The sequence below is a fragment of the Lampris incognitus genome, chromosome 17 (genome assembly GCF_029633865.1).
Source record: "Lampris incognitus isolate fLamInc1 chromosome 17, fLamInc1.hap2, whole genome shotgun sequence".
Lineage (NCBI taxonomy): Eukaryota > Metazoa > Chordata > Actinopteri > Lampriformes > Lampridae > Lampris > Lampris incognitus.
This window is the reverse complement of record NC_079227.1, coordinates 40,725,494-40,797,582: the sequence shown is the minus strand read 5'-3', so window position 1 is coordinate 40,797,582 and position 72,089 is coordinate 40,725,494. Positions and strand designations below refer to the sequence as shown.

General features: G+C 44.9%; 2 protein-coding genes across 2 annotated transcripts in view; both read left to right on the top strand.

The window, feature by feature from the left end:
• The window catches only part of LOC130127231 (H-2 class II histocompatibility antigen, E-S beta chain-like), a 30,873-nt gene extending 28,852 nt beyond the window's left edge, over nucleotides 1-2,021 (top strand). The window contains exons 3-6 of the mRNA XM_056296800.1: nucleotides 521-734; nucleotides 1,144-1,211; nucleotides 1,319-1,432; nucleotides 1,847-2,021. Coding sequence (XP_056152775.1) covers nucleotides 521-734; nucleotides 1,144-1,211; nucleotides 1,319-1,432; nucleotides 1,847-1,872 — 422 coding nt within the window. The 3' untranslated portion in view covers nucleotides 1,873-2,021. The remainder of the gene's footprint in view (nucleotides 1-520; nucleotides 735-1,143; nucleotides 1,212-1,318; nucleotides 1,433-1,846) is intronic.
• A 27,491-nt stretch (nucleotides 2,022-29,512) lies between these two features.
• LOC130127230 (H-2 class II histocompatibility antigen, E-S beta chain-like) lies at nucleotides 29,513-41,546 on the top strand. The gene is made up of 6 exons (XM_056296799.1): nucleotides 29,513-29,516; nucleotides 31,475-31,747; nucleotides 39,831-40,044; nucleotides 40,647-40,714; nucleotides 40,822-40,935; nucleotides 41,521-41,546. Exons 1-6 carry the CDS (start codon nucleotides 29,513-29,515, stop codon nucleotides 41,544-41,546), a joined length of 699 nt encoding a protein of 232 aa, XP_056152774.1.
• The last annotated feature ends 30,543 nt before the right edge of the window (nucleotides 41,547-72,089 follow it).

The following is a 72,089-nucleotide window of genomic DNA, read 5'->3' as shown; positions in this document are numbered from 1 at the left end:
GTCTAGGAACAAAATAAGTGCTTCAGAATTTACTGCATCTGCATCATCCAGCAGATCTAGGATGAGTCTCATGTTACAGTAACGTGCCGGGTTTTCATGAGTCCTGTTTGAGGTCCGGCTATAACAGAGTCTAGTCCTCAATGCGGAGGGCTGGACTGAGGCGACTCACCGCAGAAGAGCCGTTTAACATGCTTTATTCCAGCTCTGCTAGGCACTGCCGTAAATCAGTTTATGGTAACTCCTCTGGGGGCCGCTGTCGTAATAATGTAAACTAACCTACGACACATCAGTACAACCCCCAAGGTTGGACTGGCCCGGGATTCCAACCCACAACCTTTCTGCTGTGAGGCGACTGCGCTGACCACTGCTCCACCATGTGGCCCTAAACATTATATACTATCAGGATTAGCAACTCTACACATTTGACATTGATTCAAAAAGTTAATTTCAAGCCATGATGATGATGATGATGATGATGATGATGATGACGATGATGATAACAAAAATAATTCTTTACCAGCTGAGCCCACTGTGAGACTGACTTCAGTGACGCCCCCTAGTGGTCGACATCCGGCCATGCTGATGTGCAGTGTCTACAACTTCTACCCCAAATACATCAGTGTCACCTGGCTGAGAGACGGACAGCCGGTGACCTCTGACGTCACTTCCACCGATGAGCTGGCAAATGGTGATTGGTACTACCAGATCCACTCCCACCTGGAGTACACGCCCAGGTCAGAACACTTAGACTCAGTACCGAATGAACCGGTCCAAATACATACATAACACTTTAACACTATACACTCACACACACACACACACAATGACTGGAAAACAAAGCACAAAGTGATGGTTTAAGGTGGAACGTGTCTCCTCAGTGTCTGCTCTGTAGACACCAGCTGTATATTTAAGGTGGGATGCGTGGCTCTTTACAGGTGAGATCCCAGATGGACGACAGAGTATTTATTGTGTATTAATACCGTGTTTTAAACTGGGCTGATGTTTAGTATCAGACTCGACTAGTTTCTGTGCAGACAGACAGGAAAGTACAAACTTACCTCATCCAATCACATCACGTCTTATTTATTGTTGATATGTTGTTTATTTCCTGTGTTTTCTTCTTCTTCACTTATTTCATCTCAGGTCTGGAGAGAAGATCACCTGCATGGTGGAACACGCCAGTTTCCCCTCTCCTAAGAAAGTGGACTGGAGTGAGTATCTATGTGTGTCTCTGTCAATGGATAGGTGATGAAGACATAGAGAGACAGGTCAACATGCAGATGTGTCTATAGATAGAGACATGTGTCTGTCTCTCCAGATCCCTCCATGTCACAATCAGACAGAAACAAGATCGCCATCGGAGCGTCAGGTCTGCTTCTGGGTTTGATTTTGTCTTTGGCAGGTCTGATCTACTACAAGAGGAAGGCCAGAGGTCAGTAACACTAGATCAGTCCAGACCAGGTTTACACTGGTTCACAGCAGTCCACATATACACTATGATACCCCTACACAAGAACACCACTACATATACACACTACACTATAATACAAATACATATACGCAGTACACTGTATCGCTATATTATAATACAAACACATATAAACAGTACATTCTATATCACTACACTATATCAGTACTTTTCGACAGTACACTATACATATAGACAGTACACTATACATATCAGTACACATGGACAGTACACTGTACACATTAGTACTTATAGATAGTTGAAGAAACAATAGTTAAGTTGGGTGTCATCAGTACTTGAAGTGGGCCAGACTTGTTTGGTTGTATTTCAGTCTCTTCACTCTTCACCACTTTTCTTATCGTTGGTCTTTTTTAACAGGGCGTGTTCTGGTTCCAACCAGCTGAAGCAAGAAGTGACGCTTCTTCCTCGTTGGTTTTTCTGGTGGCAGTTCAGTGTGTGTTGCTTTCACCTGAAGGTTTTCTCCCAGGTTGTCAGTGCTGCCCCCTGCTGGATCTCATTACCTCCTGCTCGTATTCTTACTAATGCTCTACAGATTCTGATGTGACCCGATGCTTCACCTCCTGTAACACAACTTTGTATCAAAATCAACCCACAACATTCCCCTGACCTATATTACAGGGAAATCATTTTAATGCTCCTTTTTAAATCACCAGTCGTCTGTTGCTGTTTCTCCAATTCAAATTGTTCTTTCTAAAATAAACCACTACAAACATTCTGTTGTGTTTTGTTTTAGCTTCGGTGAACATGTGGCTTTTCGGTTTTTTAGGAAAGGTCAGAGCTCAAATTCAGATTCATATTTCTGTTTTTCAACATTAATGGTTTCCAATATACGTCACCAACATACTAAGTGTCATGCTAGTAGCAGGAACTGAGGACCAGGATGCAGACAGCGGAGACAGACTGGGCTAGAACAATGTTCTAATAAGTCAAACAGACTTACAAAACAGCAACGTAGATTCAGGCAGCAAGGAAGACTTGAGACGAGAGGTGCAGCATCCGGCCACCAAAGGTTAAACACAACCATCCGACAAAGAGTCGGGGCAACCCAGGGGAATATACCTGCTGGGCAGCCAATCAGGTAAACGGGGCGCAGGTGAGCAGGGTAGGGCAGGATCAGAAATGCTAGTCAGGGAATGGGGAGCTTTGATGACCCAGACCACACAACCATGACAGGACCCCCCCCCCCCACTCCTTCAGTGGACGGATTCCAGACATCCCAAACAAACGGAGCAGGAGCCCCAAGCAGGGTGGGCGGAGGGGGTCTGGGGTAGGGCTTCAGGACCAAGTGATCTGGGAGTGGATGAATGGGGTCAGAAATCTTAGGCAGATGGCCCGATGGCTGGACCGATGGACACAACTGATCTGGAGGACGACCAGAATGCAGGACTGAAGGGAGCAGCCCCGGCGGATGGGCAGGTGGATGACCTGGAGGCCTGTGATGTGGATTGGTCAGCTGCTCGGGAGCTCGGCGGCATGGACGGGACCACCGCTCGGGAGATCGGCGACGTAGACAGCGCAGAGGCCGACCACTCTGGAACCAGAAAGGTCTCTGTTGTGACTTCTCTTATGTACACTATTGTAGTGTTACTATTCGTGGGTTACTAACTTAATCACTATTATATATATATATATATATATATATATATATATATATATAAGTACACGGAGACGAGGATGCGGCACAAGTCTGATCTTTACTGACGGAGACATCACACACTACTAGGCTCGACCAGTGTATTACAGAACTCAGTAGTGGTGACAGTCCAACACAATCGAGCACCGAGTGCTCGATCCAATACACCACATCCCTCTTTTCCAACTGAGATGTGGCCTACTCATCAGTTGCTTCAACAGTAGACCCTTTACCGAACCATTAACACTATGGCATTAACACTGAACAAGTCTTTTCTACTTGCATACTTCAATGATTAATACAGCATTTTTTTAAATGACAGATGACTCTCATTAAACAACATAAACCATTTCCTTTTCACATTCTGGTGGTTAGCTGTAAACATTTTGAACATTCAGCAATCTTGCAACATTTCAGGTTAAACACACCTTGTACTCTTTGTTTCACCTTCTTTTTTCTTTTTCTTAATAAACACTTGAATGATCACACAAAAGAACCCTGAGGTTAGTCATTGTATCTGGCAGGGCGCCTAACTGCTCTGCCGCGCTTTGTGTAGCATGTGGGTGTACTGCCTGTAGTCACCGGAGGAGGGTCGTGTGGTGGCAGGTCATGTGGTGGTGAGTCGACTGGCACAGGCGCTTGTGAGGGTGAGGGTTGTACCTCTGGGTCAAAATGTTCCTCACTGTCCGTGTCTCTGAATAGGCTCGGATGTATCTTCCTCAGATGTCGCCTGTTCCTTCTCTGCATCCTCCCAGCCAGTGTGTGCACAGTGTAGGACCGTGGTTCATCTCGCTGTCGGATGACAACGGCAGGCTCCCAGCCGCGCCGCGTTTGCATGTGTACGGTGTCTCCTGGGGTCAACACTGGCAGGGGCTTTGCACACTGGTCGTAACGTTGTTTCTGGCGGAACTGCAGGTTCCGGATCTTGCTGTGAATGTGCTGTGGGACTGATTGTGTCAGCACAGCACTGGAGCACGGAAGTGTGCTTCGTAGAACTCTCCCCATCAACATTTGTGCAGGTGATACGTCCAGTCCTGTCACCGGTGTGTTCCTCAGTGACAGCAGCACCAGATGTGGGTCAGTGCCGGTCTGCATTGCCTTCTTCAGCGCATGTTTCACTGTCTTTATGGCTCTCTCAGCCATGCCATTTGAAGAGGGAAAACCTGGGCTGGAGTGTGTGAGCTTGAACTCCCATGAAGCTGCAAATGACTTCATCTCATAGCTGGCAAATGGGACATGGTCACTCACTATCTCCCTAGGAATCCCGTGTCTGGCAAACACAGACTTCATCTTCTGGATTACTGTGTATGCTGTTTTGTCAGATATGTTGAGCACTTCAGGATATTTGGTTAGGTAATCCACTAACAACAGGTATGACTGACCGTGTAGCTCGAAGATGTCAGCTCCGACTTTCATCCATGGCAGTTCTGGGACCTGATGCGGCATAAGTGGCTCAGCCTGCTGTTTGGGCTGTAGCTGCTGGCATTGCACGCACTTTTCCACCATTGCCTCTGTATCTCGTGCCATGCCAGGCCAGTAGAGAGACTTTCTTGCTCTGGCTTTTGTGCGCTGCACTCCTTGGTGTGCAAGATGCAGCTTCTCCGAAATCGTGCTCCTGAAGCTCTGGGGTATGATGATTTTGTCTCCGACCAAGACAATGTCATCTTCCATGCTTATAATGTCCTTTACTGCCCAATAGGCGTGTAGTTTTCTGTCCAAACTTTTCTTTTTCATGGGCCAGCCTTTCTTGTGTTTCTCACACACAGCTTGCAGCACGCTATCTGCTGCCGTTGCTTTCTTTAATTGGCTGAGTGTTTCCTCGCTCAAGGCATCTGTGGCACACAACTCTCTCTTCACAAGGGTTTTCATCAATATGGTCACCTTCTCTGCTAGCTGTAGCGCGTGAGAGTGTGTCGGCAATGTACATGTGCTTGCCTGGTGTGTATGTTATACTCAGATCATACCTCTGCAGTTGTAAAAGCATACCTTGCAGCCGCGCATGTGCTTTGCTCAGCGGCTTGCGCATGATGAACTCCAGAGGCTTATGATCGGACTGGACAGTTACTGGTCTGCCGTAGACATACTGGTGGAATCTCTTAGCAGCAAACACTATAGCGAGCAACTCTTTCTCTATCTGTGCGTACCTCTTTTCTGTGTCGGTGAGCGCTCGTGAGGCATAGCACACTGGGCGGTCGTCCTGCATCAGACAGGCTCCCAGTCCATCCTTTGAGGAGTCTGCTTGTAGAGTGAGAGGCTGCTTGTGATCGTAGTATCTCAGCACAGGGGCTTGTGTGAGGGTGGTCTTTAGTGCCTTTAGCGCTGAGCTGTGGTGCGGGCACCATTGCCACGCTACATCCTTCTTGAGCAGCTGTCTGAGGGGTGCCGTGAGTGGGGCTTCGTTTGGTATGTATTGCGCTAGGAATTTTGTCATTCCCAGCAGACGTTGGAGACTTTGTTTGTCTTCCGGGGTTGGCATGTCGACAATCGCTTTGATCTTTGTGTCGTCAGCTCTCTGTCCTGCTGCCGTGGTGACGTGTCCCATGTACTTTACAGCATCAACTTTAAACTGGATCTTGTCCCTGTTAAATTTCACATGTGACGTCTGCATCGCTTGTATTTGTGACTTAGCGAGCTCGGCTGATCTACAGATCTCTACGGCCCTGCGCAAAGTAAGCTCATTATCACGTAACAGTCTTTCTTTCAAACGGGCATCATTTATGCTGAACACTAATTTATCCCTTATCATGTCATCTTCATGTCTGCCAAACTCACAGTCTTTGCTCCTCTGGCGCAGCTCTGTGATGAATCTGTCCCCCGATATTCCTGCTGACATCGTGCGCGACCAGAATTGATGGCGTTGGAACACGACGTTCTTCCGAGGGCTGCAGTAGTCCTTGAAGGCTTTCAGAACGTCCTCCATCGATTCGTCGTCTCCTTCTGGGATGACGGTGAGTTTGTTATACACTTCCAGCGCCTCCTCGCCGATGGTGTGAAGCAGAATGGCTATTTTAACCGTCTCTTCCTTATCCAACGCACCTGAGGCGGTCATGTACAGCTGGAAACGCTGCTCCCATCTTCTCCAGTTTTCTGCGACATTCCCGGTAAGGATCAGCGGTGGTGGCGGCTTGAACTGCTCCATATTTGTGCGCAGGCTAGCACGTGTTAGCTAGCTGCCTCAGCTACCCGCGAACTCGTTGAAGTACCGCCCTCGAATTATACCGTAACTCCGTCTTCTGACACCATGTTGTGACTTCTCTTATGTACACTATTGTAGTGTTACTATTCGTGGGTTACTAACTTAATCACTATTATATATAAGTACACGGAGACGAGGATGCGGCACAAGTCTGATCTTTACTGGCGGAGACATCACACACTACTAGGCTCGACCAGTGTATTACAGAACTCAGTAGTGGTGACAGTCCAACACAATCGAGCACCGAGTGCTCGATCCAATACACCACAGTCTCCATTAGCGTGGTGCTGGGTAGTGGAGACTCTGCACTGAAAAAAGTAATTTGTTGGTTTAACCTAGTCAAATTAGAGTAATCCATCACACAAACTATTTGACATTGGCTCAACCTAAAAAAAAACACTCAGTCTAATTTAATCTTTTTAAATCCAAGCAAACTTCTCTTTTAACTTCAGGCAAGCTAATTACTTTAATTTGAGCCAATTGAAAAAAAACAGATTGCCTTCATTATCTCAATGTAAATAATCCATTCTCTTCAACCTGAAATATTTACTCTATTCAATTGATTTTTATAGGTTAAAAGATCAGAGAAATCTGATTATTTTAAATTACCTCAATTTAAAAAAAATGCTAATATTAGATTCAAAAAATATATTGTGACGTGGTTAAATAACAGACTTCTTAGACACCCTTCCAGAGTTAACAAGTCAGCTTTTAATGACCGCAAGGCAAGCAAATCAAAACAGCCACAAGTGTGTATGGGTCTTAGCTCCGCCCCTTTTCTCTGCCATCGAAGCGAGCCTATCTATTTGCGTACTCTTTACCCTCATGGTGGGAAGTAGCGTGTTATCTAATCTAGCTTCTCTCATAACGTCCCCATCACCTTCCACCACATCACCGCTATCTGTAACAGATATGTCCGTTTTTAACATGGTCCATATCCCACAACATAACCAAAACATCGACAGCTCAGTTGCATTGTGGGTAATATGTGAATGACCCTCGGAGCAGAAACACTAGTGGAATTCGCCTCAATATTATTTTAGATTAACTCATTTTTTTAAAAATGAGTTAATTTGACATTACTTATAAATTCTAAGCTGTAATTAAAACATGATTGATAAATGACCGAGACCACACAGACAGTTACAGATATATATTTTTATTTCCAATATATTTTCCCTCAACAATGACAAAAATTCAATATTTGTGTTTTGAATGTTTCTGTGCAGGCGTGTCCATATTTGATACAGGAAGTAATTAACGTATGCATGGCTTAATGTATGAATTAATGTATGAATATGTATCAATGTATGAATGGATTAAATTGATCATGACATGTAGTCAACACAGTAGGAAACACTTAAAAACAGTCATAAAGCAGCATCTCATTAAATAAAAAAAACATGAGCATGACATTTGCATTCGAGTGGTGCTACCAGTCAAATGCATTTGACTCTTAAACAGCTCATTAACTGATCAGGTTTGGTATGAGGAAAACTGCAATCCCCAGACTGGATTAATTACAGTACCCCCTAAAGGACAAGGGTCATCAGCATTATTGTAAATCCTCAGCAAAGCTTGGTTTCAATACTGGCTGTGTAGAAGGTTGCACAAACGTTCAACTTTGAGCGTCATTTTTGTTGCATCTAGGCCCATGAACACCTTCTGAATGACTTCAAAAGTACTTTTACCTCCTTCGGATACTGCAGGTTATATCTACTACAAACTGTATGAGCTATACATTTTCCACAAGAGTGAAGGTTAATGTTTACGTGTTTAGTTTCGTATACCTCCCTTACCAGTTTCAAGTCTCTTCACCTCGGCAAGAAAGGCACTCGCTGCTTCTTCTTCTTCTTCTTCTTCTTCTTCTTCTTCTTCTTCTTCTTCTTCTTCTTCTTCTTCTTCTTCTTCTTCTTCTTCTTCTTCTTCTTCTTCTTCTTCTTCTTCTTATTGAAATGACGGATGGAAAGACACGTGCTACAGCCTGACGGGCCGAGCAGAGAAAGCGCATGCGCGAAACACGCTCAATCTAAAAAAGGGCATTTCGACATTTTATATTGAATCAAACAAAAAAAATAAGTTGATCTATAAGCTTAAATCACAACATTTAGGTCAAATAAACAATCTAATATTTGTAGGTTATCACAATCAGGAAAAATGCATCACATGAACAACAGCCATGTTTTACTTTTTTCAGTGTGTAGCACTGGGCAGTTGAGACTCTGGGACTCCTGTTTTGTTTTTTAACTTTTATTCTTCTTATCAATGTTTTACAAGGGCATTTTGGGTGTACACCGCTACTATTCAAACTCGATATGCATCCTAGTTTACCTCCGCCAGGTGGCGACACTACTTTCACCAGCTGCAATGTGCGTGGATGAGCCATGTGCTCAAACAAGCTGAAGTGTTGTCTCATTTAAAATCTCTGTCCGCTTTGGTCGGGCGTCCCTACAGACACGTGTCCGCGGGTGGGAAGCCGGATGTGGGTATGTGTCCTGCTCGCAGCACTAGCGCCTCCTCTGGTCGGTCGAGGTGCCTGTTCGAGGGGGCGGGGAACTGGGGAGAATAGCGTGATCCTCCCACGCGCTCCGTCCACCTGGTGAAACTCTTCACTGTCAGGTGAAAATAAGCGGCTGGTGACTCCACATGTATGGGAGGAGACGTGGTAGTCTGCAGCCCTCCCGGATCAGCAGAGGGGGTGGACCAGAGACCGGGACGGCTCGGAAGAGTGGGGTGACTGGCCAGGTACAATTGGGGAGGAAAAGCGGAAAAAAATAATCTCTGTCCGCTGACGTCATACATTAACAAGAAACATATTAGACCCAGAAAAGAAAGGTTGCTCAGCGGGGTGTTGATTGATATTAAATATAACCCGAGTGTATTTTGTATTACTCTGTATGTAACCAATGTATGTAACCAGAACAGAGGGTGAAGAAGACACCTTCATGTAGACAAATATATTGCAGGTCTCCCACAAGAATGTGGGTAGGGGAGGGGGTTGCCCTCCCCTGGGGCCTTGGGAGAGACACCGTGTCTGGTACGAGGAGGACCCCCTGCTAAGCTCAATAGGTTGAAAGAGGATGAGCACTTCTTAAAGCTCAACCACCAAACGGTTCTATTGATAGGATAATCAAGACCAGAGGTGTCGTAAAGGAGAAGCAGGGGGGTCTATATAACCCACCAGGGCACACAAAGAAGTCAGACACACACGACGGATTGGCAGTGTGTCTCCAGATCTGTACTCAATCAGTTTAATCTCCTAAGACGTGTGGCTGTTTTCTTCACATCAACGGACCCGAGGACGAGGACCACGAAGGTGATTTCTCAACAAATTGGGGGCTTCGTCCGGGATGTGAAGAAGCGGTCCTAATTGGATAGTGTGGCGGCCCGCCGACACCTCCCGAGCTTGGGGTCGACCCACAACACGAATAAGATAAGCAGAACATGTTTTAACGAAATCTGCATATTGGACTGAATTACTAAATTGTACTAAGCTCGGGAAGGAGAAGGCGACCAGTTTAACAAAAAAGGAGGGGTTGGAGTCCCCTACGGTAAGAGTAAAAAGGGGATAATCGGTAGAAGAGGTTGGAGTCCTCTGTCAAAGATGCTAGGTAGTGGCGCACCCACTCACTGACGAGGGGGTGAGGTTAAGGCTGGGAAAACTCTCCCGGGGAATTGAGGACCCCCAAAGGAGGGAAGCTTAGAGCTCAGTAAGGGTTGGAGTCCCTGAACAATTGGTTAAATACAGTAAGGGTTGGAATCCCTGAACAATTGGTTAAATACAGTAAGGGTTGGAGTCCCTGAACAATTGGTTAAATAGAGTAAGGGTTGGAGTCCCTGAACAATTGGTTAAATAGAGTAAGGGTTGGAGTCCCTGAACAATTGGTTAAATACAGTAAGGGTTGGAGTCCCTGAACAATTGGTTAAATAGAGTAAGGGTTGGAGTCCCTGAACAACTGGTTAAATACAGTAAGGGTTGGAGTCCCTGAACAATTGGTTAAATACAGTAAGAGTTAGAGTCCCTGAACAATTGGTTAAATAGAGTAAGGGTTGGAGTCCCTGAACAATTGGTTAAATAGAGTAAGGGTTGGAGTCCCTGAACAATTGGTTAAATAGACTAAGGGTTGGAGCCCCTGAACAACTGGTTAAATACAGCAAGGGTTGGAGTCCCTGAACAACTGGTTAAATAGAGTAAGGCTTGGAGTCCCTGAACAACTGGTTAAATAGAGTAAGGGTTGGAGTCCCTGAACAATTGGTTAAATAGAGTAAGGGTTGGAGTCCCTGAACAACTGGTTAAATAGAGTAAGGGTTGGAGTCCCTGAACAATTGGTTAAATAGAGTAAGTGTTGGAGTCCCTGAACAATTGGTTAAATAGAGTAAGGGTTGGAGTCCCTGAACAATAGGTTAAATAGAGTAAGGTTTGGAGTCCCTGAACAATTGGTTAAATACAGTAAGGGTTGGAGTCCCTGAACAACTGGTTAAATAGAGTAAGGGTTGGAGTCCCTGAACAATTGGTTAAATAGAGTAAGTGTTGGAGTCCCTGAACAATTGGTTAAATAGAGTAAGGGTTGGAGTCCCTGAACAATAGGTTAAATAGAGTAAGGGTTGGAGTCCCTGAACAATTGGTTAAATACAGTAAGGGTTGGAGTCCCTGAATAATAGATTAAATACAGTAAGGGTTGGAGTCCCTGAACAATAGGTTAAATGGAGTAAGGGTTGGAGTCCCTGAACAATTGGTTAAATAGAGTAAGGGTTGGAGTCCCTGAACAATAGGTTAAATAGAGTAAGGGTTGGAGTCCCTGAACAATTGGTTAAATGGAGTAAGGGTTGGAGTCCCTGAACAATTGGTTAAATAGAGTAAGGGTTGGAGTCCCTGAACAATAGGTTAAATAGAGTAAGGGTTGGAGTCCCTGAACAATTGATTAAATAGAGTAAGGGTTGGAGTCCCTGAACAATAGAGTAAATAAGAGTAAGGGTTGGAGTCCCTAAAGGATAGATTAAATAAAATAGAGGGTTGGAGTCCCTAACAGACAGACAGGAGACGTAAAAGGTAGAATGGAAAAAGAAGAAGGAGAAAAAAGGGGTGGCGGACCGCAGTGGAAGTCCCTGCAGAAGCAGAGCGACATACTGATACAAATGATGACGAACCAAAAAAATGAGGGTCCCAAGGCAAAGGCGAGACGAAGGGAGGAAGAACAAAGGAGGTTAGAAGAAGCTGTTATAAGGGGAGAGAGAGAAAGGCGGAGGATGCCGTTCCGTTGGGAAGGTATTTGTGGCGGGTGAAAAGGGTGAAGAGAAGCCCCGGTGGAAGTCCTTACGGGAACAAATAGATGTACTGGTCGGAATAATGTTGAATACTCGGAAAAGAAAGAGTGTGAAAGTAGGGAAAGAGAAAAGCTACAGAGGACTATGACGCGAAACCATTGGTACCAAACCGCACCTTGACGGACCCTGATTGGCTTTTGTGTTTGACATGACTTGTCTGTGTGTGTGTTCATAGTTTGTTCCGTGGTGTTTGTCCGTCTGGCCATTTTGTGTTGTTTAGAAGTTGCAAGTCCTTGAGAGGGGCTTAAATGGGGATATAAAAGCTGGGGGAGGTTTTGTTTTGGCTTTTCCAAACCTTTGTTTTCCTGACAATTGGGGTGTGAGAGGGGGTTTTCAGAGACCACCTCGTTTAGCATCCTTATCAGACCCAACCCGGCTTTTGTTCTTGTGTGACAAACAACTGGCTTTAGAAAGTCACCAACCTGAAGCAATAATTATTTAAATCCTTTCAAGAAATCTATTTCTTTTCTTTCTGAGGTACCTCATATGAAATGTGATATATCCATTTGGTTTTTGTTTTTTGTTTTTGTTACATTGAAAAGTTTTTGTGGTGTGTTTTTCAGTTGAAGTTGATCCTGTCCTCACTTCTTTTAGGATTCCCCTAAACCGAAGGATTTCCTGTCCCTGCTTTATTTCCTGAACTGTTAAGCAGAACTCTGTTATGTCCAACGCCACGGCTGCAATATTTTTAATTTTACTTATTCTGTTTTTCTTTCTGTTACTGGGATTTGTTTTAAAGAATAACTGGTGGGAACCAACTGCCTACCCACTTCACACCTTGGGGGGATGGATGGGGGGGGGTTGCCTTGAGAGTAACAGGGACAGTGTAAACCACAGTTATGTTGTTTTAAGCTGTTGTTGTTTCTCTTTCCATTTGAAGACACCCATTGGTTCATTTGTCTTTATGTTGACTTTCCTCTGTGTTAAATTGAACTTGTTTTTGTTTTTCAACACTAAGGTGTGAATTTTAGGATGTTGTTCGTTTTTTTAAAGAGGGTATTCATTTCTTTGACAATTTCTTGTGTGGAGGACGATTACATTTTATTTGAATATGAATGAAACCTACTGAGTCCTGCGTTTTAAAGGTCTATGCTATGGCCATGTTTATGTTATTTTTTACCGTGAGTTTGAGCCTCCTCATAAGACTCATTTTTGGTTTGATTTATTTGGTTTTAACTGATTACATCAATTTCTTTGTATTGTTAATTGAGCATTTCTTTTCTTTGAAACCCCACCCCTCTTTTTGGGGCCTTGAAAGGGGCTTCTTGTTGTTTCATTTAGTTAAGGTGGGGGGCATTTGTTTCTTGTCTTCAAACAGCTCATTGTTTCAATGGTTTACAAGATACCTTATGGTTTTATTCATTTAGGTTTTATTTGGACGTTCAGGATCTGAGACAACAACTATCTTTATCATCCCTCATCTGTTTTAGTTTTAAAGAGAATTTATTTCAGAGAAGTACAACATTACAGACTTCAGAACATTTGTAAACAGCTTGGATGAAATGAAAGTCCGATTAATTTGACTGCATGAAATTGTTTGGGGTTTACTAACAACTAACATACAAACTGATCATATCATACTTTCATTTTTTTTCTCTTCTCCTTCATGGTTAAATGGGTTGACATAATGTGTTCTGTTCTTGTGTAATAAGAGGGGTAGTGGGAATGAGGAATTGAAATCTAGAATGGTTGTGAGCCTTCTTCTGTACAGTTTTTTTTTTTGATTTTTTACTTCATAAGAAACAAACGGATACCAACTTGGATCATAGCGGAAGTATCTGAAGAACACTGAATCACGTTGACTACGAATCTTCAGAATCCTTGAATGACAGTGTTTTCAGTGTTGTGCAGTTTCTCTCTGAAAGTTTTTCCCTCCAGATACTGTCACCACCTGCTCCTCCCCCTCCTCCAGGCGGGCTGGGTAACACCCCCACTCCCGTGGTACCGGGTCCAGGGCCCCGGGGTATGCTCCACGGGAAGACAACCTCCCGGCTGGACAGAACTAAGAGCAACCCGCCACATAACGCGGCTGTAGGAGCTGTGTCTGTGTAAGGGTGGTCTCCATGGTGTCCCGGTCAGCTTCCGGGTGAGAGAGGAGGTCAGGGTGGTCTGCTCCTGGCCCAGCCAATCCTCCAACATGAAGACCCTCTGGTTGTCTAGATGAGACTAGCACCAACTAGCTAGCTCTGGAGACCACAGATTTGGGTTTGGCTTTGAGAGTCTGAAATCGCCTTGCCTCTGTGGAGTCTGGAACCAGTGACAACTTTGAACGTTTAACTGCAGCTGAGTCCACCATCAAAATGGTCCGAACCCAAAACCGGTCTCTGCAGGACCGAATCGACGACCTCGAGAACCGATCTCAGAGGGTCAATCTCCATGTACTGAACATTCCTGAAGGTGGAGCGGCCGGTAGAGATCCGGTGCAGTTCATGTCGGAGATGCTGATGCAGATAATGGGTCCTGATGTCTTTTACTCGCCTGGCCGAAGCAGCACCACTTTTCCTGGGTGTCCTGCTACTCCTCACCTGCTGCATCGTGCCCATAGTTCGGCGTGTGATACGCGGCCTCACTGCTACTCAGCTCGTGTATTATCACCTCCTTGCCCAACAGGACGGGGACCTTGTTTCATCTTCCCCCTCTCCACCACTGATTTTCCTCGCCCCCCCACAAGGACTTCGGTTCTGAATCCTCCTACACCTCCTCCAATGACAGCGACTCCCCCGTCTGAATGATACTTTATGACGAACACTGGTTAACCCTTTCCATTCCGGTTGTTCTCATGGCTGTATCTCATTTCTGTATATGCATGTTATGTGTGCTGATTGGTATTATTTCTATGTTACCTTTGGGTGTTCAATGATGAACAAAAGGGGGGAATTGTGGAGTACAAATAGTACTCCATGTGCACTCCGTAGGTACTCTGTAGTTTTCCACTTCTCTGTGTGTATGAAACTTCTCATTCACTGCAGACACACACACGGCCACTAAATCCCACACACTGCAGACGACAAATGGTCACTAACACATGAGGGCCTCCCCAGCCTTGGGCAGTAAAGATAACAACTAGGGGTCACTAAAACATGAGGGCCTCTCCGGCCTGGGGCAGTAAAAGAGTAAATCTACAGACACTCACCAGGCACAGAACATGACTGATGTTTTCCTGCATTCCTTTGTGAGACAACACCTTGGTTAATGCAGGAAACATAGGGTATGACACGACGGACTGTGCTATAAAAACCCCTATCTCCAGTATAGGGGCGGAGCTTATCCTCACAGACTGACTTCTGTGATTATATGACTCTCCATCTGCAGATGCATTAGAGATTTTCTGTTTGCTCCAATATTTGTCCAATGATTGTTCGTCCCAGTGGTTGCTGGGGCAAGAGCCCATTAAGAGGATAAGAAAATCCACAATTTGGTGTCAGAAGTGGGATCTCACGTCGCTCGCCAAACGGACAACCGGCGGACTGATCTTCTCGGGACAAGAACATAGTTACCGATCTCCCAATAACCTAAGAAAGGGAGAGGCGGGTGGTCCGTTTGGTCGGTGTCGCCGAGATTCCTCAGCAAAACCCGGGGAGATTCGTCGCACGCGTAAGATCATTTAAAAACGCGCATGAGGTCGTGCACTGACAATAATGCGGCTGTTTACCCTCGGTCTCGCACTAATAAGAGTGCTGGTAGGATTAAGTGAAAAAAAAGAAGAAAAAAACAAGGGGAAAAAAGGGTAACCATATACTCAAGACTCGGAATAGGGCATGTAGGGGCTGTTCAGATGAATCGAAATCTTTGCCATTGGTGGCATCCTTTTTTGACCGACATGACTAAATACCACGTTAAGAGTTGCCCCATTTGCACTCAGTATAATCCACGCCCCACCATAAAACCTGAGATGGGGGGATTTCCCCTGATCTCTTGTCCAGGACAAGAGGTGGTATTGGATTATACGGATATGGGGGAAGCCAAGAGGGTGAAAGGACACCAGTATTTGTTGGTGTGTGTGTGTGGATCAATTGACAGGGTGGCCGGAGGCATGGCCGGCAAAAAAGGACGATGTTATAAAATGCTTGATTAACCATTATATACCTCGACATGGATTCCCCTCCAAAATCCGCTCCGACAACGGATCTCATTTTAAGGGGGGCCGACCTCAGAAAGGTCGAGAGCCTATTAGGACTGAAACATGCCTTTGGGACCGTATACCATCCACAGTCCCAGGGCAAGGTAGAAAGAATGAATCAAAACCTCAAACAAAAACTGGCTAAGATTTGTGCTCAAACTAAAATGAATTGGGTTGAGGCCCTTCCCTTGGCACTAATGACGATTAGGTCATTAGTCAATCAGAGGACCGGGTTCACCCCATATGAATTAATGACGGCGCGACAGTTTCCGGGGCCAGGGGCGGCCTCGACGGAGGGACTAGAGTCAACGGGGGGAACTAAAAGCACATGTTTTAAAGAATTACAGGCTTTGGTTTCAGATTTCTCCCGACAGGTTGGCGAAAGACGCGCGCCAGCACCGGAATCCACCCTCCCCCAGGCGCGGTGGATCCTGTTGCGACCCATTAAGTGGAAGTGGGAGGAGCCCCGGTGGACCGGACCCTACGAGGTGGTAGAGAGGACGTCTCATGCAGTCCGGCTGAAAGGAAGAGGAGAAGTCTGGTACCACTGGAGCCAGTGTGCTGTCGCGGAGGAGTCCGGACGGACCCTAGACGCTATACAAGAGGGCCTACAGGAGGCAACGTCCCCCCAGGAACAGAGACCAGATTCCAGCGAAACACCAAAACACACTGTTAGCTTGGAACAGGGTGAAAGTGCTGGTAACCTCTCCCCTAGGTCATAGAGGAGCCCGGCCGGACGATCACAAACCCGGCTAGAAGAAGCTGATTCGGGAGGAACGGTCCAGCTGATCGGCGACCCAGCAGCCTGCGCCATTACGGTCAAAAGAATTCACCATCATGTAGAAACTAGATTTGCGGTTGGGGCTCTGGCCGTGGTGATGTGGCCGACCGGGTGCGTCTGGGCTTTTGATTTAACCCAGAGCCGGGCAAAGAGGGACGAGGTAAAAAGGGAGTGTTTGCTCTATGTTTGGGGACCAGCGTTGTAATTTAATTCCCAATAACACCGCCCCAGATGGATCTGTTACACGAGCCCTCGAGGGTCTGAGGGCATTATCACAGACCATGCATGAGTACTCTGGGATTGCCAACCCGTTTGAAAGATGGCTCGCTTCCCTATTTGGCAAGTGGAAGGGTGTTGTAATATCCTTCCTCCTTTCCCTCGCCATGTTCCTGGCTATACTAGTAACTTGCGGTTGCTGCTTCATACCCTGCCTGCGTTCCCTGGTAAACCGACTCATCATCATGGCTATCGAGCATAAAGACGGGGAACTACCGCCCCCTATGATGCCCTTGTTTGTCCTGAACCCCTTAGATCAGGAGTTAGAAGCCTTTTAGTGATCTCCTTAGAGGAGATCTAAAGGGGGAATTGTTGATTGATATTAAATATAATCCGAGTGTATTTTGTATTACTCTGTATGTAACCAATGTATGTAACCAGAACAGAGGGTGAAGAAGACACCTTCATGTAGACAAATATATTGCAGGTCTCCCTCAAGAATGTGGGTAGGGGAGGGGGTTGCCCTCCCCTGGGGCCTTGGGAGAGACACCGTGTCTGGTACGAGGAGGACCCCCTGCTAAGCTCAGTAGGTTGAAACAGGATGAGCACTTCTTAAAGCTCAACCACCAAAAGGTTCTATTGATAGGATAATCAAGACCAGAGGTGTCGTAAAGGAGAAGCAGGGGGGTCTATATAACCCACCAGGGCACACAAAGAAGTCAGACACACACACGGATTGGCAGTGTGTCTCCAGATCTGTACTCAATAAAATCAGTTTAATCTCCTAAGACGTGTGGCTGTTTTCTTCACATCAAAGGACCCGAGGACGAGGACCACGAAGGTGATTTCTCAACAGGGGCCAACCAGATCTTCCAGTCCAGTTTCCCCAGTAAAGCCCGGGGAGCGGCCATTTTGATTTGCAGGACTGGGGTTCCGTTCAGACGTGTCTGTACTGTGAATGAGCCAGACGGCAGATGTGTTTTTGTAACTGCCTACATTTATTCATGTCCCGTTACACTCCTATGGTCCGAATGTTGATGAGCCGGCCTTCTTCTGTGAGGTATCTGATTTACTGCCTGATCTCTCTGGTACACACGGGACTATAGGCGGCGATAACACTGGACACGTTTTCAGACGTCTCGCTTCCTGGAAAAAGGAGGTAATGATGGACAATGTTAAGCTGAACACAGACATCATTCATCATTTCAGATAAGCTGCATCACGTAGGAAGGTGGAGGAACATTAAAATACCTTGTATTGGATGTAACGTGTAATCACATAATGGTGCTGACACGTGGTGTTAGTTCAGCTGAGCTTAAAACGTTTTGCAGAGGATCTTCGTTGGTACTCAGCACCTGGTGCCTCTCGTCTCAGTGTCCAACAGTGGTCCACCAGCATTGATGGATTCCAGTTGTCCTGACGCCTCTTTTCCATGGTCCAATGTCCTGGTGAAACCTTTCACCATGTTCCTCACTGACTGCACCAAGTCCAGCAGGGAAGAAGTCCACGTGAGGTGCACAACAGGAATTTTCATAGACCTGTGTCACTTCATGGTCTTGTGTGCTTTAAGCATGTTGTCCAGCAGCTCAGTGGAGTTTGGTGCTCTGTAGTTGCCAAGGAAATCCCCCACAACATCCTGAAACGCCTTCCATGCTGTTTTCCCTGGCCCACTAGCAGATCTTCTACCTCCCTGTCACTGAGGACCTGTCTGACTTGTGGACCAACACAAAGGCCTTCCTTCATCTTGGCACCAGTTATTCTTGAAAACATCTGTCTCAGATAGTGAAGTCCATCACCGTCTTTGTTCCCTGCTTTCACAACATGTCCCATCAGTCTGGGTTTTAGATGAGGAGGAGGCAGAAATATCTGTGTTGGGGTGACAAGTGGTTTATGCCCCACACTTTCTGCCCTGGAGTGAAATGCTTACGGAGCGGCCCGGTCTTTTTAATGTCATGTGAAGGTTTCTGTAATGTGAAGTTTGCACGAACTGGCAAGTGGGCGGTCCTTTTATTTAGGGGGCGTGTCTTGTGCCTTACGTCCCTGTCTGGCAGTCCGCAGACAGGTACTGTTGAATAAAAACGCAGACTTCTTTCACAGTAGCCAATACGACGCAGGGTAACGAAGTGGCGCTCTAGTACTGCGAGAGAATACTCGCGAACACGAGTTTTACTCAGTACCATCAAAAGGACGACAGATAGACGTCCGTCCAGACGTTGTGCTGGACGCCCAGCAGAGCTTAAAAACCCAACAGCACGTCTGCGGACTGAAGGACAGGGGCGTAACGTACAAGACACGCCCCCAAAGTACAAGACACACCCCCAAAATACAAGAAACGCCTACTACCGGTTACAGCGATGCATTACATCTGACAGTGACGGTCTCAAAGCAAAACTCTGAGCTGATGGATCCCAGCGGCAGGAAGGAGGGTTTTCCCAGCAGGGTAGAACTCGGTTACTCGGGAAGGTGGTGGTCAGTAGCCAGTTTGAATTGGAAACGGCATTCCATGTAGGGGTCCACTTCGAGGAAGACCCAGGAAGTGTGGGAGAGATTCAATCTGCCAGTTAACCTGAGAACACATCTTGGGATTCCGCAGGAGTGGGAAAACTAACTGGACAAAGACACCCGGCTCACTTTTGCTGCCCGGCTGTAATAAGGGTGAGCAGTAAAAGTACAGCTCGAACATCAGCTATGCAGTATATAATGCATAGTTAGCAATTTAACAGGCTAAGCTAACCCCTGTCCCTTCCTTTGTAGCACTCTAGTCATGTGTAGAAATCAGTTCAGCAGTGTACTGCACTCTGCACTGTACCAAAGCCTCTGACTCGTTAGTCCACATCCATTCCTCGGGTTTGGGACAAGTGAGACACAGTCCCTGACTGGCCGGTATGCAAACCACAGCAACCACAAGGTTGATAAATCCATTTTAATGGAAAATGTAAAACCCTTTAGAACTTCAATGTACAAAGCATGTAACACTTGCACCTTAAAATCTGAAATTGAAGCAAGTCATGTTTTAAAAAATACCTCAGTGAATGTATATATGTATATATGTACACAACATAGTTTTTCATTGTTGTATCATTTACTTCAAAAGTTCACTATGGTAACTTTTTAACCAAAGAGAAACAAGACAGGTTTCTTAAATAAATGACATTATGTTGTATAAATGCCTTAACTTTACAGTGAATACCGTTTTAATAAAATGCTGAAGTGTATAAGCCTTGTAGGTCTTCTTGTCTTCACATAATACAACTTTACACCGTCTTTACAATAGTTTGGCAGTTCATTTTCATACAAAGTATTTTATGGCATGAGGACAGTAGAGCTCTGCAACACTTCCCAAAGTTACAGGCATGAGCTGGTGTGTCCTCCATCACAGTAGAGCCGTATCACAACTGAACACCATGTGGCAAAAACACAACTGTACAAGTCACATTTACATCAATGTTTTTAGCTCAATAACATGGAAATATCAAAACTATGAAATAAATACAACAGAGGAAAAACTACTCCGTATGAAAAGAGCCAAGAACAAACACAACAGGAGGGAAACGACAACAGACCAACTACTCAGACACACGAACAAATGAGAACAGCGACGCTGTTTGCTTGCGGACTGAAAGAGCTTTCATGAAGAGTTCTGACATGTTCTGCTTTGTGTGTTACACGTCTTGACGCATGCGCAGCAACCCAACTTAGAAAACCACAGAAGGTTGAATCAGTCCATCTGGACGCAGCGTTTACTATAGACAGATGTTATGGACAGATGGTTGACAGATGTCTGACAGATGTTTGACAGATGTCTGACAGATGTTGACAGATGTTAAGGACAGATGTTACTGACAGATGTTATTGACAGATGTTATTGACAGATGTTAAGGACAGATGTCTGACAGATGTTATTGACAGATGTCTGACAGATGTTATCGACACATGTCTGAGAGATGTTATTGACAGATGTTATCGACAGATGTTTGACAGATGTCTGACAGATGTTATTGACAGATGTCTGACAGATGTTTTACAGATGTTACTGACAGATGTCTGACAGATGTTATTGACAGATGTCTGACAGATGTTATTGAAAGATGTTATTGACAGATGTCAGACAGATGTCTGACAGATGTTATTGACAGATGTTATTGACAGATGTCTGACAGGTACTAGATGATGAAACGTATCGGTAGATAAAGGTGTCCAGATGAACTGATTCAGCGTTTGATAGCTTTAAACGTTTTTCAGGGTTTAATCATTGTAAAAATCACAGTTGTTCTCCTGCTGCTGCTGCTGCTGCTGCTGCTGCTGCTGCTGGTGATGCTGCGGTGATCAGCCAAGTCTGAGACTTATCTGTGGACCACGAGCACAGACCTGAAATAAGCGTAGCACATTAAAAACACTAGCTGACAACTTACCCAGAACAGCTTACAACAAGAGAGCAGGAAGAGGTTTCATGCCTTGCTCAAGGACACATGGACTGATAGACCTGGGGCCACCTACTTGCATCTCCCTCAGTACTCCAGCATCCTGCGAGGCTCATTTCCACCTACGCTTGCCCTATGAGGGACATCCCGCTACCACCAGCCTGTGTGGTACAAACTGAAATACTATTGGTCTTCATTAGAGTTATAGTGCCAAGTTGCTTTTAATGCTGGTTGGGCTTCTCTCCACCCCGCTGAGAAGAGGACGTTGAGGACATGCTGGCACATGCCATGAAACACAACATATAGTGGTTTCTAATAAGGCTAGCCACTTCAGTCTTAAGCCCTCATCTCTTTACCAGGTTTCCTCTCGACCGACTGATACTCTGAGCCCATTAAAACAGAGAAACCATAAAATTATCTTAGAAAGCACAAGGCTGTCTGGCCCACAGGCCCACAGGCCTTCTGCTCCAAGTCCGCTTGGCACTGAAGGTTTGGGATGATGTGAACCACCATCACAGTTACTGTATTTGTCCATCCATGCATATTCTCAGGTCACATGATGTGTTTGCTGTTGGGTCATGTGACGAAGCCATTGTGACTAGGCCTTCTTGACCACATCACTTCATTTCTGGAAAAGAATGCCTCAAATGCCTTTCTCCTCACATGACCCCGCCTCAGGTCACGAGGTCGGTGTTGAAGGTTCCACTACAAAGTCCCAAATGACATGACATAGCTCCAGAACAGCTACAGTTTTACATTACATGACCAAGTGCCAACTCACAGCACCTGCTGAGCCGGCTGACCAGGAGCAGGCAGTGAAGGTGACATGCCGATGGTGGTTTCATCCCCTTTTTCAGAAACAACTTGTTTTTTTTGCAACCAGCTACAAGGATCCCAGCAATGACCCATGTGGACCTCTGAGGAGGAGAGGGTTGAGGAAGATGGGGTGTCATGAGTTCTCGTCTTCCCCGGCTCCTTCAGCACTGGCCCGCTTCAGGGAGGTCACCACCTCCTTCACACAGTGGTACAAAATGTTTTTCACCTGGGCAGAAAGAGGGAGAGAAGAGAGAGGTTAAAGATGGACGTCTGGGAGGCAGAGGACCTTCTTCACACTCCACATCATCAAAGTTCAAACTTCCTAGAAAGAATTCCCCAAATCATTTATTGGCTGAATTTGAGTTGTTTTTAAAATTGGGAGTGCCTGCTAATGAGGCTGTGCAACAATGTAGGCTGTATCACACAGTACCTCCAAGTCTTTACAATATGTATATTGAATGTGGGTCAATATACAACATCTTGTTATAATTACCTACAGGTAGAAGACTGTCTGTATGGACAGGCAATGCTTGATGGGATGCTTCCCTAGATTACCATGTTACCACAGAATGATGCCAGCAGCGGCTGAAATGAGGTCAACCATTAGACACTTATCTGCTCCCGACAGCAAGAACAGTCAACTCTTATACTGTGACTCTACAGACCTGCACAAACATGGTCCAGCCTGTCCATCTGACTCTACAGACCTGCAGGAACACAGTCCAGCCTGTCCATCTGACTCTACAGACCTGCAGGAACACAGTCCAGCCTATTCAACTGACTCTACAGACCTGCAGGAACACAGTCCAGCCTATTCATCTGACTCTACAGACCTGCACAAACATGGTCCAGCCTGTCCATCTGACTCTACAGACCTGCAGGGACACGGTCCAGCCTGTCCATCTGACTCTAAAGACCTGCAGGGACAGGGTCCATCCTGTCCATCTGACTCTACAGCCCTGCAGGAACATGGTCCAGCCTGTCCATCTGACTCTACAGACCTGCACAAACATGGTCCAGCCTGTCCATCTGACTCTACAGACCTGCAGGAACACGGTCCAGCCTGTCCATCTGACTCTAAAGACCTGCAGGAACACGGTCCAGCCTGTCCATCTGACTCTACAGACCTGCAGGAATACAGTCCAGCCTGTCCATCTGACTCTACAGACCCGCAGGAACAGGGTCCAGCCTGTCCATCTGACTCTACAGACCTGCAGGAACAGTCCAGCCTGTCCAACTGACTCTACAGACCTGCAGGAACATGGTCCATCCTGTCCATCTGACTCTACAGACCTGCAGGAACATGGTCCATCCCGTCCATCTGACTCTGCAGACCTGCAGGAACACAGTCCAGCCTGTCCATCTGACTCTACAGACCTGCAGGAACAGGGTCCAGCCTGTCCATCTGACTCTACAGACCTGCAGGAACACGGTCCAGCCTATCCAACTGACTCTACAGACCTGCAGGAACACGGTCCAGCCTGTCCAACTGACTCTACAGACCTGCAGGGACTCGGTCCAGCCTGTCCATCTGACTCTAAAGACCTAAAGAAACACAGTCCAGTCTGTCCATCCGACTCTACAGACCTGCATGAACACAGTCCAACCTGTCCATCTGACTCTTGTCAAAGAAGGCTGTTAAAAACAGGGAGTGTACCGTGTTAACCCAAAAATAAAACGACCCTGATTATAAACTGACCCCCCCACACACACACTTTTCAAGACTCATTTTTGGAAAAAGGCTTTTTGAAAACCAACATTTTTTTCATGAAGAAATTTATTTTATTTGAAAATAATGACAATAAAAACCATTGAATAAAACCAGGTAGGCTGATGTTTTTAACAACCATCAAAATTAAAATAACGTGTAGTCTATTGGTGTTTCTAATACCAATTAGACTCTCCATCTCATAGTGAAGAAAACCACCATGTAGCCTATCAAAGGTCCAATAACTGCAATAACCATCCAAGTCAAGTCGAACTGTAGAACATTCTTGAAACAAATCAGAATTAAAAAACAAAAACGGGCTGGATTGCTTCAGTAAGAATCGAAACACTTGTTTTACAAATATTTGGCGCCACCTGCTGTTGTGAATGTATACTGACATTTAAAAGTCCAGACCTCAAATAAGACGACCCTACTTTTCAGACGCATTTCCAGAAAAAAAAACAACAAAAAAACAAAACCTTTCTTATATTCAGACCAATACGGTAATATAGAGACAAAAACAGACGCAAGAGATAGGAGGAGTGGGGACTCATTCCCATTTCTGAAATATCCATCCATCATCCATCCATCATCAATCCATCATCCATCCATCCATCATCCATCCATCCATCCATCCATCATCCATCCATCATCCATCCCACATCGATCCATCCATCCATCCATCATCCATCCATCATCCATCCATCCATCCATCCATCCATCCATCCATCCATCCATCCATCCATCATCCATCCATCATCCATCCATCCATCCATCCATCCATCATCCATCCATCCATCATCCATCCATCATCCATCATCCATCCATCATCCAAACCGCGTATCCTGCTCTCAGGGTCACGGGGATGCTGGAGCCTATCCCAGCAGTCATTGGCTGGCAGACGGGGAGACACCCTGGACAGGCCGTCAGGCCATCACAGGGCCCACACACACACACACACACACACACACACACACACACACACACACACACACACACACACACACACACACACACACACACACACACACACACACACACACACACACTATAAGTTGTGTAATGAAAGATTTGAAGCATGAGAAAGAAAGAGAATAGAGGCTAAGTGGGTGAGACAGAAAAAGGTAGACAGGTCTTCTGAACAGTGGACGATTTTAGGAGAGGGGATGACAGAGAGGAAGAGGGAGGGGGAAGATGAAGAGGAAAAGAAAGAGGGGGGTATGAAGCAGGCTGTATCTATCATGTGCTGGTGTGTGGGTGCAAAGTGTGGCGAACACAGCTGCCGTCATGTCCTACTGACAGACCCCGTCTACTGACAGCACAGTCCACCAGGTGAGTCACAGACGGCCTTAACTAGCAGGAGGAGGAGGAGGAGGAGGAGGAGGAGGTAGCATGGAAAATAGCACCAAAACAAACCGTTTAGTTTTCTTTAAAAAACATCGATGAAGAGACGAGCAGAGGATGCTCGTTGTGGCCATTGTGACTGATAGTCATTGTGATTGATAGCCACTGTGACTGATAGTCATTGTGATTGACAGCCACTGTGACTGATAGTCATTGTGATTGATAGCCACTGTGACTGATAGTCATTGTGATTGATAGCCACTGTGACTGATAGTCATTGTGATTGACAGCCATTGTGACTGATAGTCATTGTGATTGATAGCCACTGTGACTGATAGTCATTGTGATTGACAGCCATTGTGACTAATAGCCATTGTGATTGATAGTCACTGTGACTGACAGCCATTAGGACTGATAGTCATTGTGATCGATAGCCATTGTGACTGACAGTCATTGTGATTGATAGCCATTGTGACTGATAGTCATTGCGATCGATAGCCATTGTGACTAACAGTCATTGTGATTGATAGCCATTGTGACTGATAGTCATTGTGATTGATAGATAGCCATTGTGATTGACAGCCATTGTGAACTGCAGTATCTTCAGCTACTTTGGCTGACTGACAGGAATGTGTGTTACTTTGCCTTTTTCTATACAAAATAACTGGCAATATCCACATTTACTTTATCAGCCAAAATGACTACCGTTATCGCTCATTTATCTCCTGTTGGTGAAGAGGTGACACACCAGGCTCAATCAAATATACACTACATGGCCAACAGGATGTGGACACCTGAACATCACACCCATATGTGCTTGATCAACAAACCCATGGGCATTAATATGGTGTTGAGACCCCCTTTGCTGCTGTAACAGCCTCCACTCTTCTGGGAAGGCTTTCCACTAGATTTGGGAACATGGCTGCGGGAATTCACTCCCATTCAGCCACAAGAGCATCAGTGAGGTCAGGCACTGATGTCGGGGAGAAGGCCGGGTTCACGGTTGGTGTTCCAATTCATCCCAAAGATGTTGGCTAGTTCCTCCACACCAAACTCAGCAAACCATGTCTTTATGGACCTCGCTTTGTGCACAGGAGCATTGTCATGATGAAACAGAAAAGAGCTTCCCCCAAACTGCTGCCACAAACTTGGAAGCACACAATTCTCTAGAATGGTATTGTCTGCTGTAGCAGTAAGATTTCCCTTCAGTGGAACTGAGAGGCAAGAACATGGAAAACAGCCCCGGACCATTATTACTCCTCCACCAAACTTTACAGTTGGCACTATGCATTTAGGCAGGTAGTGTTCTCCTGGTATTCGCCAAATCCAGATTGCTCCATCAGACTGCCGGATAGTGAAGCGGGATTCATCACTCCAGAGAACGTGAGTCCAATGGTGGTGTGCTTTACACCACTCCAGCATAGCACATTGTGTGCATCGGCTTATTTATTAGACAGTGATAGTGGAGGCAGACAGGAAATGGGGGAGAGAGAGAGAGAGAGAGAGAAAGGGGTAAGACATGCAACAAACGCTGCCAGCTGGATTTGAGCTGGTAATGGTTGCAGCCATGTGGCCATGTGATATGCACGCTAGTCAGTCGGCCATGGAGGCACCCCAGGCCACCAGTTCTTGAGCTGACGTTGCTTCCAGAGGCAGTCTGGAACTCGGTAGTGAGTTTTGTAAGCGAGGACACATGGTTTTTACGTGCCTCAGGACTCGGTGGTCCGGTTCTGTGGTCTTGTGTGTTCTACTTCTTCACGTCTGAGCTGCTGTTGCTCTGAGATGTCTCCACTTCACAATAACAGCACTTACAATTGACCGGGGCAGCTCTAGCAGGGCAGGGATTTGACCAAATGACTTGTTGGAAAGGTGGCATCCTATGACGGTGCCATGCTGAAAGTCACTGCGCTCCTAAGGACCCTCCACTCCACTGCCACTGTTTGTCTATGGAGACTGTGTGGCTGGATGCTGGATTTTATGCACCTGCTAGCAACGGGCGTGGCTGAAATATCCGGACCCACTCAGTAGAAGGGTGCCCACATATACTTTGCTACGTAAAGTATCAGGGACTGAATTTTGCAAACATGCTGGAAAACCCAACAGCTGTGGCTGTATTAAAACAACAGCATGGTGCTTTGTGGTGCATTATTACTTACTCTTTTTACCTTTATTATTATTATTGTTATTTTTGATTTTCCCGCTTTTACATCTGGCCAATTACCCCACTCCTCCGAGCCGTCCCAGTCTCTGCTCCACCTCCTCTGCCGGTCCGGGGAGGGCTGCAGACTACCACATGTCTCCCCCCCCCCCCCCCGATACATGTGGGGTCACCAGATGCTTCTTTTCACCTGACAGGGAGGAGTTTCACCAGGGGGGGGTAGCACATGGGAGGATCACGCTATTCCCCCCGGCCCTCCGCCCCCGAACAGGCAGCCCAACTGACCAGAGGAGGCGCTAGTGCAGTGACCAGGACACATACACACCCGGCTTCCCACCTGCAGACACGGACAACTGTGTCTGTAGGGACGCCTGACCAAGCCGGAGGCAACACGGGGATTCGAACCGGCGATCCCCGTGTTGGTAGGCAACGGAATAGACCGCCACGCTACCCGGACACCCGACTGTTGTCGGGTTTAATCTGGGTTTTGTGTTTGTCTGCTGGTGACGACTGAACACAGCACATGGACCGGATGTGAAGACACTGCTCCACTACCTGTAGCTTATCTTCACAGTTGACCTCCTCCTTAGTGGCTCTCAGCTCCTGGCTCAGGTAGAAGGAGTTGACTACGTGCTCAGGAGGAACAAAGTCATTGATGACCTGAACACAGCTGTGGAGGTTCTGAACCTGAGAGAGAAAGGGAGACAGACAACATGATGGATGACTTCGGGCTACACCTGGCGTAGCTATCTGTGTCAGGTAGCAGAAGTACAGGAGGACACACCACACAGGGACGGACGCATTAGTTCTCCATGTTGCTAGTGAGGAGGGTTCTGCAGACATGCTTGTGTAACTATGCATTCTGATGTAGACATGCTGTTATGTGTATGTGTCCAGTAAATACCTGGTGCATGGCCCCAGCAGGTATGAGGACCGAGTCCCCTAGGAACTGAACGAGGGTCCAACCCTGGACCCCGTGCTCTTCAAACAGACGCTGTCACTGCTTCCTGCTGAGGTACCAGCCCTGCTCTCTGACCGGGTCCTGCTCTGCAGACATGTCCAACCCCTCATAAAGAGAGATGGATTAGGAGAGGTGTGAGAGAGATATGGATTAGGAGAGGTGTGAGAGAGTTATGGATTAGGAGAGGTGTGAGAGAGATATGGATTAGGAGAGGTGTGAGAGAGAACGGGTCTTTGTCTGAGTCGTCGTTTTGCGTCATAGTCCTCTGTAGCTTTTTTCTTTCCCTCCTTTCACACTCTTTCTCCCACATTCCCCAAATTCTTTCTTGCTCTGCCATATACTCTAACCATGTTGTAGGAATCTGTTTCCTTTCCAAGACCTTCGCTTTTCCCTTTTCCATGGACTGTCGGACTTTCATTAGTTTATTCTTGCTCAAAGTTCCTTCAACAGGAAACCCATGACCCTGTATCCAGTCTAAAACATGTTTTACCGAGTCTTCACCATATTTCCTTATCATTGTCTGATAGATAGGACCCTCCATATCTATCGGGGCCAGTTTACTGCCCTTGTTTCCCTGTTTTTTTCTCTTCTGGGTTCACTTGATCCTACCAGGTGACCACTTCTATTAGTGTGAGACCGAGGGTGAACAGCCGCCTAATTGTCAGTGCACGACCTCATCTGGTTTCAATAGTCCGCGTTTTAAATGATCATTTCCTCCTTTAAAGAATTCTGCTTACCCGTGTGATGAATCTCCCCGGGTTTTGCTGAGGGGTCTCAGCGACACCGACCAAACGGACCACCCGCCTCTCCCTTTCTTCTCCTCAAACCTGCTGAGGTTATTGGGAGATGGCTGACTATGTCCTCGTCCCGAGATGACCGGTCAGCCGGTTGTCCGTCTGGCGGGCGACGTGAGATCCCACTTCTGACACCAAATTTGTTGTGGATTTTCCTTTATCCTTAAATGGGCTCTTGCCCCAGCAACCTCTGGGGAGAACAATCACCCCACAAACATTGGAGCAAACAGAGAATCTTTATTGCATCTGCAGATGGAGAGACATAAGGCCACACAGAGGTTCGTCTGTGAGGATATGCTCTGCCCTGAGCTGGAGGTAGTGGTTTTTATAGCACAGTCCGTCGCGTCATACCCGATGTTTCCTGCACCAACCAAGGTGTAGTCTGACAAAGCTATGCAGGAAAACATCTGAGTTAATCAGGTTCTGTGCCTGGTGAGTGTCTGTAGGTCCATTACTCTTACCTTTGCTGTCCCAGTGCCTGGGACGCGGCAAAGGGGAAGCAATCATGATGACGTGGCTATGTGACCCCATGGGGGCGCACATAAGAACAATGGGTATGTGTGTCTGCATTGAGTGGGAAGTTTCATACACACAGAGAAGTAGAAAACTACAGAGTACATACGGAGGGCATATGCAGTACATGTTGTACTCCACAACCACCTTCTCCATCTGTCCTTGCACATTCCTCTCCTTGACACCATACCTACCCATCACCTCCTCATCACCTCTGTTCCCTTCACCAACATGCCCTCTGAAGTCCGCTCCAATCACCACTCCCTCCTCCTTGGGTACCCTCTCCACCACGTCATCCAACTCCCTCCAGAATTCTTCCTTCTCTTCCATCTCACACCCAACTAGCAGGGCTTATGTGCTGATAACATTCATGCTGTTGACGTATGACGTATGACGTAGAAATGCTGTGCAGGATATAGGGATCCCACACGGCTCCTGTATCAGGTACTGATACTTGCTCACACCGCTGCACGAGGCCCGAGTCCACAACTCACTTCTTAATATCTGTGGTCCTCCACAATCTGCAGGCTCGCGTCCAGCAGCTCCTCGGATCAGATGCAAAGTCCGCTGATCCAGCATCGTCTGGTGCTGGTAGACACGAGGAGTCACGGGTCACTTATTCAGATAAAGTTTTAATTTACCCACCTGACACGTCATGTGTCATGTCATGCTGCTCCACCCACCTCATGTTGCTCCATCCTACATCTGTTCATTGTGTTATTCTAACAACACCACACCTCACACGCCATGTGTCATGTCATGCTGCTCCACCCACCTCTTGTTGCTCCATCCTACACGTGTTCATTGTGTTATATTAAACTTACTTAGTGGTGCACATATCTTCATATCTTCTCTCCACGTGCTCCATAGATGAATCCTCTGATGTTACACAATGAAGTGTTGCTGTTGTACTCACCAGTTGTTTAGTGAATACACACATTCCACACAACCGGTCAACTAAACACAACTTCACTCACATCATACCCAAGTAACACACTGAACATAACAAACTCACCACACCAAACTGACCCAACAACCTGAACACAAGGGGGCGCACATGTACTGGCTGGTCCCACCATTCTGACACACAAGGGCAACACACAAACAACACTCTACCAACTAAACTACAAATAACACAACACAGCACAATTCTTCAACAAGTTAACATTTAGATAGTAACCAAGGCAACACAACCACAACACATCTACATTAAGAATACCCCCCCATGACATGGAGGGTAGTTGGTAGAGTCCAGCGGGCCGCCCTGTATTTAACAGCTGCTCTGTGGAGCGCCCTCTGCTGTTCAGCCTGACAAGAAGTCCTGCAGCAGCGACGCCCCAGCACTGCTGCCTCAACACACAACATTAACACAACACGAACTACACATGTGGCCCCGAGAGCTGCCATCACACACACACACACACACACACACACACATGTTCTTGTACATGTTGAGTGTGCATTGTCTACATGTTGAGTGTGTATTGTGTACATGTTGAGTGTCCTGCAGCTAGGGGGCGCTATACTAACAACACATGTCCTCTTGTCATTCTGTCACCGGCCAAATCTTCTCAGTCCCCGAACAGGCTCGAACCTTTGAGTTTCTGTCCCTTTCCAGCATTAGGCTCTACCCTCTACCTGGTAACAGATGACGTGGCAGGCCTCTGTTTTTTCTATTGGCTGATGTTGGGAGAGCTAGCCAGCCCAGTGAGGTGATTGGGTGGTGGACTGGTTTATGTCCAGGGGGCAGTCCACACCAGTCAGTCTGTAAAGGAGGACAGTTTATTGTGTTCATCAGCAAGACAGACACATGGCTTCATGCTGCCTTGTTGTGTGTTGCTCCCTCCTGGTCGTGGGTTTCTATGGAGCAGGTGAGATAAAATATGTAAATCAGTCTCTGTTGGATGGACTCTGCTGTGTTGTTAGAAAAGAGGTTTTAATTATTGTCTTTAAAACAATTCAACTAAGTAACTTGAACCTGTTTCTCTTTCTGTTCCAGATGCGTTTTTGAAATATGACCTGTACACATGTGTGTTCACCTCCTCTGAGCTTCCTGACATAGAGTACATAAACTCTATGTATTTCAATAAGATAGAAGTTATGAGGTTTAACAGCACTGCGGGGAAGTGGGTTGGATACGACGAGTTTGGTATCCATAACGCAGAGCGCTTTAACAACGATCCTGCAGAGATGGCAGTAAGGAGAGCTCTGAAAGAGACGTACTGCAAACATAATATAGAGATACGGTACCGAGCTGCACTGGATAAGACAGGTGAGCTGCTCTGCTATGATGACTATTACTACTACTGTTACTACTACTATTAGTAGTACTGTTATTATGAATATTACTACTACTGTTACTACTACTATTAGTAGTACTATTATTATGACTATTACTACTAACGTTACTACTACTATTAGTAGTGCTATTATTATGACTATTACTACTACTGTTACTACTACTATTAGTAGTACTGTTATTATGACTATTACTACTACTGGTACTACTACTATTAGTAGTACTGTTATTATGACTATTACTACTACTGTTACTACTACTATTCGTAGTACTGTTATTATGACTATTACTGCTACTGTTTCTACTACTATTAGTAGTACTGTTATTATGACTATTACTACTACTGTTACTACTACTATTAGTAGTACTTTTATTATGAATATTACTACTATTGGTACTACTACTATTAGTAGGACTATTATTATGACTATTACTACTACTGTTACTACTACTATTAGTAGTACTATAATTATGACTATTACTACTACTATTAGTAGTACTATTATTATGACTATTACTACTACTATTAGTAGTACTATTATTATGACTATTACTACTAACGTTACTACTACTATTAGTAGTACTATTATTATGACTATTACTACTAACGTTACTACTACTATTAGTAGTGCTATTATTATGACTATTACTACTACTGTTACTACTACTATTAGTAGTACTATTATTATGACTATTACTACTAACGTTACTACTACTATTAGTAGTGCTATTATTATGACTATTACTACTACTGTTACTACTACTATTAGTAGTACTGTTATTATGACTATTACTACTACTGGTACTACTACTATTAGTAGTACTGTTATTATGACTATTACTACTACTGTTACTACTACTATTCGTAGTACTGTTATTATGACTATTACTGCTACTGTTTCTACTACTATTAGTAGTGCTGTTATTATGACTATTACTACTACTGTTACTACTACTATTAGTAGTACTTTTATTATGAATATTACTACTATTGGTACTACTACTATTAGTAGGACTATTATTATGACTATTACTACTACTGTTACTACTACTTTTAGTAGTACTATTATTATGACTATTACTGCTACTGTTTCTACTACTATTAGTAATACTGTTATTATGACTATTACTACTACTGTTACTACTACTATTAGTAGTACTGTTATTATGAATATTACTACTACTGTTACTACTACTATTAGTAGTACTATAATTATGACTATTACTACTACTATTAGTAGTACTATTATTATGACTATTACTACTACTATTAGTAGTACTATTATTATGACTATTACTACTAACGTTACTACAACTATTAGTAGTACTATTATTATGACTATTACTACTAACGTTACTACTACTATTAGTAGTGCTATTATTATGACTATTACTACTACTGTTACTACTACTATTAGTAGTACTGTTATTATGACTATTACTACTACTGGTACTACTACTATTAGTAGTACTGTTATTATGACTATTACTACTACTGTTACTACTACTATTCGTAGTACTGTTATTATGACTATTACTGCTACTGTTTCTACTACTATTAGTAGTACTGTTATTATGACTATTACTACTACTGTTACTACTACTATTAGTAGTACTTTTATTATGAACATTACTACTATTGGTACTACTACTATTAGTAGGACTATTATTATGACTATTACTACTAACGTTACTACTACTATTAGTAGTACTATTATTATGACTATTACTACTAACGTTACTACTACTATTAGTAGTGCTATTATTATGACTATTACTACTACTGTTACTACTACTATTAGTAGTACTGTTATTATGACTATTACTACTACTGGTACTACTACTATTAGTAGTACTTTTATTATGAATATTACTACTATTGGTACTACTACTATTAGTAGGACTATTATTATGACTATTACTACTAACGTTACTACTACTATTAGTAGTACTATTATTATGACTATTACTACTAACGTTACTACTACTATTAGTAGTGCTATTATTATGACTATTACTACTACTGTTACTACTACTATTAGTAGTACTGTTATTATGACTATTACTACTACTGGTACTACTACTATTAGTAGTACTGTTATTATGACTATTACTACTACTGTTACTACTACTATTCGTAGTACTGTTATTATGACTATTACTGCTACTGTTTCTACTACTATTAGTATTACTGTTATTATGACTATTACTACTACGGTTACTACTACTATTAGTAGTACTTTTATTATGAATATTACTACTATTGGTACTACTACTATTAGTAGGACTATTATTATGACTATTACTACTACTGTTACTACTACTTTTAGTAGTACTATTATTATGACTATTACTGCTACTGTTTCTACTACTATTAGTAATACTGTTATTATGACTATTACTACTACTGTTACTACTACTATTAGTAGTACTGTTATTATGAATATTACTACTACTGTTACTACTACTATTAGTAGTACTATAATTATGACTATTACTACTACTATTAGTAGTACTATTATTATGACTATTACTACTACTATTAGTAGTACTATTATTATGACTATTACTACTAACGTTACTACTACTATTAGTAGTACTGTTATTATGAATATTACTACTACTGTTACTACTACTACTAGTAGTACTGTTATTATGACTACTACTACTTCTGTTACTACTACTATTAGTAGTGCATGTATGCATATGTGTCCGTGTGTGTGCGTGTTTGTGTGTGAGTGTGTGTGTTTGTCACGTGTGTGCGTGTTTGTGTTTGTATCTGTGTGTGTGTGTATAAGTGCGCGCGCGCGTTTTTGAGTTGTGTGCGCGCGCGTCTGTGAGTTATGTGTGTCGGTGTGAGCGCGTGTATGTGCGCGCGTTTTTGTGCGCGCGCGCGCGTCCGAGTGTGTGTTTGTGTGTGTGTGTGGGTGCGTGTGTGTATGCGTGTGTCTGTGTGTGTGTGTCTGTGCGTGTGTGTGTGTGTGTGCGTGTGTGTGTATGCGTGTGTGTCTGTGTGTGTGTTTGTGTTTGTGTGCGTGCGTGTGTGTGTGTGTCCGTGTGTGTGTGTCTGTGTGTGCGTGTGCGTGTGTGCGTGCGTGTGTGTCCGCGTGTCCATGTGTGTGTGTCTGTGTGTGTCTGTGTGTGCGTGTGTGTGTGTCTGTGCGTGTGTGTGTGTGTGTCTGTGTGTGTGTGTGTGTGTGTGTGTGTGTGTGTGTGTACTAGTGAACAATAGAACATGGTACATAAAACAGGTGTGTAGTATTGCGGACACACATCAGGTTCAGTATCATTACACAACTACGTCAGAAGAACCCAATCAGGGTGTGAGACAGTCCCCGACATAAAGCAGCGCTGCCAGCAGGTATTAACGGGCTCCAAGCCCCCATGTATGTAAGTCGGGTCTGGCTGTCTGTAGGAGCCTCGCTAGTTGAGCTGTTTGCTTATTAGACGGATGCAAGTCTCAGTCTTAAAGAGCGACGGTGGTCGTAAAGCTGTCCGTCAAGATGGTGTATGAGGAGGGTTGTGAACACAGCGCACAACTATTGATCATCTATGACGTCAACAAAGGATTATTGATGAACCCGGAACAGGTTATTAACATCGTGTGGGTTGGGGCTGGAAGAAAAACAACATATGTGTCTAAAAGAATATAATGACATGTAGGGATGAGGTGGGGAAATGAGTAGTATTAGGCTGTACATACTTGTCAACAATGTTGAGTGTTAAGTACTGAGTACTAACAGTGGGAGAGCGTGTAGTATCTGTTTTAGGAGAAGTACAATTCTAGTGTTCCCTCCCATGGACGAGGCAAGTGTGGGGCTGACAGGAGCGAAGAGGTTGTCTTCCACTAACTTCAGAGGGTTTCTTGGCAGCCTTGCAGTGAGTTATTCAGTAAAGTGGGAGAAATGCAGCCTGCTGGAAACCTTGTTCTGAGCTTCAGGGAACTGATTTGTGTTTTAATTAAACCTGCTGAAGTGGGAGTAGGAGGATATAATGAAGCATGAGTATGCTGCATCTGAGTTCAGCATCTATGCAGTGAATGCGTGAAGGCGTCATCAGGAAACTGAGATTAGTTCTTAACAGACGCAGCTAATGGCGGTGTCTGAGCCAGAGATGTGGAAGCAGAGGCTTATCTTACAGCTGCTATGGGTCATTCTGTGACTTGTTTGCTGATTCTGAAAGAAATGTGTAGTTATACTCCTGTAGTGCGTTGTGTAGCCGTGTCAAAGGGCAGTAGAGTGGACTTGGGGTGATAATGGTTTGCATCATAAAATGTCCTTTACTGAAGGGTGCTCACAAGCAGTGTTGTAGTCAAGACCGCCTCAATCGAGACCAAGACAAGACCAAGACTCCTCCTAGCCGAGACCGAGTCAAGATCAAGACCAACGGTGGTCGAGACCAAGTTCAAGACCAAGACCGGAACAAGTCGAGTCTTTTCCGAGACCGAGAATAGAATAGTTTGTATACCCTTTACAATAGCTATATTATTGTATTATAATGGCATTTATACATTTTCTACTCAGAATGAAGCCTTTGTACAAGACACTTACACAGTCAGAAGAGAAAATTATTTTATTGATCCTCATGCATAGTCTTTTAAAAAACACCAGTCAGTATAACATAGGATGGCAGATAACATAACTTTCTGAATAAACCAACTTTAACAAAGGAAAGATTCCCTCTGGTTAAAGGCAAGCGAAGATTTCACATTAATTTGGCCAGTGCAGCAACGCATTCAACAATACAGTACAACTAAACATCAGGTTATTTGTAAAAATGTAATGGAATTAGATACAGTTCATGCTTTCACTTAAACAATGAAAATACAGTAATCAGAAGAGAAGCGAATACGTTTGCAAAAAAATAATATTTAATGTTTACAACATGTTTTATGTCTACAGACAGTCTGTTGGTCTACTCAGTATAAAACCATTTTATATACCAGCCAACATGGGCATGGGCACCTTAGACTACTTAGACAGTAGTGCATGGTTACACTTAAGAAACATTAGATATGACAACATTTTTGTCCCCAATCTTGAACGGTGAGGCCTCATGATAAGGCCCCCTCTGCTGAATACAAGCTCAAAAGGAGCTGAAGATGCAGGCACAGACAAGACTTTAAGTGCCAGGGGATGTAGGTTGGGGAACTTCTCTTCGTTTCTAGCCCAAAAACTGAGTGTGTCTTCATCATGGAAGTCTTTAATGGTCTCAAAGTACTTCTGTACTTGTGATGCTATGCTTGAGTCTCGGTCACCACTGTGACTTTCTCTATGCCATTGGTACCTTGCCAATAGTCTTGGACACTTGAGTGGAGGTAACTCCTCTTGAGATTGTTGTGCACTATGGGGATCCTTCGGAGGGGATCCTGTTCCTATGGCCCTTGCTTCTGTAATCAAGGTGTCTGAAAAAAATAAACAAAGAAAAAGATAATTAAGCCTTTTATGAACAAAGACTTAAATTATACCATTTTGTCATTTATTATATTTACTACTGTTCCTAAACTACCATTGTATGTACACAGAGCCACCAGGCAGTGAAAGCACTGTGTGTGTGTGTGTGTGTGTGTGTGTGTGTGTGTGTGTGTGTGTGTGTGTGTGTGTGTGTGTGTGTGTGTGTGTGTGTGTGTGTGTGTGTGTGTACTGACCTTTGAGTGACCTCTTGAGTTCATCTCTGACCTGAGGGGACATGACATTTTCAGTAGACTGAACATCCATATCCACCCAGCTGAGTCCAAAACGTGGGTCAAGCATGGCAGCTATGAAGTACACATCCTCACCAAACGGTTCATGGTGCTGCTTGCTTTCATCCATTTTTGTTCTAACAAATATGCCAGAAAACCTCCTGTGTAAGGATTCTTTAAGTGCTCAGACTAAAGGCCGGCAGAGACACCTCGTCTCTTCCATCCTCATGAGGTGGGCGTTAATGTCCAAAACTGTGGGGACAACTAGGCTGCTTGTCACCAGTTGCTCACCTTGTGTGAGGTCGGTAGCCTCTGCAAAAGGCTCAAGAATGGTGCAGAGTTCTTTGAGCTGAGCCCACTCGCGTGGAGAGAAAACAACATTTGGAAAGTCAGAGCACATGTCTGTGAGAATGCTGTGATCCAATGCTGTGACAGCTTTCAATTGCTTAAAAGTGGAGTTCCAGCGGGTGTCATTTGCTGCTGGGATAGAGCGTCCATAGCCAAAAGTGACTTCAAACTTATCTTTAAATGAAGTGCTGCAATGTAACAAAGACGACAGCTTTGAAACTTTGGCAATCGCACCAGAAAGACACTTAGTTTCCTTTAAGCCATCTCCTACTACCAGTTGCAGAGAATGAGCAAACCATGACAAACGCTGTCTGGAGGTACTCCTTGTTATATCTGCACTGCCATCCTCATCCTCCAGATGAGGATGTCAGGACACAAGTGTGGTAGTAGGTCAGCAGCTCGTTACTTGTGTTGTTGTTTCAAGGCTGAGAGGTTTAAGGAAAGACTCACTTCTTGGAGACAAGCAGGGATCTTAGGTAGTGATTTACCCAACTCCTGTTTGTGAGTACACATGTTGCATCTACAGTAACACAATTAAGCAGATGTTGAAGAGCACATCTTCTGGATGAAGACAGCACCAGGTCACGTGTCTCATGTTAAAAGAAGGGACAGAGTCACGAGACTCCACACCAGTCCAACACTTATGGGACATTTCACCATCAGACAACAAGTGTGAGCGTGTTTGTGTGTTGTGTTACCAGAATCAACGGAATCTAGAACTTCCAGACCTCCTTCTGCTTCACTGCTGGTCAGGACACATGTTTTAAGCTGGTGTGGTTTATTCTTCCAAATGACATTTAAGAAAGTTCTATTTGCTTCTGTGGCGGTAGAACCATAAACCAATAGAGACACAGATGGACCCACAAAGCGAGACAGGCCCTCTGCTTTGGAGAGGAGAACTCCTCCTAAAGTAGAGAAACCCCTTCCAAGACCAATCCTGAAGACAGACTTGGTCTTTTTAATCTGTTGGAGAAATGGAGATGTTGTCTAGCTGTAAGATGTGTAGTTGTATATATTCCCAAATACTTAACGGACTCTTTTACCGGATGTTTCCAACTACACAATCGCTACAATCACGCACAGACAACATTCCACATGTGCACACATTTAGTCGCAGGTCCGAAGCCCTGGAACACTGGTTACCTGAGGTAACAGAGTTCCTCACGTGCTTCTTGTCCTTCAAAACAAAGTGGTGTCGTCTGCCAGTTGTGAGATGTTTAACTCTCCACCAAAACCCGACATTCCTTCCAAACGTCCATCATTCACGATATTAACTGATAAGAATTCAGCCCCTCAAATAAATAAGGGAGGAGGAACAGGGCAGCCTTGGCGGAGCCCTCTGTTCATCTGGACTCTTTTACAGCTGTTAAAGTTCATCATAACAGAACTATTCATATCTTTGTAAAACATATTGACAATGCCAACAAAGTTATTCCCAAAGCCCAACGCCTCGACGGACTGTAACAGAACCGTGAGTTCAATCGCGTCAAAGGCCTCATAGAAGTCGAGGAACAAAATAAGTGCTTCAGAATTTACTGCATCTGCATAATCCAGCAGATCTAGGATGAGTCTCATGTTACAGTAACGTGCCGGGTTTTCATGAGTCCTGTTTGAGGTCCGGCTATAACAGAGTCTAGTCCTCAATGCGGAGGGCTGGACTGAGGCGACTCACCGCAGAAGAGCCGTTTAACATGCTTTATTCCAGCTCTGCTAGGCACTGCCGTAAATCAGTTTATGGTAACTCCTCTGGGGGCCGCTGTCGTAATAATGTAAACTAACCTACGACACATCAGTACAACCGCCAAGGTTGGACTACCCCGGGATTCCAACCCACGACCTTTCTGCTGTGAGGCGACCGCGCTAACCATTGCGCCACCATGTGGCCCCAAACATTATATACTCTTGGGATTAGCAACTCTACACATTTGACATTGATTCAAAAAGTTAATTTCAAGTCCTGATGATGATGATGATGATGATGATGATGATGATGATGATGATGATAACAAAATAATTCTTTACCAGCTGAGCCCAGTGTGAGACTGACTTCAGTGACGCCCCCTAGTGGCCGACATCCGGCCATGCTGATGTGCAGTGTCTACAACTTCTACCCCAAATACATCAGTGTCACCTGGCTGAGAGACGGACAGCCGGTGACCTCTGACGTCACTTCCACCGATGAGCTGGCAAATGGTGATTGGTACTACCAGATCCACTCCTACCTGGAGTACACGCCCAGGTCAGAACACTTAGACTCAGTACCAAATGGACCGGTCCAAATACATACACAATACTTTAACACTACACACTCACGCACACACACACACACACACACACACACACACACACACACACACACACAATGACTGGAAAACAAAGCACAAAGTGATGATTTAAGGTGGAACGTGTCTCCTCAGTGTCTGCTCTGTAGACACCAGCTGTATGTTTAAGGTGGAACGTGTCTCCTCAGCGTCTGCTCTGTAGACCCCAGCTGTATGTTTAAGGTGGAACTTGTCTCCTCAGCGTCTGCTCTGTAGACACCAGCTGCATGTTTAAGGTGGAACGTGTCTCCTCAGTGTCTGCTCTGTAGACACCAGCTGTATATTTAAGGTGGGATGCGTGGCTCTTTACAGGTGAGATCCCAGATGGACGACAGAGTATTTATTGTGTATTAATACCGTGTTTTAAACTGGGCTGATGTTTAGTATCAGACTCGACTAGTTTCTGTGCAGACAGACAGGAAAGTACAGACTTACCTCATCCAATCACATCACGTCTTATTTATTGTTGATATGTTGTTTATTTCCTGTGTTTTCTTCTTCTTCACTTATTTCATCTCAGGTCTGGAGAGAAGATCACCTGCATGGTGGAACACGCCAGTTTCCCCTCTCCTAAGAAAGTGGACTGGAGTGAGTATCTATGTGTGTCTCTGTCCATGGATAGGTGATGAAGACATAGAGAGACAGGTCAACATGCAGATGTGTCTATAGATAGAGACATGTGTCTGTCTCTCCAGATCCCTCCATGTCACAATCAGACAGAAACAAGATCGCCAGCGGAGCGTCAGGTCTGCTTCTGGGTTTGATTTTGTCTTTGGCAGGTCTGATCTACTACAAGAGGAAGGCCAGAGGTCAGTAACACTAGATCAGTCCAGACCAGGTTTACACTGGTTCACATCAGTCCACATATACACACTACACTAAAATACCACTACACTATAATATCACTACATATACACACTACACTATAATATCACTACATATACACAGTACACTATAATAACACTACATATACACAGTACACTATAATACCACTACATATACACACTACACTATAATATCACTACATATACACAGTACACTATAATACCACTACATATACGCAGTATACTACATCACTACATTATAATACAAACACATATAAACAGTACACTCTATATCACTACACTATATCAGTACATATAGACTATACACTATACATATACAGACAGTACACTATACATATCAGTACTTATAGACAGTACACTGTACATATTAGTACATATAGACAGTACACTATACATATAGACAGTACACTATACATATCAGTACACATGTACAGTACACTGTACACATTAGTGGGTGTCAGCAGTACTTGAAGTGGGCCAGACTTGTTTGGTTGTATTTCAGTCTCTTCACTCTTCACCACTTTTCTTATCGTTGGTCTTTTTTAACAGGGCGTGTTCTGGTTCCAACCAGCTGAAGCAGGAAGTGACGCTTCTTCCTCGTTGGTTGTTTTGGTGGCAGTCCAGTGTGTGTCGCTTTCACCTGAAGGTTTTCTCCCAGGTTGTCAGTACTGCCCCCTGCTGGATCTCATTGCCTCCTGCTCGTATTCTTACTAATGCTCTACAGATTCTGATGTCATAGACATATAAAGAGTAGACGCCGCATCGACCGCTGCTGCCTATTGACGCTGACGAGCCGTGGGGCCGCCATCTTGGACCGGTCACCCGCTCCACTCAGTGTAATGTGTTTGGCAGGCGCAATGAACTGTCAGCGCAGTTAATCAATCATAACTCGCTGAATACCAAACTGATTTCCACGCCTCTTTTGTTGATGAAAACGTCATACATGTAGCTGATACAGGACACATGGTTTGACGTATTTTAATATTCATAGTTGGCTTGACAGTAATAGAATATTCAGATATATGATATATGTGATGTATGATAGGTAGCTACCGTATTGTTCTGAATAGAAGACGGGGTTTTTACCCTGGAAATACGTATGAAAAAGGGGGGGGGGTCGTCTTACATTCGAGTTCTAGACTTTTGAATGTCAATATACATTCTCACTCAGTCAGATTTGTTTCAAGACCGTTCTAAAATTAGACCACTTCGATGGTTAATGCAGGTATTGAAATGTTGAAATGGTTATTTTTTCACTATGAGATGGATAGTCTCAATAGACTACAGTTTATTTTCATTTGTATGCTATTTAAATACCATAAGTCATTCATTTACAAATGTATTTACATTTTTTTATTTAAATGTGACAATTTCATCTGAAATATATTGAAAACATAATTTTATTTAAAAGCTGTTAAACAGACTACCTTCTTTTTTTCAATGTGTTTTATTATCATTATTTTCAAATATAATGTTTTTTGTTATAAAACCAATATTTGCTCTTCAAAAATTATTTTTCCAAAAATGATTCTTGAAAAAAGGGGGGGTCGTCTTATAATCAGGGTCGTCTTATATTCGGAACAATACGGTATTTAGCAAAACGCTCACTATATATATATATATATATATATACACACACACACACACACAAGGTAAAATATGATAGAGAGGCAGAAGCAGATAGTGGCAGTAAAGTCAGCTATTTTAATAAGTTGAAGAAACAATATATGATTAGGCTATATAAATATAGAAACAATATATGAACACATTATATATCTACATTATATATAACAACAATATATGTTATATATCAGAGAAAATGAAAATATATATAAATCCCCGCCCCAAACCATATTTACACATGTACAACGTTGCTTACATAGGTGACCAGTGCATTACACACAATGGACAAACGTAAACACTGACAACAACACAAAATATTTACATGTGAGGGTAGGAAGTATACAGTGTGTGTGTGTGTGTGTGTGTGTGTATAATAAATTGGTATAATACTGTAATAATATCGTAATTATATCCAATAGTATGATGTAATAATAAAACATAAATACAGATATACATATATATTTTAAAGAGAGATACATATATAAACAATGTAGCATAACAATGTCGGGGAAAGAATAAAAGTTGCTAATTAAAGTTTGACATGAAACCCCTAAAACCCTTGAAAGAGACCTGTTCTGCAGAGTTTCTTTCTCGTGCTCCCTCTCTGCAGGTCAAGAGAGGTGAGTTTTGCAATGTGGTGCCACCGTTTGTTCAATCTTACTTGTGAAAAGTAATCCCCCGAGCCCTGTTTTCCACGGTCCGTCGATTGGAGCAGGAATATGCTGAACAGTGTTCTGCCATCTTTCTCAGTCGTGTCGTGTATTCTGCTGCTAGGCAACTCGTAGGATGACCGGTCCAAGATGGCGGCCGTATTTCTCGCGCCCCAACAGCCAATGCGGCGTCTACTCTTTATATGTCTTATGTATGCACCGCTACTATCCTTCGCGGACTTCCATATCCCAAGATGCTTTGCGCGCCGCTGCTCCGCCCCTTCTCCTCACCAACAACAAATAAAGATAAATAAATAATGGGCGGCGGACGAATGTCTGTTCAAAGCACCGAGCAAGATGTCCCTTAAGTAAGTACTGGGTTTCTACTCATTTGAACATCTAACGGCAGATATGTTAAACTTCAGGGGAGCTTAAAAGCTCAAAATGTCTGTTAGAATACGTGAGGTTAGTATTGCTTCCATGTAGCCACCTAGCATGCTAGCCGACGGCTCGATGTGAGGCCTCAGTTTCAGCTTTGAACTGAAGCCTTATAACGCTTCACTTTCCCATGTTCCACTTTACAAGCTGGACTCATATCTAAGATGATCAGGACATTTTATAGACTATTGATACTTCATATTATCTACATCAATGCACCAAGATGAACTAATGTCAGGTTAAGTTGTGAGTCCTGCCTTATTTCCAGACTGTAAAACCGTTAAGTGTAGTTAAACGTTTTAATTATGATGAATGTAGTCCATAAGAAGCCTTGTGTCTGGTGACATAACACACAACATGCTTTACATGTCAGCTTGTTTAAGGCAGCAAGGAACAAACTGAGCAGTTCATCCCACTCCGTGAAGACAACCAGCAACTGTTTACTGGAGCCAGAATGAGAGACAGGCGTTGATTGGTTGTTGTTCTTTGTGTGGGTATTAATTGTTATGAATAAGTTTATTGTGCAAAACGTGAGATGTTTCATAAATTAAAATATTGTTACTTTGTTATATGTGTTATCTATTCTTTTTACTATTTACAACTAAAGTACAACCATTTATAAAAGGGTTAACAAACATTCCACGGGCAACAAAGGACTGAATTTTTTCTTTTATTATAATTAATAATTAAGCGACAGTCTTAAAATGTACAACTATTCACAAATTAGGGGGAACAAACTTTGCTGAGCAGAGGACGGTCCCCAGAGTTTGTTTGGGGGTGCATGCTGTCTTGTACTTTATAGTACTGATATTAGTCATGAATGGACCGGAGACCAAGGCATAACGTTGACCTTTTACTAGGCATGTCTTCAAGTCCCAACACTCGCGCATGCGCGCTCATTACATATCAAAACCTGCTCACTACATCTCCCCCTTTTACACTGATACTTTCAGGATCTTTACAGAACAATTAAATCACATGTTAATAAAGCCTAATGCTGATTTTACCAACAAGGCAGGGGAACAGCTGGCACCTTAAACCTCTCTGTAAACGTGAGCATATGTAGACTGGTTAAATGAACTTCACATCTCACATCTCATATCTAGACACACATTTCACATCTCATATCTAGACACACATTTCACATCTCATATCTAGACACACATTTCACATCTCATATCTAGACACACATTTCACATCTCATATCTAGACACACATATCACATCTCATATCTAGACACACATTTCACATCTCATATCTAGACACACATTTCACATCTCATATCTAGACACACATTTCACATCTCATATCTAGACACACATTTCACATCTAATTTTCCTTTTCTTTTTTTTTAACCTATGAATATATCAAGACAAGTACATAACCTAACTGAGAGGTAGGGTAGACTACCTGATCCTCTCTGTTGTGGTATGGAGGTTATTCTTCTCCACGTATACTCACAACACTAAACTACAAATTCAGTCTTTTAACAGGCTTGACTGCCCTGCCAACTCTGGTGTGTAGTCCAGAGTACGGCTGGCTTCCAGACGGTGAAGGCACTGCTCTCAAATGAGAACGGATTCTTCGGAGACTGCCTGTTGAGGTTTGGATCACGTATGAACGTGGTGTCCCTGATGATCCAGAGACGACTCCTGTGTGTGGAACATTCCGTATCCAAACTCTCTGACCTGGCTGGAGTGGTGGTGTCTCCCGTGCTCTATGTCGTCTGTTGTATCCTTCAGCCTGTTGTCTTTTAAGCTCCTGGTCTTTCAACTCAAAAGCTCTAAAGTCTGACCATGCTGGTTTGAGAGTGCGTGGACACACCGGAAGGGGTGTTTGGATGTTGCGCCCCATCAGGAGCTGTGTCGGTGATACTCCCTGGGCAAGAGGAGTTGCTCTGTACACCATAAGCGCTTTGTGAGGGTCCTCACTCTTCTGCAACAAGGATTTCACAGTCTTTACTGCACGTTCAGCTTCCCCATTGCTTTGCGGGTAACAGGGGCTACTGGTAACATGTTGAAAGTTGTAATCTTTAGCAAAATCTGCGAACTCTGCAGCAGCAAACTTCGTTCCCTTGTCTGTGACGAGTGTATCCGGCACCCGGTGGCGGCTAAAGATGACTTTTATTTTCACAATCATAGCTGTTGCTGAAGTGCTTGTTTAATTGGCAACCTCAATGTGTCTTGAATAGTAATCAATGACTACTAAATACTGACCCTTCTTCCACTCAAATAAGTCAGCTGCTAGCCGTTCCCATGGGCGTGATGGCAAGGGTGTGGTCATCAGAGGTTCTGTGGCATTTTGACTCTTTTTAGCACAAATTTCACACTGACGTACCTTCTCTCTGATCTGTTTTGTCAGCCCAGGCCACCACACTGCTTCATGGGCCCTGGCCATGCATTTCACCATTCCCTGGTGAATTTTGTCCAAGATGTCCTGCTGCATGCTTGCTGGAATCAGTATTCTCTTTCCTTTCATCCACAGGACATCCATCATCAACAGGTCGTCGTTTCTGTATTGCCAGAAAGGCTTTAGCTGTGGCGCAGAACTGCTTCTTTCTCATCCTGTGGGGATCAGGGAGGACAGCTGCTTACACACTGGATCTTCTTCTTGTGCTCTTCTTATTTGTAGCAACTTCTCAGGTGAGGCCGGGAGTTGCTGAATGACCTCATTGATTTGAGCTGTGATGTCGTTCTGAAGCACAAGGTCTTCCTCTGTTGTAGTACGCTGGAGTGGAGCTCTTGATAGAGCATCAGCTGCAATAAGATTTTTCCCTGGTACATGTACGATTGAGTAGGAAAAACTAGAAGTCTCAATCTGAAGCTCATTATACGAGGCGGGACGTCATCCAGCGGTCTTGAGCTGGGAAGACTGATTAACGGTTTGTGGTCGGTTTGCATCACAAAGTGTAGGCCCAGGAGGTAGGTCTGAAATCTTTCGCAAGCCCAGGTGACAGCAAGGGCCTCCTTTTCAATTTGGGCATATCTGCACTCTGTTTCAGTCATGCTGCAAGATATGAAAGCCACTGGCCTCCAGTCTCCAGGTTCTTGAAGCTGAGATAAGACCCCTCCTAATCCGTAAGACGATGCGTTTGCTGACACCCTGGTCGGTTTCTCTGGACTGTACTGGGCAAGGGCAGTAGATGAGCTGAGCTCGTTTTTCACCTTTTCAAAGGCACACTGCTGCGCTGCTCCCCACATCCACATGTTTTTTGCTTTCAGGAGTTCTCTGATTGGCCCAGTGAGCTCTGCGATGTTAGGAGAGAATTTCCCCACATAGTTGACCATCCCCATGAAGCGTTTTACGTCAGCCACATCTTTGGGTGGTGGCATCTCTCTAATTGCGCTAATCTTCTCAGGATCTGCTTGTATGCCCTCTGAACTGACAACATGTCTGAGAAATTTGACCTGCTTCACTGCGAACTGACATTTGTCATTCAGAGTTAGGCCCCGCTGCTGCAGTCTTTGCAACACTTGATGCACCCTGTCATCATGCGCTTTGGGCGTGGCACCGAACACCAGGATGTCATCTGCATGACACAAAGTTCCTTCTAGGCCGTCAAGCATCTGCGTTAAACGCTTCTGAAAGTGTTCTGGCGCGGATGATATTCCAAAGGGAAGCCGATTAAAACAATAACGGCCAAATGGTGTGATGAAGGTGGTGAGTGGGGCTGAATCTTTGTGCAAAGGCACCTGCCAAAAACCGGCCGTGGCATCCAGTTGGGAAAAAATCCTAGCTCCAGCTAGCTTAGCTAGCGTCTCATCAACAGCTGGAAGAATATGTTGCTCCCTGCACACATTTTCGTTCAGGCGGGTTAGGTCGATACATATTTTAATTTTTCCATTAGGTTTTGGTACTACGACCATTCCTGAGCACCACTCTGTAGCTTCCTCTATGGGAGAAATAACGCCCATTTCCTCCATCCTTTTTAACTCTTCTTGAACTTTTCCTCTTAAGAGCAATGGCACGCGGCGTGGCACAGCGAGGGCAAAGGGAGTGGCATTTTCTTTTAATTTAATTTTGTATTCTCCCTCTAGCTTACCTAAGCTTGTGAAAACTCTGGGATATTGTTCTTTGTAGCTTACCTCAGCTGCTGTGATAGCTTGCACAGGGCTGAGCAGGCAGAGGTCTTGTATCGCTGGTAAGCCAAGCAAAGGAGTCACTAACCCTGGCACAACATACACTTGCTGCTTCGCTACACGTCCACTGTGACTAATATCCGCAGTAACATGTCCCTTCACCTCTATGGGAGAGTTACTTGGTCCACACAGTCTTTTGGTTGTCAGTAGCAGCTTTCCATGTCGCTTTTGTGAATACAAATGTGCCGGGATAGCTGTTACTGCAGCGCTGTGTCCAACTTGAACGTCATGTGCTGACCATTCACTGCAACCGATTTCTGCCAGAATGTGTTGGATGTTGTACAATTCACTGTGCCCAGCAACAATGTCTCTACGCTTTCATCCAAGTCATTTTCCTTCATTTCCTCCACTCTCATCGTTTTACAAACAGCGGCAAAATGCACATTTCCTGCACTCAGCAGTGCGCGTGGGACATGCATTGAATGAATTTTCATGTGTCTCCCCACATCTGCCACATTTAGTATTTGCATTATTTTGCACTCTTTCCTTTGCTTTAAAACCACTTTTTCTGTGTGGAGAGTATTTCTGTTTGAACTTGAATCTAACTGCGTCCATGTTTGCCTCTGTGCCATCTGTGCTACTCTGTCTCAATGCAGGCTGTTGCTTTTTAATTTCCTCACTCTGGCGGATTTGTGTGACAGCTTTCACGAGAGTCAACTCAGAATCTAGCTGCAACTTCTCTGCAGGTCCATGGTGTCTGGTACCTACCACAAGGCGGTCTCTGATCATCTCGTCTTGGAGAAGTCCATACTGACAATGCTCAGCCAGTTGATGCACAGCAGTAATAACGCTTCAGCCGTCTCACCAGGCTCCTGGCTACGTTTGTTGAATTTAGCTCTTTCCTAGACCACATTATGCTTGCATATGAGATGTTTATCGAACGCTTGCTTTACTTGGTCCTACTTTGTCTTGTCCTCCTCCGTCAGTGCTGACGTGTTCAGAACGTCCTCCGCCATGTCTCCCATAGTGTAAACTAGCGAGTTAGCTTAATACTCTTGGCTCTTTGCATTTAGTCCTGCTGCCGCTATGCGGAATCTTTCTAAACCTCGCATCCAATTAGGCCACTACCAAAGTCTCCCAAGTCAATGCTTCAGGCGGACTTATTGAAAATAGAGAATCCATTCTGTTTTACCTTCCGGATGCTCCTCTCCAACGTTGTATCAATGCAGCTCCAAGTTAGCGTTAGCTCTGCTAGCTCACTCGGCCACTTCAGAAGCTCTTTTCTCACGTAGTCAAACTGCACGCTCAGCTTGCGTCGGGTGATTGTATTCATCTCAGAGGCGAGGACGACGACTTCTGACACCATGTCTCGTACTTTATAGTACTTATATTAGTAAAGAATGGACCGGAGACCAAGGCATAACGTTGACCTTTTACTAGGCATATCTTCAAGTCTCCACACTCGCGCATGCGCGCTCATTACATATCAAAACCTGCTCACTACAGTAGCTGCTGGCATCCGGTTTAAGACTCTGGTGCCAGCCTACAGGGCAGTGAAAGGAACAGCTCCTTCATGTCTCCAGGCCATGGTCAAGCCCTACACCCCCGCCAGACCACTTCACTCTGCGGCCTCGGGGCGCCTGGTTACCCCGTCGCTCAGAGGCCCCTGCTGCTGATCGACCCGGTCCCGGCTCGGTTCTGTCCTGGCCCCACAGTGGTGGACTGAACTCCCCACTGATGTCAGGACAGCGGAGTCGCTGCCCATCTTTCAGCGCAGGTTGAAAACTCACCTCTTCAAGAACTACTACCCTGTTCCTTGTTCTTAGCACTTATTGTATTCACTCATGTAAAAAAGAAAACATCTCCTTCTTGCACTTTTACTTTAGCACTGGTGTTGCTCTTAGATGCTATTTTAGATGCACTTATGACCTCTGATGACTAGTAGTTCTCCTGATCTCCTACGTTAAATGATGCACTTATTGTAAGTCGCTTTGGATAAAAGCGTCGGCTAAATGACTGTAATGTGATGCAATGTAATATAATGTCATGTCTTGTCATGTCATGTGTGTGTGTAGTATATGTATATATGTGTACATATATGAATTTATAGTTTATGTATTTATAGTTTATGTACGATGTACACATGTATATATAGTATATTTATATATGAATATATATAGTATTTGTTTTTACAGTATATTTAGAAATATGAATATATATATATATATATAGAATATGGAGCTGCCAGGGAAGGGGAAAAGAGGAAGGCCAAAGAGGAGGTTTATGGATGTGGTGAGGGAAGACATGCAGGTGGCTGGTGTGACAGGAAGAGGCAGAAGACAGGAAGAAATGGAAATGGATGATCCGCTGTGGCGACCCCTAATGGGAGCAGCTGAAAGTAGTAGTAGTAGTATGTATATATATATATATATATATATATATATATATATATATATATATATATATATATATATATATATATATATATATATATATACATGCATGCATGTATGTATGTATGTGTGTATATGTATGTATATACATATACACATATATACGTGTGTGTGTGTGTGTGTGTGTGTGTGTGTATATATATATATATATATATATATATACACTGTCCAGGGTGTCTCCCCGCCTGCTGCCCAATGACTGCTGGGATAGGCTCCATCATCCCCGTGATCCCGAGAGCAGGATAAGTGGTTTGGCTAATGGATGTGTGTGTGTGTGTGTGTGTATATATATGTAACCCTTATGACACGTAGGGCTACTAATACGCCCATTTCACGCCGCGGCCATCTTGGATTAAAAAAAACCAAGCGGTGGGAATTTAGCCACGCCCCCTTCTTACTTCATTGAAAACACTGCTGGAAGCAACATGTCGTACTGCTGTGTGTACCATCCTGCAACTCCTATCAAAGAAGGGAAAGAGATAAATCCTTGACGTTTCACCGCTTCCACAAACGCCTGCACACCCATAAGGCATGGGTGGTGAAAATTAAGAGGGATACAGGGCCACATTTTCAGGTAGCTACCAATACCTTCACCTAGCAACGTTGTTAGCTAGCTTTCTGGTCTAACTACAACCATAACAGTTAACATGTTGCTGACAGTAACGTCAGATATCATTTGTCATTATAGATCACAGACAACACCAGGGTGTGCTCACAGCACTTCACCGAGGACTGTTTTCGCAAGACGTTTCTTGGGCTGACAAAACTGAAACCCGGAACTCTACCGACCATTTCCCCATGGTCAAATCAACCTACGCCGAGGAGGTAGCTAGGTTTACTAACTTTACTAGCAGACAGATATCACGGTAGATCATGCAGAGCTATAGTAACGTTAGCTGGATGTTGTCATGAAAATGATTTTAGGATGTTGATGAAATGAAACATAATACCTGCCATTAATAGCTTGTATTTTTAGGGTTCCTGTTCGTGGTGGTCAACCTGCTGGGGAGGTGACACCCGAGTCAGCAGATGAGTGAGTAACGTTTACAGTTGTGCACTCATGTTTACAACTAAATTCCACATTAAGATGCCATATGGCTAAATGTTTACTCCTCCTGCTATTATTGCAACAGACATTATGTACATGTAGGCCTACTGTATGCATTGAGATGCAGAGGTTGCATGTACATTTAACGTTACTGTATGCATTGAGCTGCAGAGGTTGCACCATGTACAGCCAGTTAAATAATATTGGGGTGACCAGTTTCACTGTGACTAAAACATTAGAAGGGAGACAGAAGTTTGACGTTGAAAAATGTTTGCTCCTGTTTGTAGTCGCAGTGGTGACTTAATAGCGGAAGAGGAACATGAAGAGGAACATGAGGGAGATAGGTGAGTTGTTACTGTCAGTACAATACAATTTTCAAACATGTACATTACTGCATTGTATAATATGTATATATATATATATATATATTCAATAGTGGATAGCTCTGTTCTGACACATCATCTTGATAACAGGAAAATGTGTGGATTTATATTGCTTCCCACATGTATGACATATCCTCATGCGTCCAGTGAGGTTTGGGCGACTCTACCTGATCATGGCTACGACGTGAAGCCCCTTTCTGTGGAAGACCAGCTGGACGCAGTAAAGAAACGCATCGCTTTCCTGGAGGACGAAAATAAAAAGCTGAAAAGTGAGCGTTTTGGTCTAGAACGCTTCCAGTGTGCGCCCAATCTGATCAGGTTTTACACTGGTTTTAAGAATTACCACACCCTCAGAGCACTCTTCCTAGCTTTACAGCCTACTGCAGAGTCCATGGTGCGATGGACTCAAATGCAAAGGAACAGCCATAACCTAGACCACATTTCTGTGTCTGGCTTCCATGCAGAGCATTTATCGCTGATTGATCAGTTTTCCCTGTTCTTGTGCCGTGTGAGGCGGGGCTTTGTTGCTCTGGATTTATCTGTACGATTCAATGTGTCGCCGGCCACAGTCAGCAGGAACTGTACGACATGGGCCAACTATTTGCTCTTTATGTTAGGGACCCTCCCAATATGGCCTAGGAGAGCAGCGGTAGACGAGCTAATGCCACCAGTATTCAGGGAATTCTACCCAAACACAAGAGTGATACTAGACTGCACAGAGATCCGCATCGAGACAGCTAGTTGGAAGGTTTTGAACACCATGACATACTCCCATTATAAAAGTAACACTACACTGAAATCCCTAATTGGGATCACTCCCTCAGGGCCAGTAAGCCTGGTAAGTAATCTATACACAGGATGTATTTCTGATAAGGAGATAACTAAGAGGTCAGGTGTTCTGGACCTCTTAGAGTCAGGTGATGAGGTCATGGCCGATAAGGGCTTCCTTATCAAAGACCTGCTCGATGAAATAGATGTAAAACTTGTCATCCCTGCATTTTTAGGCCCAAGTGGACAGTTTAGCTGTGATGAGCTCACAGACACACAGAGTACTGCTGGCTTGAGAATACACGTCGAACGGTCAATAAGACGCATAAAGGAGTACCACATTTTTGATGGAGTCATACCCCTTTCACTAAGTGGAACAGTCAACCAACTGGGGACTGTGTGTGCTCTCCTAATAAATTTTCAGGGACCACTGTTTTAAACCTTTGTTAAATTCAGCTGACAAGAAAATAGTGCACACAAACCTTAGATAGACTGAGACATATTTAACTTCATTTCAGTACAGTCCCATTTTTAGCCCACACCTTGAGATGAGCAATCACTATCTTAGTTTAGTAAACAATTGATGATTTGAGTTGGTAGCCAGTACCAGTTTATTGCTACAACAGAATGACAGTTGACCCAACATATTTTAGTTTAAAATGAACCAACAGTTTTGTTAAAGTTAAAGGACAAAGAATGAAAATATTGAAGATGGGACAATCTAATGTATAAATATTGAATGTACAGTATAAAAATGAAATGTAGCTTGTTTTTTATTTTATTGTGATTAAACAGCTTCTTTGAATACAACCCTGTGTGTGTGTCTCTCCTCACTGGCACAGGAGAGGCAGAAAGTACTGGAAGAAGAAAAGATCCAGCTTAGCTTTCATATTGTGGTAAATGACGGTAGGTGCTCGAGGTTGGTAGTCCAAACCATGTTTGCTGCTGGCCCCGGCTGCATTGATTCCCGATTGAGTAAGAAGGGGGCGTGGCTAAGTTCCCACCACTTGTTTTTTTTTTAACCCAAGATGGCCGCGGCGTGAAATGGGCGTATAGTCATTGCTTTAGAGGTGTAGTGACATGCCGCTCCTTAAGGGGCGCACTATGCAACTCGCTAGGGTAGAAACTGCTACACGCAGTCGTCTCTTTTTTCCTCCTCTTTTCTTTTTGTGAACATCCTGGAAATTGTGCTCTTGAACCGACGACTGGATTTTATTAAACATAGCCTCAGAAAGTTCCGAGTATTGACATGTTTTGATTCTAGGGTGTTATGTGTAATCAGAATCTCATCTGTGAGCTTACGAGACGAAGGTGTGTGGAGTTTTAAGTACGGGGAACTCCGGTGGGTAAAGCAGGGTTTGTGCTAGCTAGTTGCTAACCACTGAAGGGGAAAGCTAACGCTGGGTCATCAGATAGCTGTTAAGATACTCTTCATAAAACCAGTCGGGGTATAAGATGTCTAATGTTTGAATAGCCCGTACTTTGGTACGTGTTGTAGCATTGTGTCATGTTGAATGTTCTAGAGGATAGCTCACTCCGATAGTTAGCTAGTGCTAAGCGCTAGCTTAGTCAGTGGAGCATTGGGGAACTGTGTAGCATTAAAGATGCGTGGCGCTTATCCTGTTGACGTTAAAGCCATTCGGTTTAAGTGGTTAGCGCACTTACATGGTTTGTGTTGAGGCTACACTGTGACTGCACTGCTTTTGTGTAACAGAATTATATATGTGTGTGTGTGTGTGTGTGTAGTGATTAAGTAATGATATTGCAATTCATATACATGTTAATGGAAAGCATCGTGTAAGATGTTCTGAATGAAAAGAAGTTAATGAGATCTCATGTTAGAAACAGATGTAGAAGGGAATACTTACTGTTCTGCACTAGTTGTGTAGACTGGGTTTTTTTTAACTACCAGATAGAATTTGGAAGATTGTGATGGCGAGCCCAGCCCAGTGAGACTGTGGACCATCATAGAGGCGGTGGCCTACCGTAGGATCTGTCCCAGGAAACATCTGACAAGCCTGAATCATTCATCCAGACAGCAGATAAGAACCCATACACACCAGCCTATTTCCTCTACCAGGGTAGAAATAGTCATGGTTGAAGTATATTCAATACACTCAGGATCAGGAACCGAACTCTTGGACCAACACATACACTCAAGGACCAGGAACTGAACTTTTCTTTCATCTCAGACTGCTAACCCTCATTGAGGGTTGTGATTTGAACGAGGTTTTCTTTGGTTTATCATTTTATTTACTTTAAAGAGCTCTATTTTGTTTTATTTCAATTCTTTTATGTAAAAGTCTGCGTTGTGTATATTTTGCTGTTGTGAGGCAATAAAATTGTCAACTGTTCAACTACACATCAGCTCCTCTCGTGAGTTAGTCAAGGCAAACCCCTCACCGAACCTGGTTAGATGTTAGCGCCTTTACTGCTACCCCTAGTTTGCCCTGGAGGCGCTACATGTATATAACTTAAACCAGTCTAATACCTGGTCCAAGTGTTTCATTGGTTTATATATGTATATAACTTAAACCAGTCTAATACCTGGTCCAAGTGTTTCATTGGTTTATATATGTATATAACTTAAACCAGTCTAATACCTGGTCTGTGTGTTTCATTGGTTTATATATGTATATAACTTAAACCAGTCTAATACCTGGTCCAAGTGTTTCATTGGTTTATATATGTATATAACTTAAACCAGTCTAATACCTGGTCTGTGTGTTTCATTGGTTTATATATGTATATAACTTAAACCAGTCTAATACCTGGTCCAAGTGTTTCATTGGTTTATATACAGAGGTGCACATAAGTGGCACTTAAAATATTCAACGAACACCAGATTCAAGTGTTTTACTTCGCATTTGCGTACCAAACATTTTGCAGTGCAGAGTATGAGCCACTGCTTTTAGCCAATGCTACAGTATGAGCCACCAGTTTCTCCAAAATGTCAAAGAAGCAAGCGACATTGAGTAATTTCTTTGGTCTTCCTCCACCTCCACCAAAGAAACGCCATACTGAACCAGAACCAAAGTCAAAGCGTACGTTTTCAGAGAAATGGCTGCAGGACATCGGCTGGCTTCAAACAGGTGACGCCCGCACCGAGATGTGGTGTAAACTATGTCGGGAAAATCCCACATTAGCGGATAGAAACTGCCACTTTTATATGGGGACGAAAAACTTCAGCCATCCAGCTTTTGATAAGCATGCAAACAGCAGAGAACAGCAGAAAGTAGCGGAAGCTATGGCTAACAGGCGCAGCCAGGACCAGAGACCCAGCGGCCCGCTCGACACGTGGCAGGACAGACTGACGGAAGAACAACATCAGGCACTGACACACATGCTCTGGTTGGCCTTTCACAAAGCCAAACACGCACGTCCTGTGCGTTCATACGAGGAGGACACTCCGCTTCTCAAGAGGTTAGGAGTTGACGTCGGGACTGCTTATCATTCACGAGAAGGGGGATCCCGCATCACGGACAGCATCGCTCAGACGACAAGTTCAGAGTTAAGTGAAAAGCTGAAAGCAGCTGAATTTTGGGGTGTGCTTTTCGATGGATCCGAAGATATAACAAAAACGGAGCAGGAAGTTGTGTACATTGTTTCTGTGTCCCGCAACGGAGAATACAGCTCAGACTTCCTCGGATTAATTAATCTGGGGGCCAACCGAACAGCACAGGACATAGTGGATGGACTTGTGCAACTGTTCAGTGATTGTGGTTTAGCCGAGTGGAAGGCAAAGTTGGTGTCGGTACGCAGTGATGGAGCAGCTGTCAACCTTGGAGTTTACAACGGGGTTCGTCCCAAATTACGTCAGATGGTGGATATCGGGGATTCCCTTGAGCATATCCTGTGCACCGCCCACAGGTTGGAGAACTGCGCTAAACCAGCTGACCGTGCGGTCCCATACTGTGAGTCATTTAATAAATCTATCATCACTTTGCTAAGCTTTTACTTAAAGAAAGGGGGTGCAAAACGAATTGCACAACTACAAAAGATATGTGAGGAGAAAGACATGGATTTTGTCAAACTAGGTAAGTTCCACAACATCAGATGGTCTGCATGGAGACAAGAGACTCTGTTTAAAATATGGAGAATGTTACCAGCCATTCAGATCCAAGCGGCAACAGGTGATGACGGTAGCCTAAAACATCTCAGCACAGAGCGTTTTCGTTGTTTCCTAGCCAACATGCTTGATGTTGGGAACATTTTACAGTTCACCTCCCTCAGGTTCCAGAAAGACAATCTGACTATTGGTGAATGCAAAGATGAGCTCACGGTTGCTATTGGACAGTTGAAGCTACTGATGGGCAGTGAGGGCAAGTACAGGGAGGAGACTGTGGCACATGCTGAAGCTGACAGGGATCAGATTGATGTGTTGAGAGCTTTAATTCATGAATTTGAAAGCAGATACGAATCCCTCAAGTCATGCGATCACTTTTTGATTTTTGATCCTACAACTTGGCCTCATGAAATGAAAGACCTCCACGGTTTTGGCAACACAACACGTAGTAACATCCTTGAGAAATATGAGGCCAGCATGCGTGTTGACAAAGATGAAACTTTAAGAGAGTGGATGCGTTTAAAGCAAGCTGGGAAACGTTTGGCAGCCTCCTCTGTGCATGATCTAGTCAATGTAGTGAACACCAGCAACCCAGGCAGTTACTCCAACATTCAGAAAGTCCTTCTGCTGTCTCTTACACTGCCCTTGAGCAGTGCTGCGTGTGAGAGGGGATTTCACACCTGAATATAATAAAGAACAAGTACAGATCCTGCCTGTCAGCCTATCGCCTCTCATCTCTAATGCACATCCACTTATCTAAGTTCACAACAGAAACCTTTGACCCAAAGCCAGCAGTAGACTTGTGGATGCAAACAGCTAATCGTAGGCTGAAGCAGCGAGAAAGGAGCAGGCCTAGTACATCTGGTGTTTTTGAAATAGAGGAAGACAGTCTGGAGGGGAGTGATGAAGATGACGATGATGTCCTGTAGGATAACAGAACTTTCAGTGCTTTAAATAGCAGTATCTGTTGTGAGTTTGATTTGGTTTTCAGTGTTTGAAAAAGCAGTCATTTGTATATTTAGTTTTCAGTGCTTGAAGAGCAGTCATTTCATTTGAAAGTCACACGTATGGCACTTTAAAGAACAGACATTTTGTTGTGACCTACTGCTTTTATTCATTTTCAATTGAAATTAAAGTACATGTAATGTTATCCACGTATCCCTCATATTTTGTTCATTTTGTGAGGTGGGTGGGTCATGGGAAAATGCATTTAAAAAAAGGTGAGCACCAAGCAAGAACCTCAGGTGCTCCTTTGAGAACCAGACCAAAAAAATGATGTGCACCCCTGTTTATATATGTATATAACTTAAACCAGTCTAATACCTGGTCCAAGTGTTTCATTGGTTTATATATGTATATAACTTAAACCAGTCTAATACCTGGTCCAAGTGTTTCATTGGTTTATATATGTATATAACTTAAACCAGTCTAATACCTGGTCCAAGTGTTTCATTGGTTTGTATATGTATATAACTTAAACCAGTCTAATACCTGGTCCAAGTGTTTCATTGGTTTATATATGTACTAGAAGAACCCCGCTACAATGTAGAGGTTTGGTTATCTACCCGTCTAAATCTCCCTCCTCTTCATCCTGCCAGCTAACCGCCTTCCCCCTGCCCCTAACCCCCCCCAAGTCCAACTCCCTCCCCCCAAATGTTCAGAATCATCTGAAATGCCGAGAAAAGTGGTTTTTAGCCATTTTTAGAAAATGCATATTTTGCATAATTATGCATAATCATTATAATTATTTTAATGTTCTGCTATTTTTCTGGTCCTCTCTGGAACAATACCTACCACCTCCCAAAAAAAATTAGGATCATAAGTGCGTTTTTGTAAAAATGCATATTTTGCATAATGCCAAAACATTTTTGTCCTTTTTTTTTATATAGGTGAAAAAAATCAAAGCTGCTCAGAATCATCTGAAATGCCGAGAAAAGTGCTTTTTAGCCATTTTTAGAAAAAAATCATATTTTGCATATTTATGCATAATTATGCATAATTTTAATTATCTGGGATTTTTCCCGTACTCTCTGAGACAATACCTACCACCTCCAAAAAGAATTAGGATCATAAATGCTTTAGTTTTCAGTCCCGCTATCTACACTAACTAACACACACACACACACACATTCCGAAAATATATGAGTAGATATAACTTAAACCAGTCTAATACCTGGTCCAAGTGTTTCATTGGTTTATATATGTATATAACTTAAACCAGTCTAATACCTGGTCCAAGTGTTTCATTGGTGTCGTGTATGAAACACTAATAATGTTCTAAGCTGTTTAAGTAGATAACTGGAAAGTGCACACGGCAGACTTATGACAGTAACGTAGTATATGTGTTATTACACTGTAACAACCTAGCTATTGTAACGGGGGCAGTCCTATGCTGTTCTGTGCTGGTCAGCCTGCTCCACGCCCGTCACTCTCATCATTAGCTCTGCGTTGTGTTCTATTTTGGGTGGGGCCTCAGGTGTTATGGGGGCCCTCAGTCTCTCATCATCATCATCATCATGATCAAGGAAGGAGGGGGGACACACAGGACTCTATTTGGCCCACCTTGCCATTTATTTTGGTTTCAAACCCTTCGACAAACGTCCAGTCCTCCAGCTGGAGCGGTGTTTCTTACGGACGTGGGGTCGAAGCTCAACCGCTGCCCGGACTTCACTCGTGTGCGTTAGAAGGAGAAACCGTCCACGGGACTCCGATGTAGTAAGAAAAGATAAACAAGTATTTTATCCCACAGCTTGCAGTATCTTCTTACAGGGATACTCAAGGTTACGTTCTCCTCAACCAGCAAAACTGTCCTACCGTAAGAAACACGCGTGGCTCGGCTCGATCGCTGCTTGAGACTCCCCCCACAAAACAAAAATGGCCTCTCCCGCGTTCCCTCTTCCGTGTACAAGACCTATCTCTTAAAGCGACAGTACAAGTATATGACGGTCGTTATAAAACATACATAAAAGTAAATAATGACATAAAATAAAATGTAGTAAACACAAATAACAGCACACAGACAGGATTTGGTGATATTTCATACTCAAACAAAATAAAATAAAAACATTAATTTTAACCTGGTTACATTCACCCCTCCTGAAATTCACCAACATCCTGACAGCAGGATAAAAAGAGAAAGAGGAAAGGAAAAGCCCATCACTGACTACTGGCACAAGTGAAAAGAAGGACCTAGTCCTCCAGTCAACTTAGGAGCTACCTCGGTTACGAGGTCCAGAAAATAATGAGGTTGATCAAGTCTCAGAATTCCCTTAGATCAATGTGACGCCTGATACGCCACACCATGCACTTGGCCCAAAACAACCCTGTCTGATAGACACCTAATAACTCACATTAAACTAGTTTGAATGACTCCAACCTCCATCAAAGTTCAAACCCTCACACTCCGTAAAAATGGCATCTGAGCCATAGATTCTATTAACCTGTTCACTGACCTCACTACCCTCCCTGTGCGTGTCCTAACCCGACCATCGCTCTCTACTTGTGTGCGTGAGACAGTGCGAGCTGCAACATCTGTATCGAGTGAGGGTGGTGCCCCTGTGTGCGAATCAGTGTGAGATATAACACCTACATCGAGTGAGTGTGATGCCTCTATGTGTGGTGCATGTGTGTTGGGTGGAGACTGAGCAGTGGCCCCCACAGGACTGACTACCAGACTAGACGGAATGAACTCTTCCGCTTCTGCCCACTCAGATCTAGGCGAATCTCCAAGTGATGAGACTGCTAGCCCCACTGCATCCCCTGAGACCGTCAGGCCATCTGCACTGTCCTCCTCATCGGACTCTGCGCAGTCAAGCAACTGACTGGATGTACTGGACTCCTCACCCTGATCTAACTCAGGAAGGGGCAAGAAGTTAACCTCCAACAAACGGTTCCTGTGCACCACCCTGGTGTGCCCTTCTGCATCCTGAATCTTGTAGACGTGGATATTGGGGTTGACACCGACAACTGTGTACACTCCGTTCTCCCATTTGTCAGCCTTTCTCTTCCCTCGCTCACTCTGGTTCGCAACCAAAACACGATCCCCGACAGACAGGACAGTGCCCTTGGCGTGTATGTTGTACTGTCGCGCCTGATGCTGCTGCTCAGCCGTGGAGTGCTTCTGAGCGATCTCCATTGCACTCCTTAGACAGGAAAGCAGAGACTGAGCATAAAAGTCATAGTCAACAACGTGAGGGTCATGCAAAACCTGCCTGAACATAACATCCACCGGCAGTCTTGGGACACGCCCATACATCAGGAAGAAAGGCGCGTGACCCGTGGTCTCGTGAACAGTGGCATTGTACGCGAGCATGAGAGAATGGATCTGCTGAGGCCACTGTTGCTTCTGCTGAAGCGGAAGGGAACGGAGCATATTCCCCATCGTGCGATTAAACCGCTCTGTCCCGCCATTACCCATAGGATGGTAGGCCGTCGTGTGGGACTTCGCTACACCCGCCAACCTGAGAAGCTCTGCAATCAGGTTGCTCTCAAAGTTTGTACCCTGGTCAGAATGTATTCTCTCCGGAAACCCGTAAACACAGAATACATGATCCCAGAGTTTCTTGGCGACCTGCTTCGCTGTCTGAATGGCGCAGGGGAACGCGTGAGCAAGCTTAGTGAAGTGGTCAGTAACCACTAGGACATCGACCGACCGCTGCTTACTGTCCTCAGCGGACCAGAAATCCATACACACAAGCTGCATCGGTGCGGAGGTTTTAATGCTCTCCAGGGGCGCGCAAGCAGCTGGCTCTGGGGTCTTCCCAAACACACATCTCCGACAGCATCTGACATATGCTCTGATATCCCTCTCCATGTCAGGCCAATAAAAACGCTGCCTTGCAAGAGAGAGAGTACGGTCCTGGCCCTGATGACCAGCGTGATCGTGGATGCCAGACAGTGCCTTGTCTTTCAGACTCAGAGGTAAAACATACTGAGACCTCCTCTGCTTGGACACTGGGTCCTTTGTCACCCTGTACAAGACACCACCATTGACTTCCAACTTCTCCCACTGTTTCAACAGCCTGAGGACCTTCTGGTCAGCACCATGCCTCTCACGCCTCGATGGCCGCTTCCGAACAGCGACAAAGGGCAACACCTTGGAGATGCAGGGGTCCTGCTCCTGACTCAACCTGAGCTCCTCGGTGGATAACATTGGCAGTGTATCCTGACCACCCGACAGATGCTGAACGTGCTGGACCAAACTGAGTGCTGTGAATACTGATGCATCAGGCCAGTCACATTTGGCTTGACAAAAAGCCCTGACCTCAGCTGCATCACAAGCAAACCCAGATCGCGCACTACTCAGTGTTTGGGACTGGCAACTGAGTCTGAAAACATCCTGCACAGAGTCCCCCTCAACCCCGTCGGCTTCCTGAACAAGGGCCGGGTAGGGCTCCCTAAGTAGCCTCTGACTGACGGGCTTGGAAAAAGGGTCGCGACTCAATGCATCCGCCACCACGTTTTTCTTCCCTGGCAGGTGTTTGAGATCGAAGGTGTAAGACGCCAACTTAGACACCCAGCGGATCTCACACGCGTCAAGCTTCGGCTTCGTTAGGAGATAAGTCAGCGGATTATTATCTGTCCAAACGGTGAGGCTTTGACCCTTCAGCCAGTGGCTGATCTTTTCACAAACACTCCACTTCAGCGCCATGAACTCCAGTCTATGAGCTGGATACTTCCGCTGTGAGGCACTGAGGGACTTGCTTGCAAAACCAACAGGTCTGGCCTTGGACTCTCCTCGGGGCACTTGAGACAGCACCGCGCCGAGTCCGTCCAAAGACGCATCGACCGACAAAATGAAAGGCACCTCAAAGTCTGGATGGGCAAGCACCACACACTCCAGTAACATCGTCTTCAACAGATCAAATGCTTCCCCACATTCCACCGTCCAGTCTGCGGAGGTAAGCTTACGGAAGCTGCCATGGGGCTTCTTATCCTTAGCCGACCTCCCCCTCCTCTTTTGTCCAGCTGTAAGGGCGAACAGGGGCTTAGCCACGGAGGAGCAGTTCGGGAGGAAATGCTGGTAGTAAAATACCATACCAAGGAAAGATTTGATCCTACGAACAGAAGGCGTGCACCCATCACCTTCCATGAGATCCTGCACTGTCATGTTGGAGATGACCTCTACTTTGGAGGGATCGACAGACACACCTCCGCCATCAACCACGTGGCCCAAAAACCGCACCCGCTTCTGCAGCAGATGACACTTCTTCGGAGCCAGTTTCAAGTTGTTCTCCCTCAACCTCTGAAACACAGTGCGGAGCCTCGACAGAGCCTCAACCTCTGAAGGCGCGAAGACAAGAAGATCATCAAGATAACACAAAAGCTTCGTGAAGTTCAGATCCCCAAAGATCCCAATCATCATTCTCATGAAGGCTGCAGGGCTATTACAAAGGCCCTGTGGCATGCGATTGTATTCATGCAACCCAAGGGGAGTCGTGAAAGCAGTGTACTTCTTGTCATCTTCATGCATTGGGATGTTGAAGAAGCCAGAGGTGAGGTCCATCGTACTAAAGAGGCAGTTACCACCCAGCGCGGCAAGACAGTCCGACTGGTGTGGCAAGGGATGAGCGTCTTTCAAGGTCCGAGCATTCAGCCATCTGAAATCAGTGCAGATCCGAAGCCCGCCATCCTTCTTCCATACCATAACCAGCGGTGAAGCGTATGCGCTCGAGGACTTCCGGATAATCCCTTTCTCCTCCATATCAGTGAGAACCTGTCTCAACTTCTGATAGTGGGCTGGGGGAACCCTCCTGTAGGGCAAGCGAAAGGGGCGCTCATCCACCAGATGGATGCGATGTGTGTATCCTGTGACCTCGCCACAGTCCAGAGAGTCCCTGGAGAAGATGTCATGGTACTCGGTGAGCAGCTGAATGAGCCGGGACTTGCATGCCTCACTAACCTGACAGGAGCTGAGGTCAATGTCACTGAGTCCGAGCTCTGACAAACTCCTAGCCGGCTGGACAGGGGGACAGGCACTATCTGTGGTGTTGGACTCATGCCTCCCTGCAACTGATTGCAGTCCCTGGAAAACATTAAAGTCCTCAATCGCCAAGCATGGAAACACATCAGCCAACTTGCAGTTCCTTTTCAGTGTGATGGCTTTGTCAGATGGATTGACAACAGTCATGGGTACCCACCTATCACCCCAGAGCGGTGTGACAAGTCGACCTACGAGTACACTGCGTGGCATGGCCTTGGAGTCCGTCGGCTCCACAACAACAGTGCTTCCAGCTGACATAGGCACCTTAGCAGGAAGTCTGCCCCAGACTAAGTGCTCGTGCCTCGGTAAGAGTGTCACGGCCTGGGTGAGCTTAACAGTACCTATCTTCTCAGGAACTGCACCACCCCTCCAGCGCTCTACATTCGTGAACATGGACAAGAACTGTTCAACGTCAGGACTAGACGGATGTTCCTGTCTGGACGCGATGTCCCAGTACTCAGTACCACTCTTGAGTACATGGGCCACATGTTTAATGACGTTTGTGCCGACTATCAGATCATCATGCTGACCGGGCACGACCAGAGTGGGTATGACAAAGGAAACACCATAAAGCTGCATGTTGAGGTCATAAAAACCATCAGGCCTAGTCTCCAGACCACCGCAGCCAATCAAGACAATGTTCTCTTCAGGCTGCTGCTTCTCAGGTAAAACACCCCCAGAGCGGAGCTTCTCTACTGCATTTTCACTGATACTGCATGACATAGAGCCAGTATCCAACATGCCATTAAGCTGCACACTCTGGTTGACAAGAACAGGAGCATAGAACAAGTCACTGAAAGCCTGAATCCTCTGTGTCGCCTGAATGACCATACGCGAACCCTGAGGTGCTTTGGCACACTTGTCTTCATACAAGTGAGCCAGGTCGAAGACATCAGTGAGGGATACATCTACATTACCCACACCATCCCTCTCTAGGTGTGGGTTCAGTAGTTTAACGGACGAGACTGACGACCAGCTCTTCCACCAGGCTGAGAACGGAGCTGGTTGGGCGGCTGAGGGTGAGGACAGTCCCTCTTCCAATGACCAGGAGACAAACAGTTTATACATCGGTTCTCCCGGCTGCAGTGGGAAAATGTGGAGTGATCCGGAGACTTACAAACCCTGCACAACCGCTGCGGTGCGTCTGACACCTGCCCTGCGGCGCTAGCTGGCGGTTGAGTCTGCGTCGGTGTCCGGACTGCAGCGCTAACTGGAACCTGAGTCTGCATTTTGACCAAACGGTCTAGCAAGCTCACCAAACTCCTCATATAATCATCACCGCCAGAGACAGGTGCAGGAGACGGTGTAGGAGACCTTGCACAAAATGGTATAGGAGATGACGCATGAGCCGGGACGGGAGATAGCACCACCGGCACGGTCGTGTTCAAGTCGGGAGCCATGTCGACTACAGGGACATGAACCTGTGAATGGAACCTACGCTCTACCGCGCCTGCTTCACGTTGTCCACCTGCAGCAACACGGGACTTCCTCTCCAGCATGTGCTCATCAAGCCTCTCCTGGATCTCGCTAGCAGACCATTTCCCTGCGGACTTGAACTTAAAAACATTGGCAAGAGACTGATCTGGACAGTGTTTGATAAACATCATGCTTACCTCGTGGCTTGGCTCTTCAATACTACGGCCCTGCCACTTCAAGCATTCGTCAGCCACCTCCACTGTTTTATTAAGCCTAATCCAATACTCCATAGCGTCCTCACCTGGCTTGGGCAGCGTACTGTAAAAGTCCGCCAGGGGCATGCTCGAGTATGTGAAGTCACTAAAGTGTTGCTTCAGTACATCAAAAATAATGTGGGGGTTCGCTATGTGGTCGACAGATGTGTTGCGCAGCTTTATCCTCACCACGTCCCCTGCTTTCCCCATAAGCTTAGCTAGAATCTCATGTGACTGCTCACTAACTGGAATGGCTCGCTTCCTCAAATACAAAGTCATAAGGCTCTCCCACTCATGAACTGTAAACTTATCAGAGCTATCGCCCCTGAAAATAGGAGGCTCCCTAGCGTCTGTCTGCATTACTACTCTAACACTAGGAGCTGTCTCCAAACGCTGTTCAGCAGACCTAGCACTGTCTGTGTGTGTGTTTCTAAGCATTTGTGTTTCCTGCAGCTTAGCAGTGATTGACTCTCCTATCTTCTCTGCTAACTGAGTAATGAGCGTGGCTAACTCACCCACTGGCTGCTCGCTGTTACCTAGCACAGCCCCTTCGCTGATACCTGGCCTGGCCCGTTCTACGTAGCGTGTGGAGGTGAACTGAGGAGTGCCAATTGTGGTCGGGTCTCTAGGTCCTGGTGCTCTGGTGTCTGGTTCCCCGCCCTCTAAGAGCTGCCCGAAACTCCTACCTACACCTAGCCGTAAACCCCCACCCACATCTAACTGGTACCCCCTCTCCATAGCACACTGGCGATCCAAAAGATCCTGATCAGCAATGTTACCCCCACCTACGTACGAACCACCCTCTGCCATGTTCCTACCTCTAACACTCAGATAAAATAAAAAATAAAATAAAAAAAGTGAAAAGCTCAATTCATTTAAATAATTGAATCTAGAAATCACTAAGAGATTGAAACAATCACACACAATCAACAAATTCACCAATAGATTAATCACATATGCACATATCCAGTAGTTTAGATCAATAGATTATTCACACGAGTCCTTCAATCACATCAACATTAACTTTTTTCCTTTTTTTTCGTGTGTTTTTCTTCCTTCAGTATATACAAATGTCCTGTTCACAAGCCCAGTCCATGGTAACCACAGCTATGACTGTCCAGTGTCCACACAGCTCAACTCCAGTCCACTGTAACATGAGCGTACAGTCTATAGAAATACCTGAGGACGTCTGGGGCTTGATGACGACAGCAGCCTCCCGCGGCGAGCAACTGATGTCGCTCTCAGGATCCAGGGGGGTCACGGCACCAATGTAACGGGAGCAGTCCTATGCTGTTCTATCCTGGTCAGCCTGCTGCACGCCCGTCACTCTCATCGTTAGCTCTGCGTTGTGTTCTATTTTCGGTGGGGCCCCAGGTGTTGTGGGGGGCCCTCAGTCTCTCATCCTCATCATCATCATCATGATCAAGGAAGGAGGGGGGACACACAGGACTCTATTTGGCCCACCTTGCCATTTATTTTGGTTTCAAACCCTTCGACAAACGTCCAGTCCTCCAGCGGGAGCGGTGTTTCTTACGGACGTGGGGGTCGAAGTTCAACCACTGCCCGGACTTCACTTGTGTGCGTTAGAAGGAGAAACCGTCCACGGGACTCCGATGTAAGAAAGGATAAACAAGTATTTTATCCCACAGCTTGCAGTATCCTCTTACAGGGATACTCAAGGTTACGTTCTCCTCAACCAGCAAAACTGTCCCACGGTAAGAAACACGTGTGGCTCGGCTCGATTGCTGCTTGAGACTCCTCCCACAAAACAAAAATGGCCTCTCCCACGTTCCCTCTTCCGTGTACCCACAAGACCTCTCTCTTAAAGCGACAGTACACGTATATGACGGTCGTTGTAAAACATACATAAAAGTAAATAATGACATAAAATAAAATGTAGTAAACACAAATAACAGCACACAGACAGGATTTGGTGATATTTCATACTCAAACAAAATAAAATAAAAACATTAATTTTAACCTGGTTACACTCATGATCTCCTCAACTATGCCTGCTTGATGCCAGTCAATCTTGCTCAAATGAATGCTCTTGAAAAAGATGACCCAGAAACATGGGATGCACTGAAGTCTGGTGCATTTGTGGTGGCAAAGTCAGAGATACCCTTCACTCATCTCTTCACTGATCAAGCCCTCGAGCAGGAAATCAAGAAGCTAAAGGGACATGGTGGGATGGTAGGACTCAGTAGAGATGAAGCAGCTCTGGACCCGACACTGATGTCCTCTTACTGCTACTTGATTTAGTATCATGTGAATGCATTGCAACTCCAACTTCTCTGACATTTTCAACAGGCAAAGGTGCAAAGAAACGGGAAATAAACGTTTTTGAACGTGTTCAAGTTATTGGATGTCAGAAATGTCAGGGATTACTTGGCCTGCACAATTTTTCTGGTGCTGACTGGGGAGGAAAATTTGTTGGAATCTCCAAAAAGACGTGGATCAACGCATACCTGAAGCTTGATGATGATGATCCTGCCATTGACTGCTTCAAGGACCTTGGCAAGGGTTCCATTCCCCCTGAGCTTATCAATGGTGAGCTCCCATCACTGGTGAAGGCATTAAAGAATTCTGTGTGCTGTGTTTACAGCTCAAAAGGTCCAACAACCCTGCCGTCACTCAGATGGGAACTATTCCGATCAAAGAACCTGGAGGGTGAGAGGCTACCTCCAACTCGTGCTGCATTGCTACCCCAAATCCTACGTTCCAATTATGTCACAATGCGAGATAAGTCATACAAGACGAATTGCCCTGAGCTTCCACCAATCGAACAGAATGGATGGAGTTCAGTGAGTGGCGGATATGTTCCAGTCAGGTGTCTTGCCCTCCCTGCACCACAGGCAGTACTTGAGCTAATCAAATGTGGCTGCAAAGTAGGTTGCAAGGGACAGTGCGGCTGCTCAAAGAATCACCTGCCTTGCACTCCTCTCTGCAAATGTTGTGGTGGAGACTGTACAAACACAACAAGTGAGTACATTCCAGAAGATGACAATGCTGATGAATAGATCATCAAGTATTATTTAAATTCCTTCATCATCACCTATATTTGTTTTGTTTTGTTGTAGATGTTTTTGGGGAATTTAGCAGCTTTTTCTTACTCTCTATTTACCTACTGGCGCAACATAGAGTAACTTTTTTTTTCAATTGGATACTAAGTGAAACTTTTTACTGCTGCTTGTCATCATGTATATGCTGCTATAAACAACATACAGTATGCTTAAATGAAAGATAAACCTGTCTTACTGGATTACTCGACTACTGTGTGGTTATTTACATAATAGAAACATGTTTAATAAATGTCTTCAATTTTTCTCATTAAATATGACAGTTATTATGTTCCCTTTCCCAAAAAAATGCAAATTTGTTGTTTTTACCTAATATAGTACAATGGGACATCGCCGTAGGATGGACACCATCTTGGATTTGACAATAAATAAGTAAATGATGGAAATTTCACTGATTCAGTTGAATTCCTTGAGCCCAAAAACCTAAGATTAGACACCAAAATCAGCTTTCTAGCTTGAATAGAAACTGAGATATAGCCATTTTGGCAGCCATATTGGATGCCATCTTGAAAATGATGCATTTCCAGGAGGTAGATTTTCCTAGATTTTAGTATGTTCTTAAGCATGCCTAGAGGTAACAGAATCAGTAGAAAAACTACGCTATCTATTTTCTTGGGATTAAGTTTTTTTTCTTCACATATTGAACCATCTATTTTGGATAGGGGGCGCTCAGAAAGGGGGTTGGGGTCTGAAAATTTGGCACCCATCATTTTCTGACAGTTTGGTCCCTATAGAAGCCAAAACAGCAAAAAAATCAATTTTGGCACAAAAATCCTACTGGAGCACATACCATACTGCACTACTAGGGGACAAAACACCCTGGACCATCTTTATACAAACATCAAGGACTCATACAAAGCTACTCCCTGCCCTCATCTGGGGCATTCTGACCACCTCTGCCTGTTCCTGGTCCCAGCCTTTAAACCCCTAATAAAACGGATTAAGCCAGCAGTAAAGACAATCACTGTCCGGCCAGAAGGAGCAGTCTCTGAACTCCAGGACTGTTTTGAAAACACAGACTGGAGTATTTTTGCACATTCAGCTACCCATGGCTCCCGTATAGACATTAATGAACAGACATCTGCCATACTAGCCTACATTAACTTTTGCACTGAGAGTGTCACAACAAAAAAATCAGTCCGCACCTTTCCAAACCTGAAACCCTGGATGACCAGTGAGGTCCGGCAGCTGCTGAAAGTCCGGGATGCAGCGTTCAAGTCAGGTAACTGTGAGGCCTACAGCGCAGCCAGATGAAACCTCAAAAAGGGCATCAGAACAGCCAAACATAAATATTCCCTACGAATAGAGGACCACTTTCACAATAACTCTGATCCTTGGCGAATGTGGCAAGGCATTCAGTCTATCACAGACTACAAAAGCTCTAATCGTGGTCCCACTGTCCATGATGCCTCCCTGCCAGACAAGCTAAATCATTTCTATGCCCGCTTCGACAAGGACAATACTGACCCAGCCACAAAAATCCCCAGCCACCCAGAAAACCAGGTGCCCACTCTATCAGTCGTAGAGGTCAGAGAATCACTGCGCAGAGTGAACACACGGAAAGCTGCCAGACCAGACGGCATACCGGGTTGGGTCTACCGGGAATGTGCCGACCAGCTGGCTGAGGTCTTCACACCTGTATTTAACCTCTCACTGTCCAAATCTAAAGTCCCGGCATGCTTTAAGACCACCTCTATCATTCCTGTCTCCAAGAAACCAACATCCACATGTCTGAATGACTACCGACCCATAGCACTCACCCCCATTGCCATGAAGTGCTTTGAAAGACTGGTTCTGGCTCACATCAAAAACATTATCCCCCCCACATTCGACCCACATGAGTTCACCTACCGTCCCAAAAGGTCTACTGAGGATGCCATTGCCACTGCCCTACACATTGCTCTGACCCACCTTGAACTTAACAACACATACGTACATCCGGATGCTGTTTATAGATTACAGCTCTGCCTTCAACACTATCATCCCCGCCAAGCTAACCACCAAACTCCTCTCCCTTGGCCTCAACCCCTCCCTCTGTAACTGGACCCTGGACTTCCTGACCAACAGACCTCAGTCTGTTAGGTTAGGTGACCACTCCTCCTCTACCCTGACCCTCAGCACAGGTGCCCCTCAAGGCTGTGTTCTGAGCCCCCTCCTTTTCTCCCTCTTTACCCACGACTGCCTGCCAACTCACCCTTCAAATGTTATAGTTAAGTTTGCAGATGACACCACAGTCATTGGCCGTATCACCAACAATGACGAGATGGCCTACAGAGACGAGATTGAGCACCTCACATCATGGTGTACTACCAACAATCTTGTCCTTAATGTGCAGAAGACGAAGGAGCTGATTGTGGACTTCAGGAGGTCTAGAAGCTGCAGCCACTCCCCCATACACATCAATGGGGTGGAAGTGGAGCGTGTTTCCAGCTTTAAATTCCTTGGAGTCCACATCAGCGAGGACCTTTCGTGGACATTAAACACTCAGGCCCTTGTGAAAAAGGCCCAACAATGCCTGCATTTCCTGAGGAGTGCTCGTCTACCCCCCAAAATTCTCACCAACTTGTACCACTGCACCATAGAGAGCATCCTGACCATCTGCATCTCAGTGTGGTACGGCAACTGCACCTTAGTAGACCAGAAAGCTCTGCAGTGGATCGTCAAGGTGGCCCAGCATATCACCGGTACCCAGCTCCCAGCCATAAAAGACATTTATCACAAACGCTGCCTTCGAAGGGGTCTGAGCATCAGCAGAGATCCCATCCACCCCAACCATGGACTGTTCTCCCCCCTGCGCTCTGGGAGGAGCTACAGGAGCATCAGAGCCCGCACTACCAGGCTCAAACACAGCTTCTTTCCACAAGCTGTTGCCCACCTGAACCTGGCTACCCGCTGAATGTCTGTAGATATTTTAAATATTTTGTCCTCCAGCTCTTTTTTAACTTATTTTTAGCTTTTGATCTTCATGTGTGTATATCTTATATTTTGTTTGCTGTGTTTGTCTGTGTCTGTCTTGCACTGTTTGGTGAAGCCACAGCCCTCATTTCATTTTTACCATGTGCCTGCACATTGGTTTTAATGACAATAAATTGAATTGAATTGAATTGAATTGAATTGAACCTTGAAACATGCCGAATCGCAGTGGTCAGCTGGGTTCGCTGGACACTTGGCCTGAACAGCGTTACTAGCAGGGGCTGAACGGCACATTTTGGCAGAATGGTTAAATGTGTTACACTTCTTGCATCTCTGTCCCCGATCCGGGCAGTTCGGAGCGCTGGTATTGTGACAGCTAGCCCCACAATGGCCACAACACCGCCTGTTAAGTTGCCTGTGTGTCTGCTGCACGAGAATGTCACTGTCCGAATCCACGCTATGTGCACAGGAGCACGTGACCAGCGCGCACGCTGGCTGGAGCTGCTGCTGCGTGCGCAGCGGGTTATTAATTAGCATAGAGGCGGTCTGGCGCTGACTCGACCTGGACCAAGATTTTGACAGCGTCCTCAAGTGACAAGTCGTCTGATTCCAAAAGCAGTTTGTCCCTCGTCTTGTCACAAGGTGTCCCACAAGTTAGCTGGTCTGTGACCATTTCCTGCCGCAGCTCACCGTGACTGTAAAGGCCCGCTAGCTCCCTCGGCTTAGCCACGTGGCTAGTGACCGACTCCCCCGGCAGCTGGGCTCTTCTCCTCAGGCGGTCTCGGCGGAGCAGGACCCGGTGTTTACCAGCGAAATGGTTGTGGAGCAACCGGAGCAGGTCTGCGTAGGAGGCAACTGGGGAAACGGTTCGTGAGATTGCTTTACATATCCTCTGCCCCCCCCCCCCCCCGGCCGGGGCAGGAGCGGGGTATTGCTGTCTCCGCTTGTCGCTAATGTCGGGAACG

Excerpts from the sequence above, each read along its gene's own strand:
- LOC130127230 (XM_056296799.1), top strand. Across the intron at positions 40,045-40,646 it reads TACCTGGAGTACACGCCCAG|GTCTGGAGAGAAGATCACCT; the intron begins GTCAGAACACTT and ends ATTTCATCTCAG. Across the intron at positions 40,715-40,821 it reads TCCTAAGAAAGTGGACTGGA|ATCCCTCCATGTCACAATCA; the intron begins GTGAGTATCTAT and ends CTGTCTCTCCAG.